Source organism: Entelurus aequoreus, linkage group LG13, assembly GCF_033978785.1.
Source record: "Entelurus aequoreus isolate RoL-2023_Sb linkage group LG13, RoL_Eaeq_v1.1, whole genome shotgun sequence".
Taxonomy (NCBI): domain Eukaryota; kingdom Metazoa; phylum Chordata; class Actinopteri; order Syngnathiformes; family Syngnathidae; genus Entelurus; species Entelurus aequoreus.
In genome coordinates, this window is record NC_084743.1 from 17,611,551 (window position 1) to 17,683,639 (window position 72,089).

At 37.5% G+C, this 72,089-nt stretch overlaps 3 protein-coding genes across 4 annotated transcripts in view; 2 read left to right on the top strand and 1 right to left on the bottom strand.

Annotated features, from left to right (window-relative positions):
- The window catches only part of LOC133663206 (acid-sensing ion channel 4-A-like), a 60,280-nt gene extending 51,049 nt beyond the window's left edge, over nucleotides 1-9,231 (top strand). Inside the window, exons 8-9 of the mRNA XM_062067501.1 lie at nucleotides 1,010-1,120; nucleotides 8,925-9,231. Of these exons, the coding sequence (XP_061923485.1) occupies nucleotides 1,010-1,120; nucleotides 8,925-9,053 (240 nt within the window). The 3' untranslated portion in view covers nucleotides 9,054-9,231. The remainder of the gene's footprint in view (nucleotides 1-1,009; nucleotides 1,121-8,924) is intronic.
- A 17,101-nt stretch (nucleotides 9,232-26,332) lies between these two features.
- chpfa (chondroitin polymerizing factor a) lies at nucleotides 26,333-53,387 on the bottom strand. The gene is made up of 4 exons (XM_062067505.1): nucleotides 52,919-53,387; nucleotides 41,130-41,694; nucleotides 29,617-29,799; nucleotides 26,333-29,468 (listed from the first exon to the last, which is right to left on the bottom strand). The coding sequence occupies exons 1-4, from the start codon at nucleotides 53,209-53,211 to the stop codon at nucleotides 28,206-28,208; spliced, it is 2,304 nt and encodes a 767-aa protein (XP_061923489.1). The 5' UTR covers nucleotides 53,212-53,387; the 3' UTR covers nucleotides 26,333-28,205.
- A 15,848-nt stretch (nucleotides 53,388-69,235) lies between these two features.
- Nucleotides 69,236-72,089, top strand: part of LOC133663211 (pyridoxal kinase-like) — a 25,144-nt gene continuing 22,290 nt past the window's right edge. The window contains exons 1-2 of one of the 2 annotated variants that reach the window (XM_062067507.1): nucleotides 69,236-69,290; nucleotides 69,425-69,522. In XM_062067507.1, coding sequence (XP_061923491.1) covers nucleotides 69,433-69,522 — 90 coding nt within the window. In that variant the 5' untranslated portion in view covers nucleotides 69,236-69,290; nucleotides 69,425-69,432. The other variant, XM_062067506.1, reaches the window with a different exon arrangement.

Here is a 72,089-nt window from a genome sequence, read left to right on the forward strand (position 1 = left end):
GTTTAATCCAATTGTTTATATTATTATTTGTTTTTATATTATTATTTGTTGCTAAGTATGAAAATACGTACAATATTTTACTACTCAAAGTGTGTACTGGATAATCTCCTACAATATTGGTTTTTTTTTTTGTTAAATTTATTTATGTAATGTAATTACATGTAATTAAATTTTTTTTTAAAAATACAAAAAACAATGAATAAATGACTAAGTAAAAATAAACCTTAAATTGTCTGTTCCACATTTTATTTTCAGATTTAGAAAAAAATAACAATAAAAAACTTGAATTAAATTAAAAACAAAAAACAAAAACAATACATAGATAATTAAATAAAAAATTAAAAAAACCAATATTGCCGGAGATTATCCGGTACGTTTAAATTGAGTTGTGTGAACAGACATACATATATTTGTATTAGATGTGTATAAAAAAGTTGCATGAATGTTTAAATAAATGTGTATGTGTGAACTGACGGACATATTTCATTAGATGTGTATAAAATGTTGTTGTGATTCGTATGTGAATGGACAGACATGTACATTGTGTGTGCATATGAATGTTTAAATGGATGTGTGAACTGACAAATAATTTCATTATGCGTGTTTGAACGTTTAATTAATTTAAGATTAAAGATTAAAGTACCAATGATTGTCACACACACACTAGATGTGGTGAAATTTGTCCTCTGCATTTGACCCATCCCCTTGGGGAGCAGTGTGTACATGAATGGACAGACTTATGTTTAAATGATGTGTGTATATGAATGTGTATGTGATGAGCATGTGTGAACTGATTTACATGATGTGTGTATTAGTATGGACATGCGTGTTAAGATGATGTGTGTGTGAATGGACAGACATGGTGTGTACATGAATGTTTACATTGATGTGTATGTTTCGATGGAGGCATGGATGATGTAATGTGTGAGTGGAAGAAGGTATAAATGGTGTGTGTGGTGATGTAATGTGTGAGTGGAAGAAGGTATAAATGGTGTGCTGCTGTGTGCAGGTCATCAAGCAGCGATTACGACGTCTCCTGAGACCAAAGAGCAAAGAGGAGAAGAGCAAACAGCAGCCCAGCACTGTGGCAACTGTTGGTGTGGAGGACAACAAAACAGAGGTACACTTTCTTTTATGTCTTTCATATTTTACACATGCAATTGTGTGTGTGTGCGTGTGTGTGTGTGTGTGTGTGTGTGTGTGTGTGTGTGTGTGTGTGTGTGTGTGTGTGTGTGTGTGTGTGTGTGTGTGTGTGTGTGTGTGTGTGTGTGTGTGTGTGTGTGTGTGTATATATATAAATATATATATATATATATATATATATATATATATATAAATATATATATATATATATATATATATATATATATATATATATATATATATATATATATATATATCAGAATCAGAATCAGAAATACTTTATTAATCCCAGAGGGGAAATTTAAATTTTCAGCACAATCCCATTCAAGATCAGACAAACATTACAGGGAGACAGAACAGGATCGCTGTATACCAGGGGTGCTCACACTTTTTCTCCAGGCGAGCTACTTTTCAATTGATCAAGTCGAGGGGATCTACCTCATTCTTATATATAATTTACTTGTTTATGAAATATATGTTTTTGTTAACAAGTTAAAGGTGTTTAATGATAATGCGAGCATGTTTAAACATATAGTTAATATTTTTAATAAATTAAAGGTGTTTAATGATAATACAAGAATGTTTAATACATATTGTTAATATTGTTAACAAGTTAAAGGTGTTTAAAGATATTGCAAGCATGTTTAACACATATAGTTAATATTGTTAACAAGTTAAAGGTGTATAAGGATAATGCAAGCATGTTTAACACATATAGTTAATATTTGTAATAAATTAAAGGTGTTTAAAGATAATGCAAGGATGTTTAACACATATTGTTAACAAGTTAAAGGTGTTTAAAGATAATGCAAGCATGTTTAACACATATAGTTAATATTTTTAATAAATTAAAGGTGTTTAAAGATAATGCAAGGATGTTTAACACATATTGTTAACAAGTTAAAGGTGTTTAATGATAATGCAAGCATTTTTAACACATATAGTTAATATTTGTAATAAATTAAAGGTGTTTAATGATAATACAAGAATGTTTAATACATATAGTTAATATTGTTAACAAGTTAAAGGTGTTTAAAGATATTGCAAGCATGTTTAACACATATAGTTAATATTGTTAACAAGTTAAAGGTGTATAAGGATAATGCAAGCATGTTTAACACATATAAATAATATTTGAAATAAATTAAAGGTGTTTAAAGATAATGCAAGGATGTTTAACACATATTGTTAACAAGTTAAAGGTGTTTAAAGATATTGCAAGCATGTTTAACACATATAGTTAATATTGTTAACAAGTTAAAGGTGTATAATGATAATGCCAGCATGTTTAACACATATAGTTAATATTTTTAATAAATTAAAGGTGTTTAAAGATAATGCAAGGATGTTTAACACATATTGTTAACAAGTTAAAGGTGTTTACAGATAATGCAAGCCTGTTTAACACATATAGTTAATATTTTTAATAAATTAAAGGTGTTTGAAGATAATGCAAGGATGTTTAACACATTGTTAACAAGTTAAAGGTGTTTAATGATAATGCAAGCATGTTTAACACATATAGTTAATATTTTTAATAAATTAATGGTGTTTAATGATAATACAAGAATGTTTAATACATATAGTTAATATTGTTAACAAGTTAAAGGTGTTTAAAGATAATGCAAGCATGTTTAACACATATAGTTAATATCTTTAACGAGTTAAAGGTGTTTAAAGATAATGCAAGGATGTTTAACACATATTGTTAACAAGTTAAAGGTGTTTAAAGATAATGCAAGCATGTTTAACACATATGGATTCCTTTCTTTCATGAAGACAAGAATATAAGTTGTTGTATTACCTGATTCTGATGACTTGCATTGATAGGAATCAGACAGTGGTGCTGATAACGTCCGCATTTTCAAATGGAGGAGAAAAAAGTCCTCCTTTCTGTCCAATACCACATGAAAGTGGTTGGTTTTTGGCATCTTATTTGTCCAGCTTCCGTACTCCTTTGTATACACTTTACAAGAAATACATTGGCGGCAAACGCCGTAGCTTGCTAGCTTGTGCACGCCAGCTTTCTGAGACTCTTATGTTGTTAGTGCAGGCAGCATGAAGCAGAGCTTTTATTGTGAAGGCAGGAACTGTGCAGTCGGTCTTTGGAGTTTTGACGACAGGGACGGCGCTGTCACGAGTCTGTTGAAATAAAAAGTGTTTCTCGCCTTCCTGTCTGTAATTTTTTCTTAATAATGAGTCATCTCAGAAGACCCTCGAGGTGCCGTGAATGTCAATCAAGTGACGAAAGTGACGTCATAGTGAAGATTTATGATCGCTCATTTTTAGGACTTTTTTTTTAATGCCTGGCTGTGGATCGACTGACACACCCTCCGCGATCGACCGGTAGATCGCGATCGACGTAATGAGCACCCCTGCTGTATACAGTCGCGATCAAAAGTTGACATACACTTGTAAAGAACATAATGTCATGGCTGTCTTGAGTTTTCAATCATTTCTACAACTCTTATTTTTTTGTGATAGAGTGATTGGAGCACATACTTGTTGGTCAAAAAAACATTCATGAAGTTTGGTTCTTTTATGAATTTATTATGGGTCTACTGAAAATGTGAGCAAATCTGCTGGGTCAAAAGTATACATACAGCAATGTTAATATTTGCTTACATGTCCCTTGGCAAGTTTCACTGCAATAAGGCACTTTTGGTAGCCATCCACAAGCTTCTGGTTTAATTTTTGACCACTCCTCTTGACAAAATTGGTGCAGTTCAGCTAAATGTGTTGTTTTTCCTTACATGGACTTGTTTCTTCAGCATTGTCCACATGTTTAAGTCAGGACTTTGGGCCATTCTAAAACCTTCATTCTAGCCTGATTTAGTCATTCCTTTACCACTTTTGACGTGTGTTTGGGGCATACTTGCCAACCTTGAGACCTCCGATATCGGGAGGTGGGGGGTTGGGGGTGTGTGGTTGGGGCGGGGGGCGTGGTTAAGAGGAGAGTATATTTACAGCTAGAATTCACCAACTCAAGTATTTCATATATATATATATATATATATATATATATATATATATATATATATATATATATATATATATATATATATATATATATATATATATATATATATATATATATATATATATATATATATATATATATATGGAATACTTGACTTTCAGTGAATTCTAGCTATATATATATATATATATATTTTTTATTTTTTATTTTTTTTTTATATATATATATATTTATTTTATTATACATATAAATAAAATAGCCCTGTGATGAGGTGGCGACTTGTCCAGGGTGTACACCGCCTTCCGCCCGATTGTAGCTGAGATAGGCTAGCGACCCCGAAGGGAATAAGCGGTAGAAAATGGATGGATATAAATAAAATAAATACTTGAATTTCAGCGTTCCGGAGGCTATCCAGTAGATGGCAGCATTGTCCTGTTTAACTTCTCCGTTCATGAATGAGTATATCATTTCGGCCACCGTGTTCAATGGAGAAGTCTGTTCTACAAAATGTACAGGCAACATACATACCCCTTCCCCTTCGAACTGTCCTGGATGAACTGAAACTCATGTTTCCATTCGTTTTGGAACTTGCAAGCGTATTTCTTCATCTTGCTCGTCGACAGCGTCGCCATGTCTGTAAGTTCTTCGTTCTTCTGCTTCGTCTCCTTGTTGTGTGCGCAGTTGTGCACTCTACTCTCTAAAAGCCGTAGAGTCATTGGGCAGGCAAGCTGTTTATATTGTGAGAAAGCGGACGTGAGAACAGGCTGTCCCCACTCAGGTCCGCATTGAGCTGGAGGGGGCGTGGCCTCCAGCTCCGGCTGAATACCGGGAGTTTGTCGGGAGAAAATTTCTGCCGGGAGGTTGGGAGAGGCGCTGAATACCGGGAGTCTCCCGGTAAAAACGGGAGGATTGGCAAGTATTGTTTACGGTCATTGTCCTGTTGGAACACCCAACTGCGCCCAAGACCCAACCTCCGGGCTGATGATTTTAGCTTGTCCTTAAGAATTTGGAGGTAGTCCTCCTTTTTCATTGTCCCATTTACTCTCTGTAAAGCACCAGTTCCCTTGGCAGCAAAACAGGCCCAGAGCATAATGCTACCACCACCGTGCTTGACGGTAGGCCTGGTGTTCCTGGGATTAAAGGCCTCACCTCTTCACCTCCAAAAATATTGCTGGGTATTGTGGCCAAACAGCTCCATTTGTGTTTCCTCTGACCACAGAACTTTCCTCCAGAAGGTCTTATCTGTGTCCATGGGATGTTTTTATAAAATTCCCTGAAGGCCCTGATTGGGACTTCGGAATGCAAAAGGGATAACCATATACTTGAGAAAAGACTACCTGTCGCCAACATTTGAGTTATGTTATGTTTCCAGACACTTAGACACGAACATCTCCTTTTATGGTCAGGATGTGCTGTCCTGACTTAGCACACACCCAGACAAAGAAAGAAAGAATATATAACTGATGGTTTGGCTCCTCCAGGTTAGGAGTCCTTCATTTTTTGACCCGAGTTCCTCCAGGTACTGCAGACCTGAATAATGACGCACTTTTGGTTGTTTGTGGGTTGTCCACTAGTGACTCTTATGTTCCACAGGCACGACCCCACACTTCAATACAATAATATTCTCTATATATACACTTTCTAATAACACAGAATCGAGGAAAAAAAGGTGTATTTTGAGTTGGCTATTTCAGTTTCCGTGTGAAATGTGAAGTGCGGAGGATTTTATTTTCCAGCTCGGCTGTTATGTGCTTGAAACGTGTCCAAATGTTTGAAATCCTAGAAATAAGGACGCGTGGAATATATTTTCTCCCCTGTGCAGTCGTACAAAAGGGCAGCAGAGACCCAAATAGTTGTATAGTTCTTGTTACTGTTTGTCTATTTCAACTAATTATTGTCATATCTTCGTCTGTTTTGGGGATTTTAAATAACGCAACTTTTTCATGCTCTGTACAAAAAAAGTTCCCAGCATGTCCGTGTGACTCTTGTTCCCACGTGCGTCTGCTTGCATCCCCCGTAAATTCCGGACTACAAGCTGCTACATTTTTTCCTCCGCTTTGTAACCTGCGGCTTTACTAAACGGTGCGGCTGATTTTTTCTTTGCTGACGGCCGTAATGCAAAGAGTTTGAAAAAATAAAAAGCACGTACAGTGAAAAAGGTTTCTTTTGGACGAGCGTCCTTCTGTTTAGACTGAGCTTTCCACCGGAAGTACAAGTGCCGTTACGTCCTCTCGCCGTCCATAGCGTTCCTACTCGTATGGATCCTTAATTCATCACTGCGAGCAACGTTTGTAAGTTTTACAATATAACTAAAACAATTCCTACTTACTAAACCGTCCCATGTGTGACGTCTGTAGGGGTGTTTTTGTGCATATTTGTACGTGCTATCGTAACGTAATGAAGTTAGCATTAACTAACATGCTAATAGGTTTACGAGTGTCTGTTATTAACTTACAATAGCAATCTTTTTGTATTGTTTCAATTTCGTAAATTCTTCAGTAAATTCACCAAAACGTTACCGGGGAGTTATTGAGTCTGTTTAGCTGATTGGAGAGCTAGCTTCCACAGCTAGTGGGTCCATGGTGATGGCTTCTGTTTTGTTTGATCAGCCGTTTTACGGCCATGTTACAGGCACTGTTTGGAAACAATTACAGTATGTAAATAAACATTTACAAAATATTTGTGTAAAAAAACAAATATTTCACAACATATACATTTGTGAATTAGTCGCAAATATATACATCCTTCTGTTTAGACTGAGCTTTCAACCAGAAGTACAAGTGCCGTTCCGTCCTCTCGCCGTCCATAGCGTTCCTACTCGTATGGATCCTTAATTCATCACTGCGAGCAACGTTTGTAAATTTTACAATATAACTAAAACAATTCCTACTTACTAAACCGTCCCATGTGTGACATCTGTAGGGGTGTTTTTGTGCATATTTGTACGTGCTATCGTAACGTAATGAAGCTACCGTCGTGAGCATTAACTAACATGCTAATAGGTTTACGAGTGTCCGTTATTAACTTACAATAGCAATCTTTTTGTATTGTTTCAATTTCGTAAATTCTTCAGTAAATTCACCAGCTAGCGGGTCCACGACGATGACTTCTGTTTTGTTTGATCAGCCGTTTTACTGCCGTGTTACAGACACTGTTTGTAAACAATTACAGTATGTAAATTAACATTTACAAAATATTTGTGTAAAAAAAAAAAAATTCACAATGTATATATTTGAGAATTAGTCTCAAATATATATATATATCCTTCTGTTTAGACTGAGCTTTCAACCGGAAGTAAAAATGCCGTTCCTACTCGTATGGATCCTTTATTATTCACTGCGAGAAATGTTTGTAAGTTTTACAATGTAACTAAAACAATTCCTATTTACTAAATTGTCCCATGTGTGACGTCTGTAGGGGTGTTTTCGTGCATATTTGTATGTGCTATCTTATCGTATTGAAGCTAGAGTCGTTAGCATTAGCTAACATGCTCTGCCTGTTAGTGACTTACAATGGCTTTCTCTTTGTATTGTTTCATTTTCGTAAATTCTTCAGTAAATTCACCAAAACGTCACCGTGGAGTTATTGAGTCTGTTTAGCTGATTGGAGAGCTAGCTTCCACAGCTAGTGGGTCCATGACGATGGCTTCTGTTTTGTTTGATCAGCCGTTTTACTGCCGTGTTACAGACACCGTTCTGAAACAATTACAGTATGTAAATAAACATTTACAAAATACTTATGTGTAAAAAAAATAACTTGTTTCACAACGTATATATATTTGTGACTTATAGTTACAAACATATACATCCTTCTGTTTAGACTGAGCTTTCCACTGGAAGAACAAGTGTCGTTCCATCCTCTCGCCGTCCATAGCGTTTCTACTCGTATGGATCCTTCATTATTCACTGCGAGAAACGTTTGTAAGTTTTACAACGTAACTAAAACAATTCCTACTTACTAAACCAGCCCATGTGTGACGTCTGTAGAAGTGTTTTTGTGTATATTTGTACGTGCTATCTTATCATATTGAAGCTTGAGTCATTAGCATTAGCTAATATGCTCTGCCTGTTAGTGACTTACAATGGCTTTCTCTTTGTATTGTTTCATTATCGTAAATTCCCTAAATTCACCAAAACGTCACCGGGGAGTTATTGAGTCTGTTTAGCTGATTGGAGAGCTAGCTTCCACAGCTAGTGGGTCCATGACGATGACTTCTGTTTTGTTTGATCAGCCGTTTTACTGCCGTGTTACAGTCACCGTTCGGAAACAATTACAGTATGTAAATAAACATTTACAAAATACTTATGTGTAAAAAAAAAAACATATTTCACAACGTATATATTTGCGACTTATAGATGAGGGGGGGAAAAAATTCTGAAAATGTTGGGGGTGTGGCTAACTCATTGATTGATTGATTGAAACTTTTATTAGTAGATTGCACAGTACAGTACATATTCCTAAATGGTAACACCCGAATAAGTTTTTCAACTTGTTAATCAATTCATAGTAAATGGCGATGGCTTCTGTTTTATTTCATCAGCCGTTTTACTGCCGTGTCACAGACACCGTTTGGAAACAATTAAGGTATTTACAAAATATTTCTGTGTAAAAGAAACGTATTTCACGACGTATATATTTGTGACGTATAGTCCGGTGCGGCTAATATAAGGGGGGGGGGGATTCCGAAAATTTTGTGGGTGTGGCTATATAGTCCAAACAATGCGGCCATTTTCTTTTTTTAATTTTATTTTAAGATTTACGAGTCAAGAACCAAATCGAGGTCTTTCTGTGCTTCCCACAGGAGCCTAACGCGACGACACGGAGTCACCCGGAGGGGGCGTACGCCAACACCATGCTGCCCAACCACCACCACCACCCTAACCATCACCACACGGGGCACCACGGGGTGTTTGAGGACTTCACCTGCTAGAGCCCACCGTACTTCTTTTTTTTTTTTCTTTCTTTCCTCCATAGTTTCCTTTGCATTGACAACGAAAGAAGACCCCCCCCCCCCCCACCCACCCCGCAGTGAAAAAGCTCCAGCCAAAGTCCGACACCCAACTTGTGCTGCTAACCAACCACGCGTGTGTACAGTATATAGCCACAGATTGGACACTTTTTTTTTTTTTTTTTTTTTTTTTTTTTTTTTTTTTTTTTTTTCCTTAACCTGGATCGGACCCTCTTGCCTCTGGTTTGTGTTCTTAGGACCAACTTTTGCTGAGGATGCTTTCCCTGCAAGGAAACAAGAGGAGGGCTGCATGACCCCTTCATCCAATTTATATACGAAAATGTGATTTATTCATTTGTTTCCCCATATTGAACCTTTTTTTTTTTTTTTTTTCCCCCCCCGAAAACTACGGAGAACGTACCATTGCAACGTCGTCGATGATATAACCATTTAAAGAGATAAGATCTACATGTTCTATATTGTATACAAGATATAAAAAAAAAAACAACTCTAAGGTGAACAAATCTTTTTTTTTTTGTGCTATATTCAATCTAATTATAAGGACTACAGAAGTTGGATTTTTACAGTAGAAGATGGAAGCCACATCTTTCCACACCTTGTCTGATTCGTGCTTCTAAGGCCGTAGCGTTGTACATTTTTGTAACATGAACATTGTGACATCCGACATGAGAACGCTTCTGTTTCGATGGCTGTGATTTATAATACACGACTCCAGTAAGCCTTTTGGTTGTTTATACATTTTAGACAGATCATTTTTATATGCGGTCACGATTGTAGCGAGTACCGCACACTTAAAGGATGAAGAAGATCAATACATTTGTACAGCTTAAAAAACAAAAACAAAACAAAAAAAACGAAGGATTGTGAATATTATTTCCTTATACAGTAAATGTTTTTTGTTGTTTTTTTACACATGACAGAATTGAGCATGAGTGCATTTTTTTGTGACGCGAAAGCAGGAGACGGGACTCACTTTGCAGGCACGGGTCATGGTGAGTAGCCGTCGCTAAAATGGGTGAAAATGGCGAGTCTTCCTCTTTTCCGCGTGTCGTGAATAGTGGGAAAATTGCCAGCAAGAGGCGGCTAACAATGCAAGTAATTGGGATTCATCTACAAACCCCGTTTCCATATGAGTTGGGAAATTGTGTTAGATGTCAATATAAACGGAATGCAATGATTTGCAAATCCTTTTCAACCCATATTCAATTGAATGCACTACAAAGACAACATATTTGATGTTCAAACTCAAACTTTATTTTTTTTTGCAAATAATCATTAACTTAGAATTTCATGGCTGCGACACGTGCCAAAGTAGTTGGGAAAGGGCATGTTCACCACTGTGTTACATGGCCTTTCCTTTTAACAACACTCAATAAACGTTTGGGAACTGAGGAGACACATTTTTGAAGCTTCTCAGGTGGAATTCTTTCCCATTCTTGCTTGATGTACAGCTTAAGTTGTTCAACAGTCCGGGGGTCTCCGTTGTGCAATTTTAGGCTTCATAATGCGCCACACATTTTCAATGGGAGACAGGTCTGGACTACAGGCAGGCCAGTCTAGTACCCGCACTCTTTTACTATGAAGCCACGTTGATGTAACACGTGGCTTGGCATTGTCTTGCTGAAATAAGCAGGGGCGTCCATGGTAACGTTGCTTGGATGGCAACATATGTTGCTCCAAAAGCTGTATGTACCTTTCAGCATTAATGGCGCCTTCACAGATGTGTAAGTTACCCATGTCTTGGGCACTAATACACCCCCATACCATCACACATGCTGGCTTTTACACTTTGCGCCTAGAACAATCCGGATGGTTCTTTTCCTCTTTGGTCCGGAGGACACGACGTCCACAGTTTCCAAAAACAATTTGAAATGTGGACTCATCAAACCACAGAACACTTTTCCACTTTGTATCAGTCCATCTTAGATGAGCTCAGGCCCAGTGAAGCCGACGGCGTTTCTGGGTGTTGTTGATAAACGGTTTTCGCCTTGCATAGGAGAGTTTTAACTTGCACTTACAGATGTAGCGACCAACTGTAGTTACTGATAGTGGGTTTCTGAAGTGTTCCTAAGCCCATGTGGTGATATCCTTTACACACTGATGTCGCTTGTTGATGCAGTACAGCCTGAGGGATGGAAGGTCACGGGCTTAGCTGCTTACGTGCAGTGATTTCTCCAGATTCTCTGAACCCTTTGACGATATTACGGAGCGTAGATGGTGAAATCCCTAAATTCCTTGCAATAGCTGGTTGAGAAAGGTTTTTCTTAAACTGTTCAACAATTTGCTCACGCATTTGTTGACAAAGTGGTGACCCTCGCCCCATCCTTGTTTGTGAATGACTGACCATTTCCTGGAATCTACTTTTATACCCAATCATGGCACCCACCTGTTCCCAATTTGCCTGTTCACCTGTGGGATGTTCCAAATAAGTGTTTGATGAGCATTCCTCAACTTTATCAGTATTTATTGCCACCTTTCCCAACTTCTTTGTCACGTGTTGCTGGCATCAAATTGTAAAGTTAATGATTATTTGCACACACAAAAATATTTATGAGTTTGAACATCAAATATGTTGTCTTTGTAGCATATTCAACTGAATATGGGTTGAAAAGGATTTGCAAATCATTGTATTCCGTTTATATTTACATCTAACACAATTTCCCAACTCATATGGAAACGGGGTTTGTAATCTGCTTATGAAGCGCACTAAAAAGCACCCAACAACCGCTCCATTTACAGTTGTGCTCATAAGTTTACATAACCTGGGAGAATTTATGATTTCTTGGCCATTCTTCAGAGAATATGAATGATAACACAAAAACCTTTTTTCCACTCATGCTTAATGGTTGTGTGAATCTATTTATTGGCAAACCGTGTTTACTATTTTTAAATCAAAATGACAAAAGAAAGTACCCAAATGACCCTGATCAAAAGTTTACATGCCCATACCAGGTGAGGATTGGAACCTTGATTAGTCATTCAAACCACTTTGTGTCAACTTTTGTGCATGTTATCAGATCAAAGTCACTGGGGTATGTAAACTTTTGATCAGGATCATTTGGGTACTTTCTTTTGTCTCCCCGGACATTTCAGCGGGGAGACCCCAGTTTTCAGCCTAAAAATGGGCATCGGTAATGTTGTGTCTGACCAGTCTTCCTTCCCAGGGAATTAAAGTCACTGGTCAATCCCAAGTTCTTTTAGATGACATATATGCAGAGTAAGAAGGACCATCAAGACAGAACAGAATTTACTAAAGCTTTAGGAGACCAGCCCACATCAATACAGTCATACCGTCATCTCGGGATGGTCTAACATTCAAACGGGAAGAGACAACTTCTTGAATACGCAAACAGCCCCCACCCTCTCCAGAAAGGAATACAGGCTCATTGTTCTACTACAGATAAGATATAAGGGAGTACTCCAACTCCTACATTCGAAGTCTTCAAGGTAACACACACAGTTTACTTGCGGACATAAAATTAAAAAATAGTTTTTTTTTTACTTTTAAATTTGTCCTGTCATCCCGGCGATTTTCTTGACGATACACGAATCCATTGCGAGGGGCTCAATTTTTCACATTTCAAAAGGTGGCGCTAGAGCAATGTTTTTCAACCTTTTTTTGAGCCAAGGCACATTTTTTGTGTTGAAAAAATGCGGAGGCACACCACCAGCAGAAATATTAAAAAAACAAAACTCAGTTGACAGTAAAAAGTCGTTGTCGCAATTGTTGGATATGAATTCAAACCATAACTAAGCATGCATCAATATAGCTCTTGTCTCAAAGTAGGTGTACTGTCACAACCTGTCACATCACACTTTGACTTATTTTGAGTTTTTTTGCTGTTTTCCTGTGTGTAGTGTTTTACTTCTTGTCTTGCGCTCCTATTTTGGTGGCTTTTTCTCTTTTTTTGGTATTTTCCTGTAGCAGTTTCAAGTCTTCCTATGAGCGATATTTCCCGCATTTACCGTATTTTTCGGAGTATAAGTCGCTCCTGAGTATAAGTCGCACCGGCCGAAAATGCATAATAAAGAAGGAAAAAAACATATATAAGTCGCACTGGAGTATAAGTCGCATTTTTGGGGGGAAATCGATTTGATAAAAGCCAACAACAAGAATAGACATTTGAAAGGCAATTTAAAATAAATAAAGAATAGTGAACAACAGGCTGAATAAGTGTACGTTATATGAGGCATAAATAACCAACTGAGAACGTGCCTGGTATGTTAACGTAACATATTATGGTAAGAGTCATTCAAATAACTATAACATATAGAACAGGGGTCACCAACCTTTTTGAAACCAAGAGCTACTTTTTGGGTAGTGATTAATGCGAAGGGCTTCCAGTTTGATACACACTTAAATAAATTGCCAGAAATAGCCAATTTGCTCAATTTTCCTTTAATTCTATGTTATTATTAATAATTAATGATATTTACACTTAATTGAACGGTTTAAAAGAGGAGAAAACACGAAAAAAATGACAATTAAATTTTGAAACATAGTTTATCTTCAATTTCGACTCTCTAAAATTCAAAGTTCAACCGAAAAAAAGAAGAGAAAAACTAGCTAACTCGAATCTTTTTGAAAAAATTAAAAAAATTATTTATGGAACATCATTACTAATTTTTCCTGATTAAGATACATTTTGAATTTTGATAACATGTTTTAAATAGGTTAAAATCCAATCTGCACTTTGTTAGAATATATAACTAATTGGACCAAGCTATATTTCTAACAAAGACAAATCATTATTTCTTCTAGATTTTCCAGAACAAACATTTTAAAATAAATTCAAAAGACTTTGAAATAAGATTTAAATTTGATTCTATAGATTTTCTAGATTTGCCAGAATAATTTTTAGGAATTTTAATCATAATAGGTTTGAAGAAATATTTCTCAAATATTCTTCGTCGAAAAAACAGAAGCTAAAATGAAGAATTAAATTAAAATTTATTTATTATTCTTTACAATAAAAAAAATAAATTTACTTGAACATTGATTTAAATTGTCAGGAAAGAAGAGGAAGGAATTTAAAAGGTAAAAAGGTATATGTGTTTAAAAATCCTAAAATCATTTTTAAGGTTGGATTTTTTTCTCCAAAATTGTCTTTCTGAAAGTTATAAGAAGCAAAGTAAAAAAATTAATGAATTTAGTTAAACAAGTGAAGACCAAGTCTTTAAAATATTTTCTTGGATTTTCAAATTCTATTTGAGTTTTGTCTCTCTTAGAATTAAAAATGTCGAGCAAAGTGAGACCAGCTTGCTAGTAAATAAATAAAATTTAAAAAATAGAGGCAGCTCACTAGTAAGTGCTGCTATTTGAGCTATTTTTAGAACAGGCCAGCGGGCTACTCATCTGGTCCTTACGGGCTACCTGGTGCCCGCGGGCACCGCGTTGGTGACCCCTGATATAGAACATGCTATACGTTTACCAAACAATCTGTCACTCCTAATCGCTAAATCCCATGAAATCTTATACGTCTAGTCTCTTACGTGAATGAGCTGAATAATATTATTTGATATTTTACGGTAATGTGTTAATAATTTCACACATAAGTCGCTCCTGAGTATAAGTCGCACACCCGGCCAAACTATGAAAAAAAACTGCGACTTATAGTCCGAAAAATACGGTACTTTGTTTTTATCCTTCTTAGTGGGGACATTGTTGATTGTCATGTCATGTTCGGATGGACATGGTGGACACCGTCTTTGCTCCACAGTAAGTCTTTGCTGTCGTCCAGCATTCTGTTTTTGTTTACTTTGTAGCCAGTTCGGTTTTCGTTTCATTCATTCCCTAAGCTTCAATGCCTTTTCTTAGGGGCACTCACCTTTTTGTTTATTTTTGGTTTAAGCATTAGACACCTTTTTACCTGCACCCTGCCTCCCGCTGTTTCCGACATCTACAAAGCATCTGCTGCCACCTACTGATATGGAAGAGTATTACACGGTTACTCTGCACCGACACTCAACAACAACGCATCATTTGCAGACTATAATTACTGCTTTGCAAAAAATATTTTTTACCCAAAATAGGTGAAATTAGATCCTCTCCCACGGCACACCAGACTATGTGGTTGAAAAACACTGCGCTTTTTGAAGTGCTGCTAAAATATCACCTTGCACATGCTTGCAAAAACTGGTGAATTTTCGCGCATTTTAAAGCCCTTGCGAATGCGAGAATAATAGTGGAAGAATAATAATAATAATAAAGCTTGCTCGAAGAAAATGAAAGCAAACTAAACATCATTTGTCTTAACAAATGGCAAAATCATTCTGCCCGATAACGGGATGAGTGCGTTGTCGTGTGGCGACCTCCACGTCCGCAGGCCGCCATCTGTCAAAGCCCCTCTTCCTGTCAAGTGACAGCGGGCCGCATATGAGCGTTTAATATTCATAATCATGTGTCACTTTGACATTTTCAAAAGGTTCCCAATCACAGCCGGCGATGGCGTCCCACACGGGCCACGCATAGCAATCCTCCGCGCTGTCATCAATAATGGTGGTCAGTCCCAGACAAGTCGCACGGGGACGTCGTCGGCGAGAATACACAACTTTGTCACTGTACTTCCTGAGCATGGTAATATTTCTTCTCTTGCTAGCCCGAGAACGCCAAACGTATCACGAGTGCAGGTTTTTTTTTACATCATTAGTCAAAAAGCCTGATGTATCAAATCAGATGCGTGCATTAAACATATAATCCACATGAGGGCAGTAGTTGTCTTCTTGGAAGGCTGTCCAGGGACCCTGCAAGATTCCCCACAAAGAAGAAAGGAGAGACAGCTGATTTTTGAAGAGAAACTCAGCCATAAGGTAGGAAAAATGTAATAGTTGTTATTGATTCATCAGTATGAACAGTTAGTCCGTTGATGCAATGTGAAAGTACTTAATAGTTCCTAATATATTTGCGGTAAAACCGTTTTGAAAATGTGTGTATCAAATTTGAAACAGCAACTCTAAATTAGTCAACTGGCATTTTATTGCATATCATATTACGCGCCTTCAAAACAGGGGTGTCCAAACTACAGCCCAAGTGTGGCCCCGTCAGCGTACTCAATTTGGCCCCGCGAGAACAAAGCGTAGCACCGCCGAGTGCTGTCAAAGTAATCTTAAATACCAGGCGGTCCCTGAATGCTACATATTTGCTGCCATCTTGTGGACAATGTGAGTAAACCAGATCAATGCCCCTTGAAAGTACCTTTGAAATAAAAGCACAGCATTTACCAATATGACACAATCCAAACAACCTTCCCTAGTCAAGGTGCAAAAACAAAATGCAACTAACAAAGGGTCACACACGACACAGCCTGTTCACTGAACATTATGGATAAACCAGGTCAATGACCCTTCGAAAGTACTTAGTTTGAATAGCACAGCATGTTCTTATATGACACAATCCAAACAACCTTCCCGAGTCATGGTGCAAAAAAATAATACAAGCAACATAGAGGTCAACACACAGTCACACATAACACAGCCTGCTCACTGAACATTATGGTACAAATCAGAATAAACCAGATCAATGACCTTTGAATATACTTGGGAGAATAGCACAGAATTTCTTATATGGCACAATCCAAACAACCTTCCCTAGTCATGGTGCAAAAAAAAATTCAACTAACATAAAGGTCAACACATATAGTCACACACAACACAGCCTGGTCACTGAACATTATGGATAAACCAGATCAATGACCTTTGAAAATTCTTAGTAAAAATAGCACAGCAGTTTTCTTGTATGACACAATCCAAACAACCTTCCCTAGTCATGGTGCAAAAAAAATACAACTAACATAGAGGTCAACACACTGTCACACATAACACAGGCTGCTCACTGAACATTATGGATAGACCAGAATAAACCAGATCAATGAGCACTCAAAACACTTGGGAAAAATAGCACAGCATTTCCTTATATGGCACAATCCAAACAACCTTCCCTAGTCATGGTGCAAAAAAAAATACAACTAACATAAAGGTCAACACATATGGTCACACACAACACAGACTGGCCACTGAACATTAGGGATAAACCAGATCAATGACCTTTGAAAATACTTGGGAAAAATAGCACATAATTTCCTTATATGACACAATCCAAACAACCTACCCTAGTCATGGTGCAAAAAAAAAATACAACTAACATAAAGGTCAACACATATGGTCACACACAACACAGCCTGGTCACTGAACATTGGGGATAAACCAGATCAATGACCTTTGAAAATACTTGGGAAAAATAGCACATAATTTCCTTATATGACACAATCCAAACAACCTACCCTAGTCATGGTGCAAAAAAAATATTGCACCTAACACAAAGGTCAACACACAGTCATACATAACAGCCTGCTCACTGAACATTATGAATAAACCAGATCAATGACCTTTGAAAATACTTTGTAAAAAAAAAATAGCACAGCAGTTTTCTTACATGACACAATCCAAACAACCTTCCCTAATCATGGTGCAAAAAAAATAAATACAACTAACATAGAGGTCAACACACAGTCACACATAACACAGCCTGCTCAATAAAAAATTATGGATAAACCAGAATAATGACCTTTGAAAATAATTAGGGGAAAATTAGCACAGTATTTCTTAAGACACAATCCAAACAACCTTCCCTAGTCATGGTGCAAAAAAAAAATGCAACTGACATAAAGGGCTACACAAAGTCACACAGCCCACTCACTGAACAATATGGATAGACCAGAATAACATTTGAAAATACTTAGGTATATATAAAAACACATAATGTTGTTATATGACACAATCCTAACAACCTTCCCTAGTATGTTAAAGAGGTTCATTTAGCCTACTGATGTGTATTTATAAATGGTTGATTTATATAGGCTAGTAAGGTAAAGTTTTGTACCTGACAAGTTTCGGCTACTTAGGGGTAGCCGAAACTTGTCAGGTACAAAACTTTACCTTACTAGCCTATATAGATCAACCATTTATAAATAAACCTTCCCTAGTCATGGTGCAAAAAAATACAACTAACATAGAGGTCAACACACATCACACATAACACAGCCTGCTCACTGGACATTGTGGATATTATGAAAAATTACATTACACCCATTTAAATCCATTAAAGTGCATGATGGGAAAAATGTAAAACACTCTCCACACTTATGCATGTTTGCCGCATTTTAGCTAGTTGATATTTATGATTGATTACAAAACTTTAAGAAGGTCATCACCAAAGTAAACAAGGTAGAAAACACACTTTCACATACTCTTAGTATTCAATTATATAAATTATACATTCATCATATTGATATAATATGTACATGTATTTGGGCCCCGGCCAAATTAAATTAGCCCAATGTTAAGTTTGGACACCCCTGCCTTAATTAAAGCAACATAGTCAAACAAATGAATATATTTACTTTACACCATTTGGTCAATTTAGAGGTCAGATACACATAACCAGTTTGCTGTATTATTATGTGGGGATCAATATCACACCAACTCTCAAATCCCTTCACTGGCTTCCTGTTCCACTCAGGATTGAATTCAAAGTCTCCCTACTAACCCACCAGTGCCCCCCGCCCCCCCCCCTCTACCTCAAATAACTGCTCACCCCCAAATCCTCCGCTCCGGACAGGCTAACCTCCTCCAACCTCCGAGGACAAAGCTACGAACAATGGGAGACCGGGCTTTCTGCTCCGCCGCTCCCAGTCTGTGGAACGCTCTCCCTGACCACCTGAGGGCACCACAGACTGTGGATGCTTTTAAAAAAAAGGGTTAAAACTAGGGATGTCCGATAATGGCTTTTTGCCGATATCCGATATTCCGATATTGTCCAAGTGTTTAATTACCGATACCAATATCAACCGATACCGATATCAACCGATATATGCAGTTGTGGAATTAACACATTATTATGCCTAATTTGGACAACCATGTATGGTGAAGATAAGGTACTTTTTTTTTTTAATAATAAAATAAGATAACTAAATTAAAAACATTTTCTTGAATAAAAAAGAAAGTAAAACAATATAAAAACAGTTACATAGAAACTAGTAATTAATGAAAATGAGTAAAATTAACCGTTAAAGGTTAGTACTATTAGTGGACCAGCAGCACGCACAATCATGTGTGCTTACGGACTGTATCCCTTGCAGACTGTATTGATATATATTGATATATAATGTAGGAACCAGAATATTGATAACAGAAAGAAATGGGGGGAGGGAGGTTTTTTGGGTTGGTGCACTAATTGTAAGTGTATCTTGTGTTTTTTATGTTGATTTAATAAAATAAAAAAAATAAAAAAAATTTAAAAAATAAAAACCGATACAGATAATAAAAAAACCAATACCGATAATTTCCGATATTACATTTTAAAGCATTTATCGGCCGATAATATCGGCAGGCCGATATTATCGGACATCCCTAGTTAAAACCCCTTCTTTTTAAACAATCCTTTTTTTAGATATATGCATACTAGTTTTAGCTATTTGGCTGTTCTAGTTTTTATTTTTATTTTTTTATTTTTTTAATACACTGTAGCACTTTGAGGTTGTTTACTTAATGTAAAGTGATTTTTACAAATCAATTATTATTATTATTATTATTATCATTCTGTGTGAATTATAGTGCTGTTTTTTTATGAGAAAATAAATAAATCACATTAAAAAAAAGACAATAATATTGACTTTTTCTAAACGTTTTTTGTAGATGGCAAATAATTACAAGATTTAAAATAATTTTTTTTTTTTTTAAAGTGAATTTGATGAAGAATGTTGTTTTTATGTTTGGAAATAATACGATAGATATCTCTGGGTATTGCTTTATGTTTATGTTTTATTACAAAAATAACAAAAAATATATTTTGTGACAAATATGATACAAATTGGAAATCATATATGGAAATAGATTTTGTAAAAAAAATAAAAATTTAAAAAAGGACCATTAAAATCTCCAGTTTCAAATAATGGCAATTTCTGTCAATGATTTATTGGTTCAGGCTTGAAAGGGCTAAATATGTTTTTTTTTTTTTTTTACAAGTCCCATGTTAATGTAGGGGAATGTGTTGCTGCAGGGCAAAGTGTCCAGTGTGTGTACCACCACCAGACGAGAGCAGCATGCAGTCTGCATTCTTAGGATTCCCCGAACTCCTCGCTGGCTTCTCTTTAACCCACAAAAAAACAAAAAAAGTGGCTTTAATCCGATCAGCCTGCAGACTTCAGAGGAAAATCTGACATTTTCCAAGTCGACGTTTGATAAGAGAAAACCATCAGAGCGGGGTGATGCAAGCTGCTGTAAAACATTCATTCCTATTTTTGCATTATGACTACTCACACCCCACCCCACCTTGTGTTATGACAAGGGAACATCTTAAAAATAAAGATTGGAAAACGATCAGCCCGGGTTAGCGAAGTCTAAATCCCACTTTATGAGGCAGCATAGAATTATGACAGTTTTTGGAGCCATTTTACGGTTTTTTAGTTTTGTATTCATTTACCGAATATAATCTAATTTTGTGTCACACCTGCGGGCCAAAAGCCGGGCACGGCAAGTTTTAATTGTGATGAGACTTGAATTTTCTGGGGGAAAAAATGCCAGAGCAGACAGGAAAGAGTTACCTTTTGTTCAGCGGCACCTCCCCCCAATCCCTTTCTTCTCCCCCTCTGTCTGCTCCTTGCCGATGTAAGTGGATTTGACTCTTTAAAATGTTTGTTATTGTAGCAATATGGTTGCATGTGTGATTTCTGATCGTTTGTGAGGGCACCGTAGTGACTTCTGTGTTTCGGCTTGTTAAAAAATACAAAGTTGATCTTTCGCCTCCTTGTGTTTATTTGATATTCAGTACTGTAGAGCACTTTATATTATGTACAAACTTTCCCTTAGGGATTTTGTGTGATTTCTGATTGTTTGTGAGGGCACCGTAGTGACTTCTGTGTTTCGGCTTGTTAAAAAAATACAAAGTTGATCTTTCGCCTCCTTGTGTTTATTTGATATGCAGTACTGTAGAGCACTTTATATTATGTACAAACTTTCCCTTAGGGATTTTGTGTGATTTCTGATTGTTTGTGAGGGCACCATAGTGACTTCTGTGTTTCAGCTTGTTAAAAAAATACAAAGTTGATCTGTCGCCTCCTTGTGTTTATTTGATATTCAGTACTGTAGAGCATTTTATATTATGTACAAACTTTCATTTAGGGATTTTGTGTGATTTCTGATCGTTTGTGAGGGCACCGTAGTGACTTCTGTGTTTCAGCTTGTTAAAAAAATACAAAGTTGATCTGTCGCCTCCTTGTGTTTATTTGATATTCAGTACTGTAGAGCACTTTATATTATGTACAAACTTTCCCTTAGGGATTTTGTGTGATTTCTGATTGTTTGTGAGGGCACCATAGTGACTTCTGTGTTTCGGCTTGTTAAAAAATGGAAAGTTGATCTGTCACCTCCGATATTCAGTACTGTATAGCACTTTATATTATGTACAAACTTTCCCTTAGGGATTTTGTGTGATTTCTGATCGTTTGAGAGGGCACCATAGTGACTTCTGTGTTTCGGCTTGTTAAAAAATGGAAAGTTGATCTATCACCTCCGATATTCAGTACTGTATAGCACTGTATATTATGTACAAACTTTCACTTAGGGATTTTGTGTGATTTCTGATCGTTTGTGAGGGCACCGTAGTGACTTCTGTGTTTCAGCTTGATAAAAAATAGAAAGTTGATCTTTAGCCTCCTTAAGTTTATTTGATATTCAGTACTGTAAAACACTGTATATTATGTACAAACTTTCACTTAGGGATTTTGTGTGATTTCTGATCGTTTGTGAGGGCACCATAGTGACTTCTGTGTTTCGGCTTGTTAAAAACGTTTAAGTTGATCTGTCACCTCCTTATGTTTATTTGATATTCAGTACTGTATAGTACTTTATATTGTGCACAAACTTTCACTTAGGGATTGTGTGTGATTTCTGACCGTTTGTGAGGGCACCATAGTGACTTCTGTGTTGTTTCAGCTTGTTAAAAAATAGAAAGTTGATCTTTCGCCTCCTTATGTTTATTTGATATTCAGTACTGTATAGCACTGTATATTATGTACAAACTTTCACTTAGGGATTTTGTGTGATTTCTGATCGTTTGTGAGGGCACCATAGTAACTTATGTGTTTTGGCTTGTTAAAAAATAGAAAGTTGATCTGTCACCTGCTTAAGTTTATTTGATATTCAGTACTGTATAGCACTTTATATTGTGTACAGACTCACACTTAGGGATTTTGTGAGATTTCTGATCGTTTGTGAGGGCACCACAGTGACTTCTTTGTTGTTTCGGCTTGTTAAAAAATAGAAAGTTGATCGGTCGCCTCCTTATGTGTATTTGATATTCAGTTTAGCACTTTATATTATGTACAAACTTTCACTTAGGGATTTTATGTGATTTCTGATCGTTTGTGAGGGTGCCATCGTGACTTCTGTGTTGTTTCGGCTTGTTAAAAAATAGAAAGTTGATCTGTCACCTTATGTTTATTTGACATTCAGTACTGTATATAACTTTATATTGTGTACAAACTTTCACTTAGGGATTTTGTGTGATTTCTGATCGTTTGTGAGGGCACCATAGTTACTTGTGCGTTGTTTCGGCTTGTTAAAAAAATACAAAGTTGATCTGTTGCCTCCTTATGTTTGATATTCAGTACTGTATAGCACTTTATATTGTGTACAGACGTTCACTAAAATATGGACTTTTGTCGAGGTTGGAACCAATTATTCATATTTACATTGTTTCTTATGGAGTCATTTGCTTCACTATACAAACTTTTCGATTTAGGAACCATGTTCAATAATAAATGTGTTTACAGTTCCACTGTTTATCTAACGCACAGGTGTCAAACTTAAGGCTCGGGGGCCAGATGTGGGCCGCCACTTCATTTTATTTGGCCCTCAAAAGCCTGTAAATAATATGCATCAATAAAGTACTGTAACTTTTCTTACTAAATGTATTCTTTCTTTCTATTTTGGGAGAAAAAAATATATGTACTCCATGTAATCTCAATTTATGTTAAACTAAATATTGTCTAATTATGCAAAATATATTATCAAACATTCAAACCATTTTTTAAATATAAATAAATAATAATTATTTAAGCAAGTTATCCATCAAATTGTGTAATGTAAAAGTAGCAATAGATTTCATGGTAAAATTGTGAAATTGACTGTGGTTTTTACAGCATTTTTCTCAAAATGAAAAAAAAAACTACTTTTTTTTTTTTTTTACTGTAATAAACGGTGGTGCCGTTTTGGCATTTACAGTAATACACCGAAAAATCTACAGTTGTTGATTTGCGATGAAAAAAATAAAATAAAATTTAAAAAACTGCCAAAATGTTACTGTAAAATTGCAGGTTTTTTTTATTCACAGTTAAAAAAACAAATTTAAATTTTACAGTAAAATTCTGGCAACTGAGCTGCCTTTTTTTTTTTTTTTTACCATAAAAACAGCAGTACTATTTTTCCATTTACAGTAATATATACTACATTTTGAGCTGAAATTATTGCAATTTACCATATATTTTTTTACACTTTAATTTTAAAAAACTCTACTAATAAAACGCTTTAAGAAATTGCGTAATAATAGCATTCAATGTAGACGCGGCTCTCTGGGGCCAAACATAACTGCGATGTGGCCCTCAGTGAAAACCACTTTGACGCCTCTGATCCAACGTGACAAAAAAGGCTCCAGTATGTCTGCATTTTTGTCTATGGATGAATGGCTGAAAGGTTAGAATTGGAGTTTAACAAAATGCCTCTTTACTTTGGGTTTTCCAAGACGTGTCGCCGATTAAATATCGTTTAAAAATAACCATGACATGAACCCCCTTCAAAAGGAGTCTTGTTTCCAGATGATTTGAAGCCGTTCTGCTCCTGTGTGGGAGGAGAAAGTCCTGGGATTGTACATAAAACAAAGTACAAAATGATGGCTTGGAATTAAGCGCCAGCTGCTCTATAATTATGTGGTTTTACAACATGCCCCGGGGGAGTACATATAGACCCTTGACATAACTACATCTGTAATTAGCTGTGCAACATTTTCCCCCTTTTTACTCAACCCAGACTCTTTTAAAAAAAAAAAAAAAAAAAAAGGCCCCAGGTCAGAAATGTTGACAGTGGTCCCTCTAAGGACTAAATGTGAATATTGTTTATAAATATTCACCTGCTCGGCTATGCGAGTGGAAGTGTAACGTGCTCTTCTGCTGACACCTAAAGGACAAACAGGATTCTACACGTGCGCCGCACAAAAATATGAATTCATTTTTCACTAAAAATGCAACTGGGATTTTATTTGAGGAATCACAACATTTCACAGTTCATTGGGAAATTACAGCACATGACAAATGATTATAAAAAAGTATTGCCTCCGTTCCTTTGGTTATATTAGTCACCGGTACGTATAAAGCACACCAATTTGGTAACCAACATCTGTGATGAGAAAAAGAAGAAACATACAAAGAAAAATCAAAATGTTATAACTTAAATAGCAATAACATAAATAAATGTGACGTGTGTGATAAGAAGACATTGTACGTTTTTAGTTTTAGAGCCAATAGAGTCAAATACTGTAAGCCAGAGAACCACAGTTGTTTTGGAGGCCACGTTTCCAGAAAGCCAAGTTAGCTATTAGGATTATTTTGTATATTCCTGAGAACCAGCTACATGTTATTTTGATCCATTAGTGTTTTTAAGAATCAACTTTTCTGAACTCAACTCGCGGGTCAGCGGTTGAATAGCGCTAACGAAGAAAAAGAGAGGACCTGGAATAGAACCTTGAGGAACACCACTAGTATAATTAAAGACGTTGAACAAATGACTGCATCTGAGGTAAACAAGCTACAGCAACACCTCAGTTACATAAGTCACATGACGGAAATAAAATGTGTAACTGCTAGGGGTGGGATTCTTTTAGGCGCCGAACGATTCGATCCGATTCCGACTCATGGAGGTGACGATTCGATTCAGAATGGATTCTAGATCCAACAATTCAATATTTATATGTTTATTCTGAGACTTTTTCAAAAGATCCTTCGGGCTGCGTGGTGTGGGCCTAAAAATGTATTTTTAAACATTGAAATAAACTACATCTACCACTTGTTCCTATAATAACATTTAAAATAGAAGTAATTAATAATAAAGTAAAATAATATTAATGTATTGTATTCATGTATCTACAAATATATACATATACATATATACATACATATATATATATACACATATATACACATTTATATATATACATACATATATATACATATATATGTGTGTGTGTGTATATATATATATATATATATATATATATATATATATATATGTATATATATATATATATATATATATATATATATATATATATATATATATACACACATATATATATATATATATATAAAAATATATATATATTAAAATATATATTAAAATATATGTACACACATACATAGATATATATGTATATGTGAGTTTAATATGTATGTGTGTATATATATATATATATATATATATATATATATATATATATATATATATATATATATATATATATATATATATATATATATATATATATATATATATATATTTATATACACACACACACATATATATATATATATAAAAATATATATATATTAAAATATATGTACACACATACATAGATATATATGTATATGTGAGTTTAATATGTATGTGTATATATATATATATATATATATATATATATACACATACATATTAAACTCACATATACATATATATCTATGTATGTGTGTACATATATTTTAATATATATTTTAATATATATATATTTATATATATGTGTGTGTGTGTGTATATATATACACATATATATTAAACATATATATATATACATATATATGTGTGTATATACATTTGTACAAACACACATACATATATATCTATGTATGTATGTACATATATATCTAGGTATGTATGTACATATATTTTAATATATATATATATATATATATATATATATATATATATATATATATATATATACTGTATGTGTGTGTGTGTATATATAAATATATACACATACACACATATATATACACACACACATACATATTAAACATATATATATATACATACATATTAAATATATATAGATACATACATATATATACACACATGTACATGTATAGATATCTATATATATATATACATATGTACATAGTTAGATAGATATATAGATAGATATCTATCTATATGTATGTATATACACACATATATACATATATGTATATACACACATATACAGTACATATACATGTATACATACATGTATATTTTTAAAGCTATTTTATTATGTATTTATATATTTTGTTGTTTATAATAAAAAAATTAAAATTATTAATTTAGAATCTGGATGAGGAAGAATCGTGATTTGGATGTGAATTGAATTTTTGTGCACTTCTAGAGTCTGAAACCGATGAATTAGGTCCAAGTTATTTTTTAATAGGAAACTTTGCTTTTACTTTTAGTACAATTTGTCTGGCTCAGATTACGAAATTACCGGCCGCATGTAGGATGGAGATCGGACGCCACTGTATAAATAGAGTGCAACATGGATGATTCCGTTATCATTACACGATCATGAGCACTAATTTGTCATCCGTGCGTTCAGCTGCATGTTAATCAGAAATAAAATACGGTGTTCATTCCCTGCTCTGTATTGTTATAAATCAAACGTACAACTAAAAAATTAAATGAAATCCTTGATTGCTTTTTTTTTAGCTGCAGGAAGTCTCTAAAAGCCATCTTTGATTCCCGTCGGACAAACTTGCAGAAGCGTACCGCAGGAACATCACAGGGATTATTCCTAATCCCCGTTTGATTCCTCGTTTATATCCAAAAAGTGACCAACAAAACAAGTACATTAGGTACCTTAAGCATTGTGAAGTAAGCAATCATGTACTCCAGCTGGTAGTACTCCAGTAGCCTTAGCAGTAATATTGCACTATTTTTAGTAACCCTAATGAAAAATGTTCTCGTATACCTTCGACTATTGCTACTATTCTAACAAAATACTCCACATGTAACCTAAAATAGTGTTTCAGACAACACGAGCTGCTCTGTAAAAATTCACAACGATTTAGTTTTCCTACACTATTCTTAGTACATTTTTAGGAACATTACCAGATCTGAGAAGAATTTAACATGTCTCTTGTACACATCTCCGCCTACACAAGCCTCAGTCCACCCCCCAAAAAAAAAAAAAAACGGGAAATTCTTGCTTTACACACTTGCTGTATGCCAGCGACATTCTCCACTGTCTGAAGATCTAAAGAGAGCGTCCCACTTTGGAAAAATCGTAAAAACTACACTAAGAACGCACAAATACGACTTCAAAAGAACCCTCGTAGGAAGGTTAGTTTCAAGGCACGACGACAGCGATTTTCTTTGTGAATACCTTCACATTTGTAAATAGCAAAGCTCTCACGGTCATGTTTTTTGGAGAGAACCAGAGCAGGCGGACAAAGAACATCTAAACTTCAAAAAGCAGGTTCCAACCTAAAAAAAAAAAACCCTAGTGTAACAGTGCAAAACCACTTTGGAATTTGGTTGACTTGGACTGACCGGCATGGTAACTCACTAAAAAGCATGCTTTGTCCACCGTTCAAGAAAGAAAAAAAAAATTGCAATCTACCCCCTTAGTGCAAAACCTAGATAGAGATCCCAGGTAATATCAGAACAGACAGGTGCAGAGTAAAAGCCGTGGCGTGTCAGCACCTGGTCATGAAAAACTGGAGCAGCAGCGTAGTGGTCAAACATCACCTATTGCAACTTTCAGAGAGTGGAGCGTCACAGAACCACTGGGTTGAAACGACTCGTCTCTAAGGGCTGTAAACACGTTTTAAAAGTTAGAAATGAGAAATGTACTGCATTCATTCTTAGCTAAGTCCTACCAACACGCCAAACTTTGAGAGTGCCAGGTCAGGTCAGACTGTTCCAAAGCCCCGAATTATTTGACATTCAAGTGTGTTGTTATTTGTGAAGTCATTTCGAGAAAACCACAGCTATTATTTGCGCACAAGCAAGAACAGATGTTTCACTGGTTTGTCATTTTCAAGAGCGGTTTCCTTGTTCTTGCTCAAACTGCAGCATGGTGAGCTGGGCGCGAGAACCCAGGCCTTCCAAGTTGCTCTGGACACACCTGTGGTAGATGTCCTCGCTCAGCCTCGGGTTGCAGGCTTTGTAGCGGTACTCCTGGTGTAAAGCCGGCTCCACGGCCCTGAACACGTGCAGACCGGAGTACTTCACGAACATGTCGTACATGTCCAGGGTCTCCAGGATCTCCTCGTTCTCTTGGACATCCGCGGCCATTTTTGTGCGCGTCGCCATGTAGTCGGAATTGTAAAAACACGCTTCGTCGAATGACAAGCGATCGAAATGCCCAGAGTCCTTGATCAGGTCGACTTTGGTCGGAGGCGGTTGGTTATGATAGGCCACGTCGGGATTGTAATTCTGGAAATGGATGGGGAAGAACACTTGCCAGTTGTTGATTGAATTCATGCGGCAACGGTTCATGAACTCTGTATTAACGTTCATGTTAACGTTCGATAGCAGGAACAGCGTGTCGACCGGGTGCTTCTTTGAGATGATGTCCATGAATTTGATCTGAGACGGCGTTTCGGTCTTGACGCTGATCCAAGGGATTTTCACCGTAGAGTATTTGGCCTCCAGGTGGTTGATTTTAGTCTTGATGCTGGAGAATATGTCTTTCTGGTTAACTTGCTGCGCCTCCACTGGGTCGTAAATGAACAAGAAGGTGAGGACGGCGTTTTCGTTTATTTCGAAGAAATTGGAGACAAAGACCTTCATGAAAGGATCGACGGAGTCCCGATCCAACGCGGTGATCGGTACGACCACGTGAACCCGCGTCGCTTCTGTGACGTAAGGCATTGGAAGTATCTCCACCGTGCTCAAGGGTCGCACCAAATGAACACGCTTGGAGATGGAACGACTGTGACCTTTTTGGTTGACCGCCTCGAGCTGCAGATCTAAGGTGTACTCCATGCCCCTGGTGGGGTCAAAGCGCCGGTAGCCGTTAATCAAATGCTGTTTCTTCAGCTGCAAGAGCGGTTGGTACTTCTTGTTCAGCTCTCCGACAGCGACTTCGATCACGTCCGCCACGTCCATGCGGTCAATGCCATGCAGCTCACACTTTGGAGATTCATCCAAGCATGAATAAATCTCATTTTCTGTGAAGTATTCCCACTTCAAAACTTCAAATCGGGATTTCGGCTCGAAGGGGGGGTTGACCCCGATTGGCCACTGGACACTTCGGTTGCCCTCGAAAGCGACCGCGCTGACGTTCTTTATTTCTGCCTGTGGAACGTAAAGAAAAAAATAAGTACATCCATCAAGTAAAAGATGTAACGCTGCGCTGACAGAACTAAAACCACAAGGTTTTTGGGGTTTTTTCAACCTAGCTCAGAGATAACAGGTGATTTGTGACACTTGAAAAGCCGCTTACCTGCAGCTTAGCGATCTCGTCGTAAGTCTTCTGCAGTTCAATCTCAGTGAAGTATCTGTGCAGCTGGTACATCTGTTCAGGGTCAGACACTGGATGGACAGTCAGAGCTTTTTTAAACTCCTCGTTCTGCTCTTTGATTGGATCAGAGTTTTGGTCCAGTGTATAGTGGTGGTAGTGGAGCTCCTAAGACAGAAGGAGAATTTGACAGATTTGACATTTATGCTAAAAAATTAACATTTTGTTTTTTTTTATGTGCCTAAATTTGGAGATTTAAAGTATTTGAGATGGATAATTATGGTGTAACTGATCCCTGTTCAGAACATACACTACCGTTCAAAAGTTTGGGGTCACCCAAACTATTTTGTGGAATAGCCTTCATTTCTAAGAACAAGAGTAGACTGTCGAGTTTCAGATGAAAGTTCTCTTTTTCTGGCCATTTTGAGCGTTTAATTGACCCCACAAATGTGATGCTCCAGAAACTCAATCTGCTCAAAGGAAGGTCAGTTTTGTAGCTTCTGTAACGAGCTAAACTGTTTTCAGATGTGTGAACATGATTGCACAAGGGTTTTCTAATCGTCAATTAGCCTTCTGAGCCAATGAGCAAACACATTGTACCATTAGAACACTGGAGTGATAGTTGCTGGATATGGGCCTCTATACACCTATGTAGATATTGCACCAAAAACCAGACATTTGCAGCTAGAATAGTCATTTACAACATTAGCAATGTATAGAGTGTATTTCTTTAAAGTTAAGACTAGTTTAAAGTTATCTTCATTGAAAAGTACAGTGCTTTTCCTTCAAAAATAGGGACATTTCAATGTGACCCCAAAATTTTGAACGGTAGTGTACCCGTTCTAAGACCATGGTTCAGTCAATTTTATTCATTCTGCGATGTGACTGATTAATGCCTTTCTATGCCAGTCACAAATGTCATGATCCGGATCATGTTTTTGTTATGTTCTGTTAGTTTTGGACTCCCTGAGTTCCTGTTTGTGCACCTCTGAGTTTGTTTTGGTTGCTATGGTTGCTCATTATGTTCACCTGTCTCTGATTAGTGTTCGCCCGCTCACCTGCTACCCGAGCACTAATCAGAGGCATTATTTAAGCCTGCCTTTGCCGGTCAGTCGGCCTGGCGTCATTGTTTGCTACATGCACCTGTTACGTGAGTTTTGCCTTGTCTCTAGTTGTTTGCTTCACGCAACCTACTACCTAAGTCTTGTTTACTTCATGCCACAGTTTCGTGAGTGTTCCTTGTCCATAGTTCTACATTTCCTGCGCTAAGTTTTTGCCTTAGCTTCCCGTGTGTTAGGCACGCTTGCCTTTGTTGTTTGCCTGTAATTTTGTAAGTTGGACGATTTATGAGGAATAAATCTTATCCTACCTTCACGATTTCGTCCGGAGTTGTCCGCTCTGCATCTGGGAGGAACGACCCAGCAGCAAGCTGCGACCCTCCTCGTGACAGAATGACGCCAGGCCGACTGACCGGCAAAGGCAGGCTTAAATAATGCCTCTGATTAGTGCTCGGGTAGCAGGTGAGCGGGCGAACACTAATCAGAGACAGGTGAACATAATGAGCAACCATGGCAACCAAAACAAACTCAGAGGTGCACAAACAGGAACTCAGGGAGTCCAAAACTAACAGAACATAACAAAAACATGATCCAGACCACGGATCATGACAGCAAACACCGATCCTCCTCTGGCTAATATTGTATTTATTTCTACCCCCCCCACCCCCAGCTGACAAGCTAGCAGCTAATTGTGTATCTTTATACGCCCGCCACGGCAAAATAAAAGCTGCCATACCTTAAGAATTTTTTTACGTGGAAAAAAACAACAACAAAAAATATAATATATGAATGGATGGATATATAGTAGGGCTGTGCATCTCTACCTTAAGTGACGATCCAATATGCATCTAAATACATGGTTTACAATACGATTCACTAACAATGTTTTTTAAATATTACGATTCGATGCAGATGGAAGCTTTGTATTATGATAAAAAAAAATGTATGGATCATGTATCAAGTCAGAATAATGTCATGTGTTTATTTTTTAAATTGACATAGCCAAAACAGGCAGTTCCTTTATTAATTATAAGCAAATACCGTATTTTTCGGACTATAAGTCGCAGTTTTTTTCATAGTTTGGCCGGGGGTGCGACTTATGCTCAGGAGCGACTTGTGTGTGAAATTATTAACACATTACTGTAAAATATCAAATAATATTATTTAGCTCATTCACGTAAAGACTAGACGTATAAGATTTCATGGGATTTAGCGATTAGGAGTGACAGATTGTTTGGTAAACGTATAGCATGTTCTATATGTTATAGTTATTTGAATGACTCTTACCATAATATGTTACGTTAACATACCAGGCACGTTCTCAGTTGGTTATTTATGCCTCATATAACGTACACTTATTCAGCCTGTTGTTCACTATTCTTTATTTATTTTAAATTGCCTTTCAAATGTCTATTCTTGGTGTTGGGTTTTATCAAATAAATTTCCCCAAAAAAGGCGACTTATACTCCAGTGCGACTTATATATGTTTTTTTCCTTCTTTATTATGCATTTTCGACCGGTGCGACTTATACTCCAGACGACTTATAGTCCGAAAAATACGGTAGTAGAACTATCAACTTCAAGGCATTGCAATCCATAAACTTTACCACCTACCTACCTACCTACATGCATGTACAGTATGTATGTTTTTTAGCCCAATGCTAAATTTATGCTGATTTATATTACATATTTGATATGAGATATCATGTTAAAGGTCTGAATGAACATGAATACCATACATAAAGATTTATTTTACTTTATTACTTCACTGCTGTGAGATGTTACATGATGTTGCTGGTGCACAACCTCGTGTGCTAGTAAAAATGCTAGTAATACATGTTTTTTTTCCACATCTGTACTTGCACAAATTGCATATTGTACCAATAAGAGTATTGATGAATACCGGTATAAATAAGGAATATTTATAATGGTATTGGTATCGATAAAATCCCAACGATATAGATCCCGAATACCTAATTATTAGGGATGTCCGATAATATCAGGCTGCCGATATTATCGGCCGATAAATGCTTTAAAATGTAATATCGGAAATTATCGGTATCGGTTTCAAAATTGTCGGTATCGGTTTCAAAAAGTTAAATTTATGACTTTTTAAAACGCCGCTGTGTACACAGACGTAGGGAGAAGAACAGAGCGCCAATAAACTTTATAGGCACTGCCTTTGCGTGCCGGCCCAGTCACATAATATCTACGGCTTTTTCACACACACAAGTGAATGCAAGGCATACTTGGTCAACAGCCATACAGGTCACACTGAGGGTGACCGTATAAACAACTTTAACACTGTTACAAATATGTGCCACACTGTGAACCCACACCAAACAAGAATGACAAACACATTTCGGGAGAACATCCGCACCGTAACACAACATAAACACAACAGAACAAATACCCAGAACCCCTTGCAGCACTAACTCTTCCGGGACGCTACAATATACACCCCCCCGCTAACCCCTACCCACCTCAACCTCCTCATGCTCTCTCAGGGAGAACATGTCCCAAATTCCAAGCTGCTGTTTTGAGGCATGTTAAAAAAAATTATGCACTTTGTGACTTCAATAATAAATATGGCAGTGCCATGTTGGCATTCTTTTCCATAACTTGAGTTGATTTATTTTGGAAAACCTTGTTACATTGTTTAATGCATCCAGCGGGGCATCACAACAAAATTAGGAATAATAATGTGTTAATTCCACGACTGTATATATCGGTTGATATCGGAATCAGTAATTAAGAGTTGGACAATATCGGAATATCGGATATCAGCAAAAAAGCCATTATCGGACATCTCTACTAATTATTGTATAGTGACACTGTTGCATAGAGTCTCCTTTTGGCCTTTTCTACCAATCCGTAAGGCATCTATATTGTATGTCTAGGGTCTAAAAAACTTGCCTTTGTCCTTTAGCGTTTCCATATTTCACCGAGAAGGTAAAGTGTTCCCAAACAAGAGATTCTAACGACGGAAGAGGGTTCGCCATGACTGCACTGTTTTCATTTACCGAGTGCACGCATTGCTGTATTGTGAAGCCGTTACACTATTCCTGAACCATTAGAACCCTAATTACAACGGATTAATTCAAATAAACTCAACGTATTGGCTGTGTGTACTTTTTATAAAAGTGTGAGAGGCGGCTGAATTATTTAAACTGAAAACAAAAAAGGTAACACCTGAGGAGCTTGATTGATTAAAAAAAGTGAATCCAATCCAGCTTTAAAAGAGCAAAGAATTAACCGAGCAGCAAGGTCACAGAAGAACATCCTCCAGCAGCATTGCTTGTATCTACAACACAAGTGAGCGTGTAATTGATCCCCATTACTTCATCGTGTGAAGCTCTGTGGGAGCGACAGTTGGCTTTTTCCACGAATTTGGTCCGTTTTGGCTCGCTATACCAATAGAAAATCTGTGTACAAATATTTATATTCCAACGATTAGTCATAGCTCCTGCACAGCTTTGGAACAACATACCGGTCACTTGGGGCACCACAGCTGTCAGTGCTTTGCCGGTCATAACCTTCAATTAATTTTCAAAATGTTACAGCACGATTAAATGAATGAACTAAATCCCACACTAGCTGAGGTCACAGTCCGTTCAGAATCTTGGCTTGTCCCCTGCCTGCCAGAGAATGTTTAACCAGTCTAACTGAAGTCTGTATCAGGTACACTACCACTCAAACATTTTAGAACACCTCGTTTAGAGCAATGAGTAAGTACGGCCAAACATTTTAACTTCAAATTATAGCCACCATTTTAATACTGAACATTCTTCTTTGTCATTTTGTTTTGCAAACCCAGCTATTACAAAATCCCAGGGCTGAGCAATAAAATTGACATGGGTACAAAAAAGAAGGCGTTCGATACAACGATTGATCTTTTTTTCCCTTCTATGTTGCAAGAAACTGGAAGAAGTAATACCGTATTTTTCGGAGTATAAGTCGCTCCGGAGTATAAGTCGCACCAGCCGAAAATGCATAACAAAGAAGGAAAAAAACATATATACACTACCGTTCAAAAGCTTGGGGTCACCCAAACAATTTTGTGGAATAGCCTTCATTTCTAAGAACAAGAAGAGACTGTCGAGTTTCAGATGAAAGTTCTCTTTTTATGGCCATTTTGAGCGTTTAATTGACCCCTCAAATGTGATGCTCCAGAAACTCAATCTGCTCAAAGGAAGGTCAGTTTTGTAGCTTCTGTAACGAGCTAAACTGTTTTCAGATGTGTGAACATGATTGCACAAGGGTTTTCTAATCATCAATTAGCCTTCTGAGCCAATGAGCAAACACATTGTACCATTAGAACACTGGAGTGATGGTTGCTGGAAATGGGCCTCTATACACCTATGTAGATATTGCACCAAAAACCAGACATTTGCAGCTAGAATAGTCATTTACCACATTAGCAATGTATAAAGTGTATTTCTTTGAAGTTAAGACTAGTTTAAAGTTATCTTCATTGAAAAGTACAGTGCTTTTCCTTCAAAAATAAGGACATTTCAATGTGACCCCAAACTTTTGAACGGTAGTGTATATGGCCCGCAAAAGCCTGGAAATGTGTCAATAAAACACCTTATATTTTCTTTTTTTACTTTCTTACTAAAAGGTATTAGGGTTTTTTTTCCCAGTTTGACAGGGAAAAAAATAGTGTCCAATATTGCAAGAAATATTATATTATCTAACTTTGTTGGTCAAAATCCAAATAAATACTTAAATATCTGCTTAACTATGGTTTCGAAGCAAGTTATCCATCAAATTGTACACTATAAAAATGACAGATTTTACTGTAAAATTTAGGGAGGTTTTTTTTTTACAGCATATTACTGTAAGTTGGAAAAAAAAACAACCATAATTTGTTTTTTTTACAGTAAAATTCTGTCAACTGAGCTGTCATTTTTTGTTTTGTTTTTTTTACTGCAAAATCCACGGTTGATGATTTTATGGTACCACATTTTATTATGGTAAAAAACTGGCATCTGAGTTGCCAATATAAAATTAAACAGCGGCACTGTATTTCTATTTACAGTAATATGTTGTAAAAAATAATAATAAAAAAAGCTGCCAGATTTTTCTGTAAAAAACAGTGGCAAAATCGGCAATTTTTTTTTACTCTTTACGTAACATTTTTTGAAAATATTTTAATTCATGGGCAAATTTGTTAATTATTTACTGTTACAAGCGGCCCTCTAATGGCAGCCATGACTGCGGTGTGGCCCACAATGAAAACACGTTTGATACCCCCAGACTGGTGGGACAGGCCAAAGGGAAGTCGGAGAAAATGCAGTCCTTTATAAATTATTCAATGTTTCTCTCCGGCCCGGTTACAAATGCGTCACGGACCGGTACCGGTGGTATAGAACGAGTAAAACATCTACAGTTTTTGAAATCCTGAGGTTAAGGAAGTTAAGGAACACATTGATTTTGAGAGATTTGGGGGTTTCATTTGTGCGTTAACTGTAGGTTAGAATTATAGATCCCCTTTAATGACGTGAGAATGACACAGCCTGACCAACAGAAGACTTTCAAACAACCTTAGGTGTCTTTATTTTCTTCTACTCTCCAGACTAAATAGTAAAGATAGGGTATTAGAAACCTGCTCTGTAATATAAATACCACCTCTGTGCAAGCCTGGTAGTTATGGTTTTATATAGCAGTCTTTCCCTTTTAAGTACACACAGGTCAAGGCCATGACTGTGCAGGATCCTGGCTGTAACCTTCCCACAGCTGGTTGAAATTACCTTCTCCAATCAGTTTTCCCTTTGGTAATCTTCCTTTATTGTAACTATAAACAGTATCATTCTCTTTCACTCTAACACTACCTTTTGCAAAGCACAGTGGAAGAAGCATCAGCATGATTCTGCCTTTTATGTTCTGAAGTCGGATTCCCGACGGATAAAACCAAAGGATGGAATCACCAGTCTTGAAGGATGTTTGTTCAGTTGTTTGATTTTGTAGGGAAAAAAAGCAGATAACAGACAAGAAACAAAACTATAGTCATTTCAAATGGCAACTTTCCGTAACTGTTTCATTTTTAGATCGAGCAGAGTGGGAAATAATGATGGAATCACTCAATTCTGAGTAGAAAATGATGGAATCCTCTGTAAATTTTCATTTCCAAAGCTAACACCTGTATCAGATTAAATCTGTTCAGTGGTCTGCAGTTGAAAAGGAGTGTCAACACCTTGGAGAGCTGTTGCACCAGGTGGGTTGACATAAATCACGGCTCCAACACGAAAATATGTCAATTGAAACAAAGGAGAGGATTATCAAACGTCTTCAAGAAGGTAAATCCATCCATTTTCTACCTTTTGTACCTTTTTGGGGACGCGGGGGGTGCTGGAGCCTATCTCGCATTCGGGTGGTAGGTGGGGTACAATTTAGTGTTGCCAATCAACCTATCCCCAGTGGGAGGAAGCCGGAGTCACGGGGGAGAACATGCAAACTCCACACAGAAAGATCCCGAGCCCAGGATCGAACCCAGGACCTTCGTATTGTGAGGCACAAGCACTAACCCCTGTTCCACTGTGATGCCCAGAAGGTAAATCATCACCCAATATTGCAAAAGGTGTTGATTGTTCACTGTCAGCTGTGTCTAAAATTTGAGCCAAGTACAAAAATACATGGCAAGGTTCTAAAGGTAAGCATACTGGTAGACCAAGGAAAACATTAAAGCGTCAAGACAGAAAACTTAAAGCGATAAGACTCTAAAAAAGAAAACGCACAGCAAAACAAATAAAGAATTAACGAGCGGAAACTGACGTCACCGTCTGTGACCGAACTGTAAGAAACCGCCAGAAGGAAAGGGGATTTAAATACAGAAAAGCTGAACAAAAGCCAAAAAACAAGGTTCCAATTGGCTAAAGAAAAAAGTAATTGTGGACTATGGAAGACTGGATGAAAGTCATATTCAGTGATGTATCGCAAATCTGCATTGGACAAGGTGATGATGCTAGAACATTGTTTGTTTGTGTTCCAATGAGATTTATGAAGATGACTTCCTGAAGAAAACATGCACATTTCCAGTCCACAGTTATTGATGGTATGAGCTGCAAGTCAGGTAATGGCACTGGGGAGATGGCTGTCATTATATATTCAATAAATGCACAAGTTTACTTTGACATTTTGATACTTTTATAAATCCCTCAATGATGTTTAAGGATGATGGCATGTGAAACTGTGAAAATGTTTCTTGAAAAAAAAGGTAGATACAGTAATGTCAATGTCAAGTCCATAGTTTTCACTCCACTTAATCTAAAAACGTAAACTGTTACTGACTACCATAATTTATTTTCTTGATTTCATTTAGTGTTTCTTATAGCCAGAAAGTTGACATTTGAAATGACTACAGTTTTGTGTCGTATATGTTACCTGCTTTTTTTCCCACAAAATTAAACAACTGGATAAACATCCTCCAAGTCTGGTGATTCCATCATTTTTACAGGGGTTGTGTTTATGGATAAAGACTCATGAGTCTTTATCCAGAGTCTAAACTGTGTATCTTATTATGTGTTAAATATAATATAGGCAGTGTTGCAGCATATATGGATGCTAATGGTTTGGTCTTATTGGTGTTTATTGAAAATGCTACCTCTAACAAAAGCCAGATTAGTTGCGATGAATTCTCATACGTGTATGAGGATTCCCCTACTGACATTCTTAAACAATTGCCATGCATTTGATTATTGGATTATTTTTTTCACATATATTGTAAAAAAATATAAAAAATATATATTTGGCGGTAAAAAAACAAAAAAAACAGGAGCCAGAATTTTAATGCAAATTCGACAATGTTTTTTACAGCATATTACTGTAAATGAAAAAAACAGTACCACTGTTTTTAACAGTAAAGTTCTAGCAACTGAGCTGCTAGTTAACTGTAAATATCTATGGTTGTTCTTTTTACAGTGTATTACTGAAAATTGAAGAAAAAAAAATGGTACCACTATTTTTCTACGGATAAATAACTCGCTTTAAAATAAAACGTTTTAACAAAAAAATAATATTGTAGCGTCCCGGAAGAGTTAGTGCTGCAAGGGGTTCTGGGTATTTGTTCAGTTGTGTTTATGTTGTGTTACGGTGCGGATGTTCTCCCGAAATGTGTTTGTCATTCTTGTTTGGTGTGGGTTCACAGTGTGGCGTATATTTGTAACAGTGTTAAAGTTGTTTATACGTCTACCATCAGTGTGACCTGTATGGCTGTTGACCAAGTATGCCTTGCATTCACTTGTGTGTGAAAATCCGTAGATATTATGTGATTCGGGCGGCACACAAAGGCAGTGCCTTTAAAGTTTATTGGCGCTCTTTACTTCACCTTACGTCCGTGTACACAGTGGCGTTTTAAAAAGTCATAAATTTTACTTTTTGAAACCGATACCGATAATTTTGAAGCCGATACCGATCATTTCCGATATTACATTTTAAAGCATTTATCGACATCCCTAATGCTAATGGTTTGGTCTTATTAGTGTTTATTGAAAATGCGACCACTGACAAAAGCAAGATTAGTTGCGATGAATTCCCCTAATGACATTCCTACACAATTGCCATGCATTTGATTATTAGATTTTTTTCACATATATTTTTTAAAAAAAATGTTAAATACATTTTGCGATAAAAAAAAAAAAAAAATTAAATACATTTTGCAGTAAAAAAACAAACAAAAAACAAGCAGCTCAGTCGCCAGAATTTGTATGCAAATTCGACAATGTTTTTTTTACAGCATATTACTGTAAATGAAAAAACAGTACCACTGTTTTAAACAGTAAAGTTCTGGCAACTGAGCTGCTAGTTAACTGTAAAAATCAGTGGTGGTTGTTTTTACAGTGTATTACTGAAAATTGAAAAAAAAAATATTGTACCACTATTTTTCTACGGATAAATAACTTGCTTTAAAATAAAACGTTTTAACAAAAAAATTTTGGAATGTATGATAGTATATATTTGTTCGGAAATTATCGGTATCGGTTTCAGAATTTAGCGGTATCGGTTTCAAATAAGTAAAATTTATGACTTTTTAAAACGCCGCTGTGTACACGGACGTAGGGAGAAGTACAGGGCGCCAATAAACCTTAAAGGCACTGCCTTTGCGTGCCGGCCCAGTCACATAATATCTACGGCTTTTCACACACACAAGTGAATGCAAGCATACTTGGTCAACAGCCATACAGGTCACACTGAGGGTGGCCATATAAACAACTTTAACACAGTTACAAATATGCGCCACACTGTGAACCCACACCAAACAAGAGTGACAAACACATTTCGGGAGAACATCCGCACCGTAACACAACATAAACACAACAGAACAAATACCCAGAACCCCTTGCAGCACTAACTCTTCCGGGACGCTACAATATACACCCCCCGCTACCCAACCCCACCCACCTCAACCTCCTCATGCTCTCTCAGGGAGAGCATGTCCCAAATTCCAAGCTGCTGTTTTGAGGCACGTTAAAAAAAATAACGCACTTTGTGACTTCAATAATAAATATGGCAGTGCCATGTTGGCATTTTTTTCCATAACTTGAGTTGATTTATTTTGGAAAACCTTGTTACATTGTTTAATGCGTCAAGTGGGGCATCACAACAAAATTAGGTATAATAATGTGTTAATTCCACGACTGTATATATCGGTATCGGTTGATATCGGAATCGGTAATTAAGAGTTGGACAATATCGGCATTTCGGATATCGGCAAAAAAGCCATTATCGGACATCTCTAGATAATATTAAAGTTCAAAACATTTTTGAAGGACCGGAATTGACAATGTGGCGCATTTGCTTGCATGTGAGTTGAAAAATAAAGCTCCTGTAGATCCACACTGATGTCCATGTCTCCTCTACTTAACAGCCATAAAAAGATTACAACCCTCCCAAATATATTACACTATATACATCCATTCACACATTATACTACTTTTATTTACTTTCACGTAAAAAAACACTCATTTTTAAAAAGGTGTTGCGACTTTTATTTTATTTTCTAGTAGTAGCGACTTCCTCCCGGTCAACTTCCTTTGTTTTCACTTTATCGAAGTGTGCATGCAAAGTGACGTCGAGGCCACACTGGGGCCACGTTGGGGCCACATTGGGGCCACATTGGGGCCTGTGCGCGTTTACACTGGAGTCTGATAAAAAAAAAAAATCACATTTTACTTGCAGTGTAAACACTCGAGCTGGAAATAAATCTGATCTAAAAAAAATCAGAGTTGGGCCACTTTGGTCTGCAGTGTAAACGTAGTCCAAGTCTCATAAACAAGCAGCAACTCAAATCCGAAGGACGACTCCAATCACGTCTTGATTGTTTTTTTATCAAAGCGAAAGGGACAAGCAGTAGAACATTTGGTTGACGAGACAATAAGAGTTCTGTGCTGCACATAACTAATGTTAAAACATCAAGTTAGGACATTTGTGCATGTTCCTTACCTCGTACTTGCTGACACATTTTGTCGCCGTGTAGTCGATGATGCATCTCCCCAGCCACTCGTCAGGGCTGGTGCTCAGGATGTCATCTCTGCAGTTTCCCAGGAAGGGTTGCAGTCGAAGGAGCAGGGCACGAGACAGCAGGTACCCGAAACCTCCTTGGCAGTACCTCCCTTCCATCTCCCCACCTATGAACTCCTCCGGACAGCCCATGTACAGTCCTCGATCAATACTCAGGTGATCCACTAGATTCTTGATTCGGTCGGCCTGGATGTAGGCGTCGTCTTGGATCAAGTAAAACCAGTCAAACGCGTTGACATAATGTTCAAAAATGTATTTCATCGTCTGAAACATGTTCCAGATTGGTCTTTCGTCTCCATGCGTGACTACGAACATGCCGTGGGGGACTTTTCGATTGTGCGTTCCGCAGAAGTAGACCACAGGTTCCAGGTGGTGGCCGATGGTGCGATTGACAGCTACGGCCAGGGTGTTAATGGTGTCTTTCGACGTCAGGACTCCAACGAACAGACGCTCGCGTGTCATCAATTCTGTACTAATGTATTTGGCCCTGAAAGAGACACCAGACAGCAACTTAGTTCATGTCTACAGCAGGGGGGTCACGCGTACGGCCCGCGGGCCCGAACAGGTTTTATCCGGCCCGCGGGATGAGTTTGCTAAGTACAAACCCCGTCTCCATATGAGTTGGGAAATTGTGTTAGATGTAAATATAAACGGAATACAATGATTTGCAAATCCTTTTCAACCCATATTCAATTGAATGCTCTACAAAGACAACATATTTGATGTTCAAACTCATAAACATTTTTTTTTTTTGCAAATAATCATTAACTTTACAATTTGATGCCAGCAACACGTGACAAAGAAGTTGGGAAAGGTGGCAATAAATACTGATAAAGTTGAGGAATGCTCATCAAACACTTATTTGGAACATCCCACAGGTGAACAGGCAAATTGGGAACAGGTGGGTGCCATGATTGGGTATAAAAGTAGATTCCATGAAATGCTCAGTCATTCACAAACAAGGACGGGGCGAGGGTCACCACTTTGTCAACAAATGCGTGAGCAAATTGTCGAACAGTTTAAAAAAAAAACTTTCTCAACCAGCTATTGCAAGGAATTTAGGGATTTCACCATCTACGCTCCGTAATATCATCAAAGGGTTCAGAGAATCTGGAGAAATCACTGCACGTAAGCAGCTAAGCCCGTGACCTTCCATCCCTCAGGCTGTACTGCATCAACAAGCGACATCGGTGTGTAAAGGATATCACCACATGGGCTCAGGAACACTTCAGAAACCCACTGTCAGTAACTACAGTTGGTCGCTACATCTGTAAATGCAAGTTAAAACTCTCCTATGCAAGGCGAAAACCGTTTATCAACAACACCCAGAAACGCCGTCGGCTTCGCTGGGCCTGAGATCATCTAAGATGGACTGATACAAAGTGGAAAAGTGTTCTGTGGTCTGACGAGTCCACATTTCAAATTGTTTTTGAAAACTGTGGACGTCGTGTCCTCCGGACCAAAGAGGAAAAGAACCTAGGCGCAAAGTTGAAAAGCCAGCATCTGTGATGGTATGGGGGTGTATTAGTGCCCAAGACATGGGTAACTTACACATCTGTGAAGGCGCCATTAATGCTGAAAGGTACATACAGCTTTTGGAGCAACATATGTTGCCATCCAAGCATCGTTACCATGGACGCCCCTGCTTATTTCAGCAAGATAGTAAAAGAGTGCGTGTACTAGACTGGCCTGCCTGTAGTCCAGACCTGTCTCCCATTGAAAATGTGTGGCGCATTATGAAGCCTAAAATACCACAACGGAGACCCCCGGACTGTTGAACAACTTAAGCTGTACATCAAGCAAGAATGGGAAAGAATTCCACCTGAGAAGCTTCAAAAATGTGTCTCCTCAGTTCCCAAACGTTTACTGAGTGTTGTTAAAAGGAAAGGCCATGTAACACAGTGGTGAACATGCCCTTTCCCAACTACTTTGGCACGTGTTGCAGCCATGAAATTCTAAGTTTATTATTATTTGCAAAAAAAAAAAAAAAGTTTATGAGTTTGAACATCAAATATCTTGTATTTGTAGTGCATTCAATTGAATATGGGTTGAAAAGGATTTGCAAATCATTTTAGGGGCAGCACGGTAGAAGAGGGGTTAGTGCGTCTGCCTCACAATACGAAGGTCCTGAGTTCAATCCCGGCCTCGGGATCTTTCTGTGTGGAGTTTGCATGTCCTCCCCGTGACTGCATGGGTTCCCCCCGGGTACTCCGGCTTCCTCCCACCTCCAAAGACATGCACCTGGGGTTAGGTTGATTGGCAACACTAAATTGGCCCTAGTGTGTGAATGGGAGTGTGAATGTTGTCTTGTCTATCTGTGTTGGCCCTGCGATGAGGTGGCGACTTCTCCAGGGTGTACCCCGCCTTCCGCCCGATTGTAGCTGAGATAGGCTCCAGCGCCCCCCGCGACCCCGAAGAGAATAAGCGGTAGAAAATGGATGGATGGATGGATGTATTCCGTTCATATTTACATCTAACACAATTTCCCAACTCATATGGAAACGGGGTTTGTATGTTCACTATTTAGTTTAAGGACAAACTTGCAATAAGAAACATATGTTTAATGTACCATAACATTTTTTGTTAAAATAAAGCCAATAATGCCATTTTTTGTGGTCCCCTTTATTTAGAAAAGTATCGAAAAGTACCGAAAAGTATCAAAATACATGTTGGTACCGGTACCAAAATATTGGTATCGGGACAACACTAAATCCAACATTTTACTGTCTGAGCAACTAAGAAATTCAACTGTGCACATTGAACGCACAAGCTTTGCTCTCTCAGTACAGACTGAGTGATGGATAAATACTCGGAGGAATATGACAAGGAAGTGTTTACAACAGGAAGTTAATGCATACTTGCCAACCTTGAGACCTCCAATATCGGGAGGTGGGCGGTAGGGAGTGGGGGAGGCGTGGTTATTTACAGCTAGAATTCACCAACTCGAGTATTTCATATATATATATATATATATATATATATATATATATATATATATATATATATATATATATATATATATATATATATATATATATATATATATATATATATATATATATATATATATATATATATATATATATATATATATATATATATATATATATTTTATTTACATAGAAAAAAAAATACTTGAATTTCAGTGTTCCGTTGGCTATCCATTAGATGGCAGTATAGTCCTGTTTAACTGCTCCGTGCATTGGGCAGGCAAGCTGTTTATATTGTGGGAAAGCGGACGTGAGAACAGGCTGTCCCCACTCAGTCTTTGATTGATTGATTGAGACTTTTATTAGTAGGTTGCACAGTGAAGTACATATTCCGTACAATTGACCACTAAATGGTCTCAGGTCCGCATTGAGCTGGAGGGGGCGTGGCCTCCAGCTCCGGCTGAATACCGGGAGTTTGTCGGGAGAAAATCTCTGCCGGGAGGTTGTCGGGAGAGGCGCTGAATACCGGGATTCTCCCGCTAAAAACGGGAGGGTTGGCAAGTATGATTTAACGTCACATAAACCGGATGTGCAACTCTTGTTTTGTCTTTATCATTTAAAAAAAAACACTCTAAAATCTTTACAAATTCAACGGAAGAAGATAAACATATTTAAACACTCAAGTAACAACAATAAGAAGTAAGGGCTGTATTTTAGATTACCGGGTAATTCAGCCAAGGTACTGTCTATTTTACTTTTCTAAATAAAACTTATTTTTCCCATTTTTTTGTACGTGTTGAAGTACTTTTTGAGCACAGTCAATGATACCGTGCTAATTTTGGTCACAAAAACCATGATATGAACTTTTCATATCATTACATCTACACTCTACTCTTGGTATAATTCTTTAACTGATCCTAAAAAACCCCAAACAGTTTTGGAAAGCAAACATCAGCGCACCACAAGCGTGCATCTGTTGCACAACATATGGCGTCCACTATGTGTTGTGTATTTCCAAGAAATTGCATGAGGTTGTTTTTTAGGTTGTTTTTTTTTAAAGAAACTTCAGTCTCTTGAGTGTCAGGGCTAATATTTGAACAGGGCCAGATTCCAGTTCCAATTCCAAAGTTGGACTTTTGAATGTATCAACACAGCAAACATATGTTAGAGGTTCTTCACTGGTTGGTGGAAATATATCAGTAGTAAGATTAGTAACCACATTATTTCAATGTTCTTATAAGTCAGGGGTGTCCAAACTTTTTCCACTGAGGGCCGCACACGGAAAAATTAAAGCATGTGGGGGCCATTTTGATATTTTTCATTTTCAAACCATAACAAAATATATGCATTTTTTATTTATTTTACCTTTAGGGGTCCCGGGGACCATAAAGGGTCTCAGTCATTAAAATGTTAAAAATAAGTCAGATTATTATTATTTTTTAATTATTTTGCACTTACAGTAAATCTCTATATCAACTTCAAGTTGATATAAAGTAATACAAATTTTAAAAAATGTTTTATGGCTTTTCTGTCAAAAACAACTTAGTTTTTTTATAGTAAAACTGAAATATGCAGTGTTTAGTAATTAGAGCCCTAAAAGATCAATAATGCAGGACACCATTGATTTTAATTATTTCATATTTTTGAGTAATCACAGTGAAAAGATAAATAAAAAATCACTAAATATATTTGGGATCCAAAAGGTGCCCCACTCATAAAGTGATACATTTTTATTAGGTTTTTCTTTTACTTTCAACACTTAAGTTACGAGATCAACCTCAGATATATCTGTCGATTTTATGCTGGAACTATTATTTTGTTCGTTTTATGCGCTTTTGTCAAAGAAAACTTTGATGTTTTTATATGGCTACTACACAATATATGCAATATTTACCACATAAAACATTTTAAAGTGAAATATTTGAAGTAATTGGAGCCCTGAAAATAATTCATTATAACATGGATTTTTTTGTCAATATTTTTTTTTTTTTGAGCAATGGCAAAAAAAGAAAAATGAAGAAAGACAAAAGAAAAAAAAACAGCCTGCATTGCAGCTTTTGTGTCAACATTGCAACTTTTTCTCGTTAGATTTCACCTCATTCCACTTTTTTTAATGTTCTTTTTTATTTTTACAATAGTATTTCCAGAATGTGTGGCGGGCCGGTAAACAATTGGCTGCGGGCCGCAAATGGCCCCCGGGCCGCACTTTGGACACCCCTGTTATAAGTGAACTGTGCTAACCGGTCATCTGCCGATTGGACTGAGCGTTGCTCTGGTCTATCGACAACTTTGGAAGACAATGGCAGCCAATCGGGGAGCCCAAAGGCTGATGGCTGGGCAGAGCAGTGGGCACTTTGGCAATTTCTGAATTGAAATACAAATTGGGCAACACCTCGGAGAAGCTGTCCGCGCTGCAAGGCAAAATTATGATCAATTTGACAGCCAGAACGGGCAAGTAGAGCAAACAAACCATTGGAATGGGTTTGCTCGCCCTAACCAAAACAATCCTTATCTACAATTTGGCTTCCTCTGCGGTCCAGGCCTAAAGGCTGCACTTAAGGGCCAGATGCCACCCTCAAGTTTTTGTGTAGTAAATATGTGCTCATATGTGTTTATTGTTGTTCGAGGTTCTTTGTGGTCTCAAACTTGTAGGAGGTCCTTAACTTCCTCTGAGCTCACTGTAAACAAATATTGTGTGGGACTTCTTTTGTTTCAGAGGAAGACATTAGGGGTGTGAACCTTTGGGCACCTAAGGGTTACATCTGGTTCAGATTACCGGGGTGACTATTCGATTTAGAATCGATTTCCTTCATAGCTTACCGAAGTCGTACTAAAATAATTTTTGACAGATTATTGAGCGCTGTGTGTAGTGTTTTATATTCTCAATGGAACATTTAAAGTTTTGGTGTTTTTTTACTGCCATCATATTGCAGTCGACACGCATCTCTTATGTGTGACTGCCATCTACTGGTCACACTTATCATTACATGATTGTAAATAATGTAAATAATTCAATGTATATACTCTGATGATTAACTTGTATGATGACCGTAGTATGCTGATAGTATATATTTGTACCATGAATTGATTAACGTGGACCCCGACTTAAACAAGTATCCGATATTACATTTTAAAGCATTTATCGGCCGATATTACATTTTAAAGCATTTATCGGACGATATCGGCAGGCCGATATTATCGGCAGGCCGATATTATCGGCCGATAAATGCTTTGAAATGTAATATCGGAATATATCGGTATCGTTTTTTTTTATTATCGGTATCGGTTATTTTTTATTTATTTTATTTTTTATTAAATCAACATAAAAAACACTAGATACACTTACAATTAGTACACCAACCCAAAAAACCTCCCTCCGCCATTCACACTCATTCACACAAAAGGGTTGTTTCTTTCTGTTATTAATATTCTGGTTCCAATATATATCAATACAGTCTGCAAGGGATACAGTCCGTAAGCACACATGATTGTGCGTGCTGCTGGTCCACTAATAGTACTAACCTTTAACAGTTCATTTTACTCATTTTCATTAATTACTAGTTTCTATGTAACTGTTTTTATATTGTTTTACTTTCTTTTTTTATTCAAGAAAATGTTTTTAATTTATTTATCTTATTTTATTTTATTCATTTAAAAAAAAAAAAAGGACCTTATCTTCACCATACCTGGTTGTCCAAATTAGGCATAATAATGTGTTAATTCCACGACTGTATATATCGGTATCGGTTGATATCGATATCTGTAATTAACAGTTGGATTGATTGATTGAGACTTTTATTAGTAGGTTGCACAGTGAAGTACATATTCCGTAAGATTGACCACTAAATGGTAACACCCGAATAAGTTTTTCAACTTGTTTAAGTCGGGGTCCACTTAAATTGATTCATGATACAGATATATACTATCAGATATATACTATCATCATAATACAGTCATCACACAAGATAATCACATTGAATTATTTACATTATTTACAATCAGGGGTGTGGAGGGGGCGGGGGGTAGGATATGGACAGCAAGTAGTGGACATAGAGAGAGAGAGAGAGAGAGAGAGAGAGAGAGAGAGAGAGAGAGAGAGAGAGAGAGAGAGAGAGAGAGAGAGAGAGAGAGAGAGAGAGAGAGAGAGAGAGAGAGAGAGAGAGAGAGAGAGAGAGATCAGAAGGCATAAGAAAAAGCATCTGCATTTGATTGTTTACATTTGATTATTAGCAATCCGGGGAGGGTGTTAGTTTAGGGTTGTAACTGCCTGGAGGTGAACTTTTATTGCGGTTTTCAAGGAGGATAGAGATGCCCTTTCTTTTATACCTGTTGGGAGCGCATTCCACATTGATGTGGCATAGAAAGAGAATGAGTTAAGACCTTTGTTAGTTCGGAATCTGGGTTTAACGTGGTTAGTGGAGCTCCCCCTGGTGTTGTGGTTATGGCGGTCATTTACGTTAAGGAAGTAGTTTGACATGCACTTCGGTATCAGGGAGGTGTAGCGGATTTTATAGACTAGGCTCAGTGCAAGTTGTTTAACTCTGTCCTCCACCTTGAGCCAGCCCACTTTGGAGAAGTGGGTAGGAGTGAGGTGGGATCTGGGGTGGAGGTCTAGAAGTAACCTGACTAGCTTGTTCTGGGATGTTTGGAGTTTAGATTTGAGGGTTTTGGAGGTGCTAGGGTACCAGGAGGTGCATGCGTAATCGAAAAAGGGTTGAACGAGAGTCCTCACATTAGGCTCACCGAGTTATAAGGCGCAATGTTGAGTTTTGAGGGGAAAAATAGGTCGTCATTTTAAAGGCCTACTGAAATGAAATTTTTTTATTCAAACGGGGATAGCAGATCCATTCTATGTGTCATACTTGATCATTTTGCGATATTACCATATTTTTGCTGAAAGGATTTAGTATAGAACAACGTCGATAAAGTTCGCAACTTTTGGTCTCTGATAAAAAAAAAACTTGCCCCTACCGGAAGTAGCATGACGTTGTCAGTTGTTCACTCCCTCATATTTCCCTATTGTTTTCAACGCAGCTAGAGCTATTCGGACCATTACCCCATTAATTTGAGCGAGGATGAAAGATTTGTGGACGAGGAACGTTAGAGTGACGGACTAGAATGCATTGAAATACTTTTTTTTTTTCGCTCTGACCGTAACTTAGGTACAAGCTGGCTCATTGGATTCCACACTCTCCTTTTTCTATTGTGGATCACGGATTTGTATTTTAAACCACCTCGGATACTATATCCTCTTGAAAATGAGAGTCGAGAACGCAAAATGGACATTCAGTGCCTTTTATCTCCACGACAATACATCGGCGAAACGCTTTAGCTACGAGCTAACGTGATAGCGTCGTGCTTTAACTGCATATAGAAACAAAAAAATAAACCCCTGACTGGAAGGATAGATAGAAGATCAACAATACTATTAAACCGTGGACATGTAAATACACAGGCTGGCGAAGGTTAACAATGCTGTGCTAACGACGCCATTGAAGCCTACTTAGCAACCGGACCTTACAGAGCTATGCTAAAAACATTAGCTCTCCACCTACGCCAGCCAGCCTTCATCTGCTCATCAACACCCGTGCTCGCCTGCGTTCCAGCGATCGACGGAAGGACGAAGGACTTCACCCGATGCGTTTGGCGGCACGGAGACGTAGGAAGTCAAGGTGAGGTCGCCGGCTAGCGCGTCTGCTCTCCAACAAAGCCCTCCGGGTGTGTTGCTGTAGTCCGCTGCTAATACACCGATCCCACCTACAACTTTCTTCTTTGCAGCCTTCATTGTTCATTAAACAAATTGCAAAAGATGTCCAGAATACTGTGGAATTATGAAATGAAAACAGAGCTTTTTGTATAGGATTCTACGGGGTACCATAACTTCCGTTAAACTGACTACGTCACGCGCATACGTCATCATACCGCGACGTTTCAGCCGGATATTTCCCGGGAAATTTTAAATGTCACTTTATAAGTTAACCCGGCCGTATTGGCATGTGTTGCAATGTCAAGATTTCATCATTGATATATAAACTATCAGACTGCGTGGTCGGTAGTAGTAGGTTTCAGTAGGCCTTTAACAGTGACTTTTATCTCCACGACAATACATCGACGAAGCTCTTTAGCATGAGCTAACGTGATAGCATCTGTCTCAAATGCAGATAGAAACAAAATAAATAAATCCCTGACTGGAAGGATAGACAGAAGATCAACAATACTACTATCAGGAGACACCGAACCAAACACTGGACATGTAAATACACGGTTAATGTGTATTCGACGCCTGTCGAAGCCTAGCAATGCTGTTGCTAACGACGCTAACTTAACAACGGGACCTCGTCAGAGCTATGATAAATACATTAGCGCTCCACCTACGCCAGCCAGCCCTCCTCTGCTCATCAACACCCGTGCTCACCTGCGTTCCAGCGATCGACGATGCGGTCGGCGGCCCGGAGACGTAGGAAGTCAAGGTGAGTTCGCCGCTAGCGCGTCTGCTATCCAACAAAGTCCTCCTCGTTGTGTTGCTACAGCCAGCCGCATACACCGATCCCACCTACAACGTTCTTCTTTGCAGCCTCCATTGTTCATTAAACAAATTGCAAAAGATTCACCAACACAGATGTCCAGAATACAGTGGAATTGTGTCGAAGAAAACAGAGCTCTGTGTATTGTGTCCAAAAGGGTCCAAACACTTCCGTGGACCTCGCGACGTCACGCGCATACGTCATCCTCCAAATGCGTTTTGAACCGGAAGTTCCCCGGGAAATTTAAAATTGCACTTTATAAGTTAACCCGGCCGTATTGGCATGTGTTGCAATGTTAAGATTTCATCATTGATATATAAACTATCAGACTGCGTGGTCGGTAGTAGTGGCTTTCAGTAGGCCTTTAAGGTTGATGTGGGACCCAAACAGGATGGATTCAGTTTTACCCAAGTGTATGGATAGCTTGTTGTCAGCGAGCCAGGTGCAAGTTCTACAGAGCTCAGCACTGTATTCCGACAATATCGGAATATCGGCAAAAAGCCATTATCGGACATCCCTAATCAAAATCAATCAAAACTCCATGTACAAAATAAAATAGCTTCGAGGTCGGTAAGCAAAACCAGAATTAGTCCTCACTAGGGATGATGTTTGATAAGAAATTATCGAGTTCGAGTCTATTATCGAATCCTCTTATCGAACCGATTCCTTATCGATTCTCTTATCGAGTCCAGATAGGTTGTTGCATATGGAAAAAAAAAACACAATATTTGGTTTAACAAAAGCTCACTTTTATTATATTAGAAAACAATTTAATCTAAAAAATAAAAAAATATTGACTGTTACCCCCCTAAAAAAAAAAAAAAAAAAAAATATTGACTGTTGTTACCCAAAGTATATTAAGTGGGATTTTTCATAAAAACAAATGTATACAGTAACACGAAAACAACCTGTCTCTGTGATCACTATAGGTGTATAAATAATAATATAGTGTTAAATAAAATCAGTCCCTTGGGCACAAAACTGAAAATAATACAGCTCTCCAAAAAGTGCACTTCTGCTGCTATTTGACATAACTGTTTGTTATGATGCTTGATATTTTTGCACTTTATTTCTTTATTGAAAGAAAATTCTATGAAGAGAAAAGTTGTTTGCAAATGTGGTTAAAATGCTAAAAAAAATTAAAAGTTAAAGCTAAAAAAAGAAATACACTTTATTGAGTTAACATTATTTCTTTATAGGGGGAAAGATGTGATGAGCTAGGGAATATAACAACTACACCACCCAACATGCAACGGGAGTGACGAGCATGCGCGGTAGCCCCGAAAAGTGTTGCGTGTTGTCACCCGTGAAAGTAAACGTCAAGAACTCAGCCAACACGCCTCGTCTGCATTATTTATAATTAGACAGACAACACATATACAGTGTGATTTTGTTTTGTTTACAAGGAAAGAAAAACAAAAGTTAAAAAAGGGAGATATATGTTGTATATATATGTATGTGGTGCGGTTGCTTTAAGAACGTTGCGACAGCTGCCGTAAACGAGGTGCGTTGCTAGCCTGGTTGCTATGTTTCCGGTTGATCGTAAAAGTGTTCATGTGTTTGTACCCTGCTCAAATCTCTCAGTAAAGTTATTCATTGGATTATACCTTTTGTTTTGAACTTTATTACACCTTGGAGCGCTTTTTCCCGTCCATTTTTTTCCTGCTTTCGCTATCTGCGCCTAATGACTGAGCTACGTGACGCCATTTCTTGTGATGTCACGCGGAGCATTTCTGGTCGGGACAGGATTCGAATAAAGAACCAACTATTTTCTTTACCATAGTGGTCTCGATAACGGGTACCGGTTCTCAAAAAGGGATTCGAGTCTGAGGACTCGGTTCTTTTCTTATCGAACAACCGGGAAAACCGGTTTCGAGTATCATCCCTAGTCCTCACATTAGGCGCACCGGGTTATAAGGCGCAATGTTGAGTTTTGAGGGGAAAAATAGGTCCTCCAGAAAATACGGTAATTAATTTTAAAATCTGTTTTCAACCAAATCAATGCAATATTTAGTTTTTTAGTGCATGTAAACATACCAAGTGTGGGCATTGAAGCGGTAATGTTGGGTTTAGGGTGGGAATGGCCTTGTGTTTGGGCCCCTGAATTTGGTGCTACGCCCCTGTACGGACTACAAGTGTGAACGCACCCTCAGGTGGTGTCGGCCCCCTTTGAAGTGTGACTGTGTTTATACAGTATATGACTGACATGAGCTCTAATGAGGACGTGTTTGTGTGATGAAATGTTCCAGTGACATACCTTAAAACTTTCTTCGGAGCACTTTGCGCGACTTGTTTATTATACGGCACTATTCTCGGTTCGAAACCCGGCTCCGCGTCGTCGAGGACTGCTATGGAGTTGGTCTTCCTGGCTCCTTTAAGCCGCTCCTCCAGAGGCGAAGCGGCGGCGGCGTCGTCCCCGTCCCCGTCCCCGAAGAAGCAGGCTTCCTCGGTCCAGTTGACGCTCAGCAGACTCAAGGTGAATCCCAGGGAAATGCCGATGATTACCGGGCCCACCGACCGTAGAGCGGAAAGAAGGGCTGTGAATCTCATCTTGCGGCTCGGCTCTGGGAGCCTCCGACCTCTCGTTGCTGAGACGCCCGCGAGTCAACTACATCAAGTCGGCGATGTGTCCACGTCCGACTTCCACAAAAGACGCGAGTTGTTCCCTGGAAAATGACGTGTCATTATCGCTGCTTACGTAGCTCCGCCCCCTTTCGTTGGAAGCCCTCAAAGGCGGACGGATCTACTTCCTGTGTGTGTGTCGCCATGCGCGCATGGATATTTAACACCATGGTGACTGCTCACCTGCGTTGCTATGTGACGTCACCATTAAGCTTGTGTCGACTGCTAACACATTTTAGTTTCCACACTACACTACATTATTTTATCAAGGTTAATATTTTATTAATGATAATTAGTAGGGATGTCCGATAATGGCTTTTTTGCCGATATCCGATATTCCAGTATTGTCCAACTCTTTAATTACCGATACCGATATCAACCGATACCAATATATATACAGTCGTGGAATTAACACATTATTATGCCTAATTTGGACAACCAGGTATGGTGAAGATAAGGTCCTTTTTTTAAAAAATGTATCAAATAAAATAGGATAAATAAATTAAAAACATTTTCTTGAATAAAAAAGAAAGTAAAACAATATAAAAACAGTTACATAGAATCTAGTAATTAATGAAAATGAGTAAAATTAACTGTTAAAATGTTAGTACTATTAGTGGACCAGCAGCACGCACAATCATGTGTGCTTACGGACTGTATCCCTTGCAGACTGTATTGATATATATTGATATATAATGTAGGAAGCAGAATATTAATAACAGAAAGAAACAACCCTTTTGTGTGAATGAGTGTGAATGGGGGAGGGAGGTTTTTTGGGTTGGTGCACTAATTGTAAGTGTATCTTGTGTTTTTTATGTTGATTTAAGAAAAAACAAACAAAAAAAAAACGATACAGATAATTAAAAAAACGATACAGATAATTTCCGATATTACATTTTAAAGCATTTATCGGCCGATAATATCGATTACTAGGCCGATTATTATCGGCAGGCCGATTATTATCTCTAATAATTAGTAACACATTCCCAATGATAATACTACAGAAATGATATACTTTTCGTCTGTTTTTGTTTTTTGTCTTGCAGCTTTACCCCTCAGGTTGCACCAAAACAAGCCAATCATATGTTTGATTTTGCTGAATTTTGTTTTTGTTGGTTTGGTTGTTTTTTTGGGGGTTTTTTTACGCCGGATAACTTTCCTACCGTTTATGCAGGCCATGACAACACAGTATATAGTAAATGCCACATCACCATGTTTAAATTACTATAAATTCTATTATTGTTTTCTTATTATATATTTATTACTTTATTGTGTTGTTTTCGATCTTAATTATTAATACTACTATTATTCTCCTCTCATTGTTATGTTTTATTAACTTATTAATGTGATATTTATATGATATATACTAAAAAAAAATCATATGTTTTATACAATTATTTTAGATGCCGTTCATTTTAATTAGCAGATTCACGTAAAATCCGACGGTGCCATGTTACGGCACTTGGCCATCACTCCAGCAGCACCGAGAGCAAACTCGGCCAATTTACCTCTAGTGTAATGTTGCAATTTTTAATGCCGACTAAAAAAATTGACTCAAGAAAACGTAAGTTATGTAAGGCCCCAAGTTTTCCACAAATAGGCTAGCTTGATGCTAATATACATTGGCTGATGCTATTGACATGCTTCTGATTAGCATTAGCGATTTTACATGGCAATTTCAACGCCTCCAAATTTGTGTAAATGAAAACTACAACTAAGATGCACGTTACAATCAAATAATAATACGTACGATACTTACAGTATTAACACTTTTTAGGGTGCAACAGACAGCAAAGCAGACACCTTAAACTACCCAGTACTGCCATCTAACGTCTTGGACTTGCAACTGCAATTGCAACTTAGTGTCATACCTGCAAATGATACTCAGAAATGTGATAATGAAACAAGATATAACTGGAAAGCGGTTATCATAATCAGCTCGTTTTTAAATGTGATAAAAATTAGATTATGTTATAAATTTAAAAAAATTGATTTATTAACACACACAAAAGTACCAAAAAATAAGTACCGTTGAGTACCAGTATTAATTACAAGGTACTGGGAATCTGTACTGTCCATCCGTCGGTTCGAATGTGAATGGTACCCACCCCTAGTGTCCATACACAGTGTGGAGCCGCTCCCTTTTAAATATTGTGTTGCTATTGTTAAACTGTCAATAACACTCATCGTAAATACATTGAAAAATTTACAGTGAATGGTATCGGTATTTGTGTCGGCCAATGTCACTCGAGGATTATTGTTATTATTATCGCAATCGGCAGCAAAAACCCTGATTGGTACGCCAAAGAAGATACAGTAGCTTTCCAAGCTGTACACTGATTACTCTAAATGACTGTGTTGTTGTGTCCCTTGAACATTGAATAAAATGTGTGCTGAGATGTAAGGTGTGTGCACTTCCACTCCTGGGATTCTTCAGTATGTGGAGAAAATAAAAATCAGACAACCGGTAAAACTTGTGTGTCAGCGTTGCAGTCGGGAAGTCGAGGGTTTGACTCCGTGTGGAGTCTGTGTGTTCCAAAAATATTCTTGTTAGGTTAATCCAGTCCTTCTCAAATAGTAGGCCACTCCCTCCTCTATCAGTATCGGGCTGCTTCGAAAAGCTGCGCACTACAAAATGCGCTCATTGTAGGCATTAATCCTCACTTCCTCATTTTGATTAAAAAAAAAATTATCCGCATGTGTAAACAGGCTTCAGCTAATTTTACACATATGTTTTGGCTCCGCCCATCCCTGAACAGTTATTTCACAGTAATGTTTAAACACTTTGTCTGTGGTCACTGGCGAAAGGATTGTTGTAATACACTTTTCCACCACTTGTGGCAGTAATGACATGATAAAACAAAACAGAAGAAGTTTGGAGCCAAAATCATAGGGAAGTTTCATAAGCGCAAAAATTACGACTAAATTGGCGAACCTGTATTTTCATTTGCACTTTAATTTTAATGACAGTTTTTTTTAAAACACATATAACATGATCGTCATTATTATTTATTTATCATCAATTTAGTTCAAATGTATTTATTGTAGCACCACATAGTTTATAAATTGTAATAAATAATTGTAATACATTTTAATAAATATGTACATTTATTTTTCATCAGTTTTTAGAGTCTATCTCAGGGGTGTCTAACTCCTTTTAGCTCAGGGGTCAAAATTTGACTGATAAATATACATTTGAAGTTGACCTAGACTCTATACAATGATGTTTATTCAAGACATATATATGTGTATGTATTTTATAAAAACTGGTGAAGAAAAAAAATCACACACAATTACGCAGTGCTAAAATATATTTTTAAACTAAATTATATACATATATATATATATATATATATATATATATATATATATATATATATATATATATATATATATATATATATATTTTTTTTTTTTTTTTTTTTTTTTTTAAATATATTATATTATATTATAAAATATTATATTTTTAAACAAAATAATATCTATATATATAATTTAGTTTAAAAATATATTTTAGTACTGCGTAATTGTATTGTAATTGTATTTTCAGTTTTTATAAAACTGAAAATGTATTTAAAAAACTATATTTTTAAACTAAATTATATATATATATATACATATATATATATATATGTATATATATATGTATATATATATATATATATATATATATATATATATATATATATATATATATATATATATATATATATATATAATTTAGTTTAAAAATATATTTTAGCCCCATATATATATATATATATACATATATATATATATATATATATATATATATATATATATATATATATATATATATATATATATATATATATGTATGTATATATATATATATATATATATATATATATATATATATATATATATATATATATATATATATATATATATATATATATATATAATTTAGTTAAAAAATATATTTTAGCACTGCGTAATTGTATGTGATTTTTTTTCATCAGTTTTTATAAAACTGAAAATATATTAAAAAATATATATTTTTAAACTAAATGATACATATATATATATTTATATATATATATATATATATATATATATATATATATATATATATATATATATATATATATATATATATAATTTAGTATAGATATATATATATATATATAGATATATATATAATTTAGTTTAAAAATATATTTTAGCACTGCGTAATTGTGTGTGATTTTTTTTTCATCAGGTTTTATAAAACCCCTATTTGGCAGTATATTTGATTAGTATTTATTTTTGTAATCAGCCTGACCTAAACCTTGATAATAGTATTTGTGATTAACACATGCTTTTATATCATTTGACAAGGTTGTAAATCATAAATAGGTTTACATTTTACATTTTCACACAGTTAACAAAAGTCTACACATAGTAAACAAAACCACTGTGCAGATTTGCCTAACATTAGGCATAGACTCTGCTTCACAGTGTTTGCGACATATTCCACACAATGCTTTACACACACCTTCTTCCCATTTTGCACACAGATAACAATATTGATACACACATTTTCACACTTCACACACACACTAGGATTGTGATATACACATCTTTACACCTTACACAAAGATAAGGATAGTGAAGCTACTTCCTGGTCAATCCAAAGGGCTGACTTGCCAACGACCACACAATTGAACACATTGGATCCTCACACCCACCAGGTGTAAAGACACACAGGTGATACAATGAAAATACAGCTTTCAAGTGGGTGATACAGCTATACAGTTGTTTTCCATTTGTCATTTTTATCTGCAAGATTTTTGTTCAAACCTTTTTATTTGTCTCAAATTTTAATTTGTATTTACGTTATGTAAAAAAAAATAGCTAAGTGTTTATTGTTTATTGTGAGCGAACTGTGGTGCTGAATTTCCCCCAGGGATCAATAAAGTACTTTCTATTCTATTCTAATGTGTACTGCATGTCATTGTTGACTACTGTGATATGTTACTTTACCTGACTGTGGTCAAAATAAATATTTGCAGTTCGCAGCATCATTGTTGAGCAGTTCTTGAAAGATTAAAGGATATGTTTTACTTTTTCTTTATATATATTCATATATGTATAGGCCCACTTCAAAGTAAACAATGAGGATTGCTGTGGATTTGCCAATATATTTTGTCAAGTTACAGTAATCATTCATCACATATGCTAAAAAGGTCGGGCAAAATGCCCCAAACATGTGATTTCTTATAGTAAAATAGTGGTTTTTACAAATGTGTTTTTGTATTTATCAATGTTCTGGGTAACTCACTCCAATAGTGTCTTATCATTTGAAGTCTGTGTAAGTGAGATGACAATAAAACTGCATTTTTACAAATGCTTGCTTTATTTTGATGAATGGGCATATGTTTTGACTAGAGATGTCCGATAATGGCTTTTTTTTCCGATATCCGATATTCCGATATTGTCCGACTCTTAATTACCGATTCCAGTATCAACCGATACCGATATATACAGTCGTGGAATTAACACATTATTATGCCTAATTTTGTTGTGATGCCCCGCTGGATGCATTAAACAATGTAACAAGGTTTTCCAAAATAAAATCAACTGAAGTTATGGAAAAAAAAGGCCAACATGACACTGCCATATTTATTATTGAAGTCACAAAGTGCATTATTTTTTTTAACACGCCTCAAAACAGCAGCTTGGAATTTGGGACATGCTCTCCCTGAGAGAGCATGAGGAGGTTGAGGTGGGCGGGGTTGTGGGGGCGGGGTTGAGGTTAGGGGTTAGGAGGTAGCGGGGGGTGTATATTGTAGCGTCCCGGAAGAGTTAGTGCTGCAAGGGGTTCTGGGTATTTGTTCTGTTGTGTTTATGTTGTGTTACGGTGCGGATGTTCTCCCGAAATGTGTTTGTCATTCTCGTTTGGTGTGGGTTCACAGTGTGGCGCATATTTGTAACACTGTTAAAGTTGTTTATACGGCCACCCTCAGTGTGACCTGTATGGCTGTTGACCAAGTATGCCTTGCATTCACTTGTGTGTGTGAAAAGCCGTAGATATTATGTGATTGGGCCGGCACGCAAAGGCAGTGCCTTTAAGGTTTATTGGAGCTCTGTACTTCTCCCTACGTCCGTGTACACAGCGGCGTTTTAAAAAGTCATACATTTTACTTTTTGAAACCGATACCGATAATTTCCGATATTACATTTTAAAGCATTTATCGGCCGATAATATCGGCAGTCCGATATTATTGGACATCTCTAGTTTTGACCCAAGTGTGTCATTTTGCAAATCATCGAGGAATTAAGAAAATTGAATGTTGTGTTTGGAAAAGTGTGTAAATCCTTTTGAAAAAAGACACACAGTAAGTAAAATTGTGTGTAAGCAAATGGAAAAAAACTGTGATTTGCCCAGGTCTGGTCTAACATGTCCGAAAAGGAGTAGAAAGACCTCATAATCCAATTGTTCAGACATTGTATCGAATCTTAATGAATTGTTCGTATGCTGTATTGAATTGTTCTGTTTTTAAAACATATTGTTTTTGCATCCCCTGTATCTCGATGCGTATCGAATCGACCACAAAAGGTACACGCCCAGCTGTGAGCAGTTTAGAGTGCACATCTTGCCTAAAATCCCATCCAACCTACCCGTGACCCGAATTAAATAACCAGGAAGAAGTCAAATTAAGTTGGAAAATGACTCAAAATCCGTCATATTAGATGTAGACAAAAACAGTACTGTGTGTGTGTGTGTGTGTGTGTGTGTGTGTGTGCGTGTGTGTGTGTGTGTGTGTGTGTGTGTGTGTGTGTGTGTGTGTGTGTGTGTGTGTGTGTGTGTGTGTGTGTGTGTGTGTGTGTGTGTGTGTGTGTGTGTGTGTGTGTGTGTGTGTGTGTGTGTGTGTGTGTGTGTGTGTGTGCGCGTGTGAATCATCATGTAGGCGTTTGTTCTTGTGCAACCTGCCTGGTCCGGCCCTTGCGGTCTCATTGAGAGGCGAGAGCACTAAAAAACGAGCTAAAAGCCCCCGCAGTCAGCTCCTTTTCCAGTGCAAACGCTAAAAGGGGCTGTTTGGTACTCACTTAAAGTAGATTTTTTTTTAAACCAAAAACTCTTGAAAAGCACTCTGCCAGGCCCGACCTCCCAATAGTACAAAAAGGTCCTAAATTCAGACAGTGATCCGGATCACCCCCAAAACATAATCACTCGTTCCTTATCCCATTTTGGATGTTTCCTGAATGTCTGATGACAGTCAGATTTTTGTGAGCTATCTACAGTGGAGTGAAATAAACAAAGTGTCAGGTTCAAACACTGATGACATCTGTTAAACAAGACAAGAAGCAAGGAATCAAACAGAGACAGAATTAAATTTGGCTCAATGAGGAGAAACGTCTGGACTGTACCCTTTGCACAGTTCCACCACGCTCTGACGAAAGATTGTACGCCTCCTCTTTTATTTGGACTTTCCCTGATTACATGGCAACAGCTGTTTCTAAGGGAGAGGGGTCGTAAACAGCCATCGCCTTTGGTTACAGAACAGTTCAAAGAAAAGGTCGTAAAACAGTTCAAAGAAAAGGTCGCCTGGAGGGGAGTCTGGTCCTGCTTCCTCTCCGCTTTGTAGTTCTCGGGTCAAGGCAAAATCTTTCTATGGATTACAATACATGAAAGAAACAGAACACCTCCATGTTGCTTCCCATCCTACACAGTGGAGTTTTACAAGCCTTCTTCTCGGTAGGATCAAAGACAGCTTTTGTCTTCACGCCTCATGGAAACAAAAAGTTTTGTGATAACTTAGATACAATTATTCTGATACAAAGTGAACCTTCTTGTCAGTCGTCCACTGTCTTTGTCTCTGTGGGTAGAGGCGGGACCGCTCACATGCACAGATTCACACACACACACACACACTCACACAGAAAATTCAGCCTTGTCCACAGTTTCCAAAAACAATTTGAAATGTGGACTCGTCAGACCACAGAACACTTTTCCACTTTGCAGCAGTCCATCTTAGATGAGCTCGGGCCCAGCGAAGCCGGCGGCGTTTCTGGGTGTTGTTGATAAATGGCTTTCTCTTTGCATAGTAGAGTTTTAACCTGCACTTACAGATGTAGCGACAAACTGTAGTTACTGACAGTGGTTTTCTGAAGTGTTCCTGAGCCCATGTGGTGATATCCTTTACACACTGATGTCGCTTTTTGATGCAGTACCGGGCATTCAATGTTGGTTTTCAGCCTTGCTGCTTACGTGCAGTGATTTCTCCAGATTCTCTGAACCTTTTGATGATATTACGGAGCGTAGATGGTGAAATCCCTAAATTTCTTGCAATAGCTGGTTGAGAAATGTTGTTCTTAAACTGTTCGACAATTTGCTCACGCATTTGTTGACAAAGTGGTGACCCTCGCCCCATCCTTGTTTGTGAATGACTGAGCATTTCATGGAAGCTGCTTTTATACCCAATCATGGCACCCACCTGTTCCCAATCAGCCTGTTCACCTGTGGGATGTTCAAAAATAAGTGTTTGATGAGCATTCCTCAACTTTCTCAGTCTTTTTTGCAACATGTTGCATGCATCAAATTCCAAATGAGCTAATACAGGGGTCACCAACGCGGTGCCCGCGGGCGCCAGGTAGCCCGTAAGGACCAGATGAGTAGCCCGCTGGCCTGTTCTAAAAATAGCTCAAATAGCAGCACTTACCAGTGAGCTGCCTCTATTTTTTTAATTTTATTTATTTACTAGCAAGCTGGTCTCACTTTGCCCGACATTTTTAATTCTAAGAGAGACAAAACTCAAATAGAATTTGAAAATCCAAGAAAGTATTTTAAAGACTTGGTCTTCACTTGTTTAAATAAATTCATTAATTTTTTTTACTTTGCTTCTTATAACTTTCAGAAAGACAATTTTAGAGAAAAAATCCAACCTTAAAAATGATTTTAGGATTTTTAAACACATATACCTATTTACCTTTTAATTTCCTTCCTCTTCTTTCCTGACAATTTAAATCAATGTTCAAGTAAATTTATTTTTTTTATTGTAAAGAATAATAAATAAATTTGAATTTAATTCTTCATTTTAGCTTCTGTTTTTTCGACGAAGAATATTTGTGAAATATTTCTTCAAACTTATTATGATTAAAATTCAAAAAAATTATTCTGGCAAATCTAGAAAATCTGTAGCATCAAATTTAAATCTTATTTCAAAGTCTTTTGAATTTCTTTTAAAATGTTTGTTCTGGAAAATCTAGAAGAAATAATGATTTTTCTTTGTTAGAAATATAGCTTGGTCCAATTAGTTATATATTTTAACAAAGTGCAGATTGGATTTTAACCTATTTAAAACATGTTATCAAAATTCTAAAATTTATCTTAATAAGGAAAAATGAGTAATGATGTTCCATAAATAATTTTTTTAATTTTTTCAAAAAGATTCGAGTTAGTTAGTTTTTCTCTTCTTTTTTTCGGTTGAACTTTGAATTTTAGAGAGTCGAAATTGAAGATAAACTATGTTTCAAAATTTAATTGTCATTTTTTTCGTGTTTTCTCCTCTTTTAAACCGTTCAATTAAGTGTAAATATCATTAATTATTAATAATAACATAGAATTAAAGGAAAATTGAGCAAATTGGCTATTTCTGGCAATTTATTTAAGTGTGTATCAAACTGGTAGCCCTTCGCATTAATCAGTACCCAAAAAGTAGCTCTTGGTTTCAAAAATGTTGGTGACCCCTGAGCTAATATTTGCCAAAAATAACAAAGTTTTCAAGTTCAAACGTTAAATATCTTGTCTTTGCAGTCAATTGAATATAAGTTGAAAAGGATTTGCAAATCATTGTATTCTGTTTTTATTTACCATTTACACAACGTGCCAACTTCACTGGTTTTGGGTTTTGTAAATGTCGGACATATATCTATGAAAATATGGAGAAGCCGTTTGGCGGAGAAGCAGTTGGAAGGAGATACAGTAGAAGTCTACTCTCTCAAGTAAGTACTGTACATTTGAATATTACCTCATAAAAGTACTGTAGTTGTTAGTAGTGCAATCTCTTTTATTGTTTGCACGGTGGAGGTGTTGTGAATGTCCTCATCTAATCAGGGTGGCGTGCTGGTAATGTGGCAGATGAGGTCATCCAAGCACGGTGGCATGGTGGCGGCGTCGTAGCAGGCAGTAGCTCCACTTTCCCAGTTGCCCAGCTACTCATAGCCCCACCCTCGAGGGACGGATTCCAGAAGTCCCCAGAGAAGCCGAGAGATGACAGGGATGGGTGGGTGGGAGCTTGAGGAGAATTGATTGATTGAAACTTTTATTAGTAGATTGCACAGTTCAGTACATATTCCGTACAATTGACCACTAAATGGTAACACCCGAATAAGTTTTTCAACTTGTTTAAGTCGGGGTCCACGTAAATCAGTTCATGGTACAAATATATACTATCAGCATAATTCAGTCATCACACAAGTTAATCATCAGAGTATATACATTGAATTATTTACATTATTTACAATCCGGGGGCTGGGATGAGGAGGGTTTGGTTGATATCAGCACTTCAGTCATCAACAATTGCATCATCAGAGAAATGGGCATTGTAACAGTGTAGGTATGACTTGGTAGGATATGTACAGCGAGTGGTGAACATAGTGAGTTCAGAAAGCATAAGAACAAGTATATACATTAGAAATACATTTGATTATTTACATTTGGTTATTTATAATCCGGGGAGGTGGGATGTGGAAGGGGGAGGGTGTTAGTCAAGGGTTGTAGTTGCCTGGAGGTGTTCTTTTAGTGCGGTTTTGAAGGAGGGTAGAGATGCACTTACTTTTACACCTGTGAGTACATTCCATATTGATGTGGCATAGAAGGAGAATGAGTTTAGACCTTTGTTAGATCGGAATCTGGGTTTAACGTGGTTTGTGGAACTCCCCTGGTGTTGTGGTTATGGCGGTCATTTACGTTAAGGAAGTAGTTTGACATGTGTTTCGGTATCAGGGAGGTGTAGTGGATTTTATAGACTAGGCTCAGTGCAAGTTGTTTTACTCTGTCCTCCACCCTGAGCCAGCCCACTTTGGAGAAGTGGGTTGGAGTGAGGTGTGATCTGGGGTGGAGGTCTAGAAGTAATCTGACTAGCTTGTTCTGGGATGTTTGGAGTCTAGAGTTGAGGGTTTTGGAGGTGCTAGGGTACCAGGAGAAGCTGGAGAACGCTTCCATGGCCGATAGAAGTTGGAAGTTCCAGGTGAAACTAAACAGAACTATGAGGAACAGGTATTCTGGCAGGACAACAAACAGAAAGGTGTTTCAAAACACAGACCAAACAGGAAATACTGATAAAACAAGAGCATAAGGACAGAAGTGATTCTAAACAAAGAAAAATAACAAACATAGCCTAATCTGTCATTTGATTGTGCTCACAGATTGAAGCACTACTGTAAATAGTATTTAGCCAAATATTAAGCGTTCACTAAAGTACATTTAAAACTTTTAAACACCACCATTTTAAACAATGAACAAGGTGATTTCATATTGTTTTGAGAAAGCCCACAGACAGAAATATAGTTTTACATGGCAGAAGCTAAACCCAAGTGGCTGAAAACAATTGACCATCCATCCATCCATCTTTAACCGCTGATCCGGAATCGGGTCACGGGGACAACAGCTCCAGCAGAGACCCCCAGACTTCCCTCTCCAGAGCAACATTAGCGACTTCCTCCTGGGGAATCCCGAAGCGTTCCCAGGCCAGAGAGGAGATGTAATCCCCCCCATCTGGTCCTTGGCCTACCGCGGGGTCTCCTCCCAGTGGGACGTGCAACGAGGACCCCCCTAGGGAGACGCTCGTGAGGCATCCGCACGAGATGCCCGAACCACCTAAGCTGGCTCCTTTCCAAGCAAAGGAGCAGCGGCTCTACTCCGAGTCTCTCTCGGGTGACTGAACTTCTCACCCTATCTCTAAGGGAGATGCCAGCCACCCTTCTGAGGAAACTCATTTCGGCCGCTTGTATCCGCGATCTTATTCTTTCGGTCATGACCCACACCTTATGACCATAGGTGAGAGTAGGAATGTAGATAGCTCGGTAGACCGAGAGCTTTGCCTTCTGGCTCAGCTCTCGTTTCGTCACAACAGAGACTGCAATACTGCCCCAGCTGCTCCGATTCTCCGGCTGATTTCCTTCTCCATCTTTCCCTCACTCGTCAACAAGATCCAGCAGGAAACCGATGGTTTGTACAGTCCAGGTAGAGGACGAGACTCTGTCCCAGGTGGAGGAGTTTAAACAATTGACCATTTTGGCCAATTACAAGAATGTGTGACCAAGATCCTGATTAGGAAGTCAGATCCGAAGAAATGTTAGCCACATTAAAAATGAAAAATAAATAAAAGAAGGTACAACATATTCCATGAATGTGTCAGTCAATTGAATAGGGACTTTTTGATAGAAAAAAAAGATTATTTTTAGTACCATATGCAGCAGTAAGGCTAAAAGGGTCAAACAAATTATAAAAAAAATTGGAGTATTATGGAGAGTTACGAGACTCTGAGACAAATAGGTTAATTGGGTTCATATCAACCACTAACTTCCAAAAAGACATGTCTCTTGATCCATATCTGCTGGCTGGTAGAGATGTAACACTTCATCATTGCACTAATATATATTTTAAACAAATACATTTTAGACCACCACCCACTCTCCACACCCAGCAGACACAAGACATTGAAACATGGTTGAGAACTTGTTGAACTAGGTCCTGACAGTGAGCAACTCAAATGCAACGTTGAAACAACGTGCTTTCTGACGACTTGTATTCAATGTTAGGTTCTGACGTTGAGTTGACCATGGAATGTTGGTCATTTTCTAACCAGTATACAACATTGAAACAACATGCTTTTGACGATGTTTATTCAATATCGGGTTCTGACGAAGATTGGACCATTGAACTTTAGTTATTTTCTAACCAGTATTCTACAACACAAATACAACGTTTGAAACAACATGCTTTCTGACGACGTTTATTCAATGTTGGGTTCTGACCTTGATTTGACCATTGAATTTTGGTCATTTTTGTTGATTTGACCATTGAAATTTGGTAATTCCCAACCAATATTCCACAACACAAACATAACGTTGGAACAACATGCTTTCTGACAACGTTTTTTCAATATTGGGTTCTGATGTTGATTTGACCATTGAATTATAGTCATTTTCTAACCATTATTCTACACCGCAAATACAACGTTGAAACAACATGCTTTCTGACGACTTGTATTCAATGTTGGGTTATGACGTTGATTTGACCATTGAATTTTGGTCATTTTCTAACCATTATTCTACAACACAAATACAACGTTGAAACAACATGCTTTTGACGATGTTTATTTAATGTTGGGTTCTGACGTTGATTTAACCATTGAATTTTGGTCGTTTTCTAACCAGTATTCTACAACACAAATACTACGGTGAAACAACATGCTTTCTGGCGATGTTTATTCAATATCGGGTTCTGACGATGATTGGACCTTTGAATTTTGGTCATTTTCTAACCAGTATTCTACAACACAAATACAACGTTGAAACAACATGCTTTCTGACGATGTTTAATCAATGTTGGGTTCTGACGTTGATTTAACCATTGAATTTTGGTCGTTTTCTAACCAGTATTCTACAACACAAATACTACGGTGAAACAACATGCTTTCTGACGATGTTTATTCAATATCGGGTTCTGACGATGATTGGACCATTGAATTTTGGTCATTTTCTAACCAGTATTCTACAACACAAGTACAACGTTGAAACAACATGCTTTTTGACGACGTTTAATCAATGTTGGGTTCTGACGCTGAATTGACCATTGAATTTTGGTCATTTTCTAACCATTATACTACAACACAAATACAACGTTGAAACAATATGCTTTTTGACGACGTTTAATCAATGTTGGGTTCTGACGTTGATTTAACCATTGAATTTTGGTCATTTTCTAACCAGTATTCTACAACACAAATACTACGGTGAAACAACATGCTTTCTGGCGATGTTTATTCAATATCGGGTTCTGACGATGATTGGACCATTGAATTTTGGTCATTTTCTAACCAGTATTCTACAACACAAGTACAACGTTGAAACAACATGCTTTTTGACGACGTTTAATCAATGTTGGGTTCTGACGCTGATTTGACCATTGAATTGTGGTCGTTTTCTAACCAGTATTCTACAACACAAATACAACATTGAAACAACATACTTTTTGACGACGTTTAATCAATGTTGGGTTCTGACTTTGGTTTAACCATTAAATTGTGGTCGTTTTCTAACCAGTATTCTACAACACAAATACATAAATAAATGAAAAGCAAACGAATGAAACAATTTGTGCTGATTTTTTTTTTAATAAGTCAAAATGAGGAAGGTAAAATTAATGATTACAATGACCACCTTTGGCAGTGCACATTGTAATTTAAACATTGGATTTTTAAGCATATATTTATTTAATTATAATAATTACAATAAAATTATATATTATATCATTATACTTTAAGAATCATATTCTTGAATATTATCACCCCAATGAAAGGGATTACAAGGCTCTTAAGTGCTTTAATGTAGCTCGGTCCTCTTACGCCATCTGGTGGTGTTTTAGCAGCAAGACGCCACACACTTCATAGTCCTTTCTTCACTTTGTTGAATCCAAGGCAAAGGTCATCAAAGGTGCAAGAGTGTTCGTTAATTTTTCACACAGTCCAAGCAGCATATGACACAGTAAATGTTTTACTTATTTATAAGGACTATGTATGTAGAAAAAAAAATGTTTTTGGACCATACATCCATTCATTTTCTACTATGCACCCTGGAGCTCCAGCTCCTCGTCCTCGTCGTGTCTACACCCCAGACTGAGCGGCAAATAATCACAGGGTTAAAAAAATGTATGCACTAATTAATGTTTAAGTTTTTCTCAGTACAATGCTCCTTAACAATATTCTAGGCCGCGCCTTATGGACTAAATAAACAGTGCAAGCAACAATGCCATGACTTGCTTGATTGACACCTGCAAGGTTGAGGAACAACAAAAATAAAATAACTCTACTCTTCTTTTTTTTTAAATTACATACAAAATAAAATTCAGTCTGCAATTTCAAACCGTTAGCTGATTATTTTTTTTCTATTTATTGTGTGTATAGTTTTTTTGTAAAAATAAAATAAAAAGTACATTCATAAAAACATGTTGACAAGTATAAATATGCCTAAGTCAATTATAGTGACTATGTTTTATTTATATTTTATTTTTGAAAAACAACTATATATAGACAATGCAGGGGTGTGCCGTCAGGGCCAGCAAGGCCTTCTCTGCTGGCCTAACATAACCAGAAATCATCATCATAATTGTCAGGTTCAAACACCGATGACATCTATTAAACAGACAAGAAGCAAGGAATTAAACAGAGACATGATTCAATTTAGCTCAATGAGGAGAGCGCTCGAATGGGTTCTACAGATGGTGAGTTCAGATATTGATTTCTTTAATTTTTCATGTTTAATATGTTTTTTGCACCCCCCCCCCCCCCCCCCACACACACACACACACACACACACACACATACCACGGCACCCCGAATTTTTAAGAAGCACTGTTAAATTTTTCTAAAAGACACATTTTTTCACCCCTCCCCCCCATGAATGTTTATTTAACTATATGTGTCAAGATATAGGCAAGTAGGCTATTGCCTCTCACCCCCCCCCCCCCCCCCCCCCCCCCTTCACGCACACATATCAGGGTGCCCAAAACACCTGTGTAAAATATCTGGACATTTTTTTTACCCCCCCCACCCCCCCCCCCCCCCCCCGCCCCCGCCCTCGCCCTCGAGCGAATTATTATTTATCTTTATATTATACAAGTCAACATGATAGTGTGACGTATGGCAATCGCTACGATGTATTTTGTCCGAGTGTTGTTGCCGTAGCAGAACAGTACAAGCTTACCTACATCCGGGTGTTTCGATGTATCCGGAAGTTGAAGTCAACTTGACGATGACGTTTAGTCCCCATCAGAGAAGGCAAGTCCAGCTATGAGTCCAGCCTAGGAGTTAAATATAAGCTGCTTTCCGGGGGCGTTCTTACTTCCTTTTTTCTTGCTTGTCAGAGTTTTCTTCTTTTTTAATGCTGCTCCTTTGGTGTCGTTGAAGTGAAGCTCGACTCATGGCAGAGATGGAATGTCGCGTGTTGTCCATTCAGAGTCACGTTGTCCGCGGATATGTGGGCAATAAGTCGGCGTCGTTCCCTCTGCAGGTAACGTTTTACACCTTTAGCTCACATTTAAAAGAGCTCCATTTGAATTACAAAGACGTTAAGCCATGTTAACGCCGTTAAAAAGCGTTGTATGTATGTGTTTGTTTCATGGGCAGTCATTACATTAGGTACACCTACGGTGCCTCTCTTAATAGTGGAGTCGCCGTTATATGTGTGGGGGGGCGTGAGAGGCAATAGCTGAATTGCGTATATCTTGACACATATAGATACATTTACATTCACTTCAGAGGGGGCGTGAAAACAATCTATCTTGTAGAAAAATTTAACAATTTGGGGGGGTGGCGTGAGAGGCAGTACTGTAATCACATACTTTTTGAAACCTGTAATTAAATAAAAAACATTTATTTTAAGGTGGGGTGTAAGTAGAAAGTATGTCGCCTACAAAAATTTAACGCCGTGTTTTGGGCACCGTGATATGTGTGTGGAGGGTCATGAGAGGCAATACCGTAATCTCACACTTTTTGACAGATATAGATAAATAATAAACATTCGCTCGGAGGGGGGGTGTAAAAAAAATTATGTCGCCTAGTAAAATGTAACGCTGTGTTTTGGGCACCCTGATATGTGTGCGTGGGGGGCGTGAGAGGCAATAGCCTAATGGCGTATATCGTGACATATAGTTAAATAAACATTTACTTTAAGGGGGGGGCGTGAAAAAAATCTGTCTTTTAGAAAAATTTAACAGTGCTTCTTAAATAGGCTGTGATATGTGTGTGGGGTGGGGGGCGTGAGAGGCAATAGCTTAATTGCGTATATATCTTGACATATATAGATAAATAAATAAACATTCACTTCAGGGGGGGGCATGAGAGAATTTCTTCCCCTAGAAAGTGGTGGTCGGAGGGGCCGTAGGCGCAAACTGGCAGCCTCGCTTCCGTCAGTCTACCCCAGGGCAGCTGTGGCTACAAATGTAGCTTACCACCACCAGGTGTGAATGAATGATGGGTTCCCACTTCTCTGTGAGCGCTTTGAGTATCTAACAATAGAAAAAGCGGGATATAAATCTAATCCATTATTATTATTATTAGAAAAAATTAACACAGTGCTTTGGGCACCGTTATAGGTGTGCGTGTGGGGGGGCCGTGAGAGGCAATAGCCTAATTGCGTATATATCTTGACATATATAGATAAATAAATAAACATTCATTTCAGGGGGGGGGGGGGCATGAGAGAATTTCTTCCCCTAGGAAAAATTAACACAGTGCTTTGGGCACCGTGATTGGTGTGTGTGGGGGGGGCGTGAGAGGCAGTACCGTGATCGCATACTTTTGAAACATATAGATGAATAATAAACATTCATTTAAGGGGGGTGAGAGGCAATAGCCTATTTGCTTATATCTTGACACATATAGGTAAATAAACAGGGGGGCGTGAAAAAAATCTGTCTTAGAAAAATTAACAGTGCTTCTTAATTAGTCGGGGGTGCCGTGATATTTGTGTGTGTGTGCTGGGGGGGCGTGAGAGGCAATAGCCTAATTGCCTATATCTTGACACATGTAATTAAATAAACATTTGGGGGGGGGGGGCATGAAAAAAATCTTGTCTTTTAGAAAAATTTAACAGTGCTTCTTAAATAGTCGGGGAGCCGTGATATTTGTGTGTGTGTGAGGGAGGGGGGATTGAGAGACAATAGCCTAATTGACTATATCTTGACACATATAGTTAAATAAACATTCAGGGGGGGTGTGAAAAAAATCTGTCTTTTACAAAAATTTAACAGTGCTTCTTAAATAGTCTGGGTGCCGTGATATTTGTGTGTGTGGGGTGGGGGGGGTGAGAGGCAATAGCCTAATTGCGTATATATCTTGACACATATAGATAAATAAATAAACATTCACTTCAGGGGGGGCGTGAGAGAATTCCTTCCCCTAGAAAAAATGAACACAGTGCTTTGGGCACCGTGATAGGTGTTTGTGGGGGGGGGTGCGTGAGAGGCAGTACCGTGATCGCATACTTTTTGAAACATAGATAAATAATAAACATTTATTTAAGGGGGGGTCATGAAAAAATTATGTCGCCTAGAAAAATTTTACGCCGTGTTTTGGGCACCATATGTGTGTGGAGGGTCATGAGAGGCAATACCATAAACACATACTTTTTGACACATATAGACAAATAATAAGCATTTGCTTCAAGGGGGGTGTGAAAAAATTATGTCGCCTAGTAAAATTTAACACAGTGTTTTGGGCACCCTGATATGTGTGCATGAGGGGCGTGAGAGGCTATAGCCTAATTGCGTATATCTTGACACATATAGTTAAATAAACATTCAGGGGGGTGTGAAAAAGCTTCTTAAATAGTCGGGGTGCCGTGATATGTGATTTGTGTGGGGGGGCGTGAGAGGCAATAACCTAATTGCGTATATGTCTTCACACATATAGATAAATAAATAAACATTCATTTCAGGGGGGGGCCGTGAGAGAATTCCTTCCCTAGAAAAAATTAACACAGTGCTTTGGGCACCGTAATAGGTGTGTGTGGGGGGCCGTGAGAGGCAGTACCGTGATCGCATACTTTTTGTGAGGTGTCGGGGGAGAAGGGGCGTG

Bases quoted from the DNA above. Each gene is read 5' to 3' on its own strand.
- chpfa (XM_062067505.1), bottom strand. From the start codon at position 53,211: ATGAGATTCACAGCCCTTCTTTCCGCTCTACGGTCGGTGGGCCCGGTA. The intron at 41,695-52,918 runs GTATGTCACTGG...TGTCTCTTTCAG, and splicing joins GCTCCGAAGAAAGTTTTAAG to GGCCAAATACATTAGTACAG. The intron at 29,469-29,616 runs GTAAGCGGCTTT...TACGTTCCACAG, and splicing joins ACGAGATCGCTAAGCTGCAG to GCAGAAATAAAGAACGTCAG.